The sequence below is a fragment of the Chelonia mydas genome, chromosome 4 (assembly GCF_015237465.2).
Source record: "Chelonia mydas isolate rCheMyd1 chromosome 4, rCheMyd1.pri.v2, whole genome shotgun sequence".
In the NCBI taxonomy this organism is placed as follows: Eukaryota; Metazoa; Chordata; order Testudines; family Cheloniidae; genus Chelonia; species Chelonia mydas.
In genome coordinates, this window is record NC_057852.1 from 72,611,123 (window position 1) to 72,683,211 (window position 72,089).

The window sequence follows — 72,089 nt, forward strand, 5'->3', positions numbered from 1 at the left end:
ACCTAGGAGCACTAATCATGGATCCAGTCCCCATTATGTGAGGTGCTGTACAAACACAAAACAAAAAGATAGTCCCTGTCCTAATTACCATCTCAGTAGTTCTTCCAATAAGCTTCCCAGCAGAGACAAGTCCTAAAAGAGACCCCAGTAGTCAAAATCTTCTGTGTTACCTAACCTCCATGGCTGTGCCTATTCATAATGTTGATACACTTATTCAGTTTACTGTTTTTAAGTCTAAATTGTGGATATTTTATAGTCTCCTAAGGTAGGCTTATTATTATAAACCGTTTCCTTCTGACTAGCAAATCAATGTTCTGACTTCACTAGTGATGTAAGGAGCACTTCATTTATTTTGTTAGGAGTGTTTTCTTAATCCTTATGCATTTTTAAAAGTTTATTTTACCTTGCTTTGCTGTTATTATTTATACATATTTATTATTTGTAAAGCACAATTATCTTGTTTTGGGAATCTGATTAGGTGATGAAATTAGACTTTTTCTTTCTGGTGAAAAGAAAAGGAGACAAATTTGTTAGTCTCTAAGGTGCCACAAGTACTCCTTTTCTTTTTGCAGATACAGACTAACACGGCTGCTACTCTGAAATCTTTCTGGTGAGACATTCCTATGTGACAGTTTCCCTAAGGATGTTTTCTTCTTTGAGTAGTGTCCCTATGGGTGCTCCACTTTAGGTGTATCTGCATCCCTGGGCTGCTGATTGGAGAACTTTGGCAGCAGTGTCCATTGGGCCCGCACATGTGCTGTCTCGCCTCGTGCTGTGCCACGAGGTTAGTCAGCGTGCGCAAGCTAACCATCGTCCGTTCCTTCTCAACCGCCCCTCGCTAGAGACAGAGCCTTTAGATGTCTGGTCGCAGATCATCAATAATAATATAACCAGCGGTACATCTCCTATAAGACTGTTACCTGTTTCACTAGAGGGATCATGAGCATTGCAGGTCTCACATCCAGGCCACTCAAATTATGACTTTGGAGGGGCACATTCTGCTCAGTTTACACCAGTGTAAATGTGGAGTAACACCACTGAAATCAAGTTTTACTTTGATGTAACTGAAAGCAGAATTTGGCTTATAAGAGTTGGCTCCCTATATCAGTGTTTCTCAACTGGCAGATTGTTGACCCCAAGGGAGGTTACAAAAGGCAATCAAGGAGGTCATGAGGTGTTGAAAAATTCATTACAATCTAAAGCAAAGAAATAGTCCCTCCCCCACACCTTGCCCACCCTTATCCTTCAAGGTCAAATATTCTTTGTTGACTTTTCGAAACACACACACAAATACTTTATGTAGGCTTATCACTGTTAGCATTGATACTTTTGTTTTACTTTTAATTTTATAGTAAACGTAAGGCAAGGCATGAAAATTTTTGACTTTGAATAAGGGATTGTGAACCTGGAAAGGTTCACTATCAAAGTTACAATTTCAACCAGGGTTCATTACATCCTTTTTTTTACCCCTGCTCTAATAAAGAACAGAACAAAAACTTTAATCTTTTTATTATTATTACTGTTGGGATGGAGTAGAATTTTGTTTTGCATAAGCGTCAAGTAATTTCATTAGGTGGTTTAGAAATTACAGTTGGTTACAAATTTGCCTCTTTGCAATTCAGAACAATATTTTTCCAGTCCCTTCTAACTTCAAAATAGAAAAGTTTACACACTTAAATTTCTTTGTGGATGGCTATATTATATACTTGTGCATCAGACAGCATACAAACCCAAACGTTTATAGTCACTAACGTCCACTGTATCCTCCAACATAACATGGAAACCAGTACTGAAAATTTTCTATGCCTGACTAGTGATGCTGAAAACTTTCCATGGCAGTGTCGATGCTAAACATTTTCAATATGAGCATTCTTGTGTGGAAAATGTTCTGCTTCAAAACTGTAGTGTGTAAATCTTTCCTTGCCAGCATGCTAGGGCAAAGGAAACATTTTCTGAGTGTGGTTGACTCCTACAAAATTGGACTTTACCAAACATTCCATTAAACTGTCACTATCTTCCCTTTCCTCTATGCAGCCACTCCTCTCTCCAGAGGAAACCACAAAAAAGAAATTTTGTGTTCTGATCCATATTCCCTCCCAGGGATCCAGTCCTTGCTTTTCCTAAAGCTAAATTATAGAACTTAGAAGCTCCATAGTGCTCTTCTCCTATGCAGTCCTTCTAGCATCAGTGTCTGTCAGTCCATGCTCAGCTTGCAAGCAACACATGGACTACATCAGTTGAGGGTATGTAGACCCCAGAACTTCACAATTACTTTCTACTGTAGAGCATAGGAGGATCAGGCACAATTAAGCTCATGAAGTTATTGTTTAAATTGTATTGCTCCCTAGTTTCCATGCCCCTCCCCCAGTCCCTAATCCACACCACAATGAAACGTTTTTTTTTTTTTTTTTTGCTAATTTTGATTAATCTTCAGTAAAACATAAATTAAGAAAAAAAAAACTGTGGCGTACAGGGAATATTGAGGAGAGGGGAGGGCATAGAACAAGGGAACCAACCTGAGCTGCAGAGCTGGAGAACTGGTCTAAAGAAAAGTGCACAGTGGGCCAGAAACCAATGGTTCTAGATTGAAGTTATATATAATCTGTTTTCCAAGACTACTTTTCAAACCCTATTGTCCATATGAGCTCATCTAATCAATTTCCCAATTCCCCCTCCCTCATTCCATGGCAAAACACTGCTCTTGATCAGTACTGATACTGTTTTAAAAGTGGGGAAAAACAGGGAAATTCACACAAAAAATCCTGGTAACACAGATTTAAGATTGCTCTAGTGAATTTTCTTATAAGCATAATCACTAAAAAATGACAAAATCACCAGTTAAGGCCACAATAGAATCCAGACCAACCTCAGCTCACATCAATAATCATACAAACATCCTAAATACTCATGCCTGACCTTAACTCTGACCTCAAAATTATTTATGTACAAATATCACAGTATAGGGTGAAATGCTGGCCCTGTTAAAGTGAATGGGAGTTTTGGCATTTACTTCAATGGGGCCAGCATATTACACATAGACTTTACCATTATGTGTTTACTTCTAGGGAATTTTTCTTAATGTAGCTGTAGTTGGAGTTAAGGTTATGCATTTGATTGTGACTGTGATTAATTCAATGTGTATTGCAGTTCAGTGGTTGGTTATATGTTACAGTTGAAAAATGTTGCCTTAACTTAATTTTTGTTGATTGCATTGAAAGGAAATGCACTTGAGCAACTTTAACAACAATTTTTGTGTAGTAGAAGATTAAAACTCAAGATATGGAAGGCACTGAAAGATGTCTCTCACTATTTCAGAGACCACCCGTAGCAGGGTGCTGCTGCAAACACACCTAATCAGCCCCTACCATGCCAGCCTCAATCAAGGGAGATAGACTGGGGCTGGTTGAAAAGCCATATGTCTGCCTGGTGATTGCCAACACCTGCCAGCCTGATAGGCAGAAGCTACAAAGGCTGGGAAGGAGGCAGAGAGAGAGAGAGAGAGAAAGAAATATAATCAGTCAGTCAGGGAGGAAGAAGCCCTCTAGCTGGTTACTGACCCAGCCTGTGGTAGGTGAGAAACCTGTAAGGATTGTATATAGTTGGATAGTGGTGGTGGGAAAATGCTTAAAGAATAATGGACACAGGTGTTGCACAGAGCTGAAATCTGCCTGGATTTATTTGGGAGGGCAACTGGGCCCTGAAGAAGAGGGGCTAGCTGTGCACCCTATGATATCCCCTTATTAGACTATGACTTAAAAATCCTACAACAGAAAGGAAGCAATTATATATAATTTTGACCTATTCCATACCCATATCTATGATATTAATTATGTTTGGGATGTTGTCATTTTTAAAAACCAGAGCTATCTTAACAGTTCATGAACTGAATTTAAAAAAACTGAATAATTTGCTGTACCTTTGAGATTGTATGTACTTTCTCTGTATCTGAGTTTGATAAAAAATAGGTAATATAGTACAGTTGCTCAAATTTTAAAAACTCCTAATTTTGAAAAAAAAAAATTGTCAAACTTTTGAAGGAAAGAGGTAAAAAACATTGTGAAAACTATTCCATTTTTGACCCACTCTATATAACAGGAATATCTCTCTATTTTTAATGTATTATTCTGAACAATGTTCTCCCTTACAAAATCTCATGCTTATTGCACATGCTATGCAAAGCCTGCATAACCAGTTAAGCAGCTCTTATTGTTGCTCTATCTTAAAACAGAGGTATACTTGTCACACTAGGAGTTCTAAAGTTCAGTGAGTTGTTTTGACTTTCCTGTGTACCAAATATCTGAAATAAAGACAACCTACAGTAGACGCTGTTAAGGACAGCTGCAGAGCAGAGTGAAACTGAAGTGGTCATATGATAGGAAATGAATACAACAAATCTATATTTGTTCTAACACAGATAATATTAGGAACACCAGCTGTTCTTGGTCACAATGATTGTTCTACCTATATTTAACTGAACTTTTTCAAATTCCATTCAACAAGAAAATAGCAGTTTTGCTAGTTACACTATGTTTACAATTTTTCTTCTGATTTGTCTCTGTTGGGTCTGATTCTCATTTATTCTAATGAGAATCAGGCTCTTTATTATTATTCTAATACCAAGAGGGAGGCAAGGAGACTCTAGTCACAGTCCCAGCCCTGGTGTAGCTTGAGCACCTGGACAGACTAGTACTAGTGTGCAGTATTGCCAAACCCAAGTGTTCAAAAAATCATACGGCACTACCACTCCAAATCATGATTGGCTTACAAATGATGAAATGTTAAAAAGGGGCAGGGGGAAGGGTTACCTTCTGATTTAAAGCCTTAAAGCGTTCATGTTTTCAAGTCTTTCTTTACAATGGGGAGGGCTAGAAACTGCCTTGTTTAAAAAAGAAAACTGAGATGCTTGAGTAATCACATGACTCCAAGAGCTGGGACCTTAAGAAAAGGAATATTGTGAGAATTGGCAATGTTAACTGCTAGTAATCACAAAAAGGGAGAGGACCATCTACTTTCACTCCAGCCAGAAGAGCTGAGCTGGTTTGGTGAGCTGCCCATGCTGTTCCCTGTTAAAGCATGTAATACTCTTGGAGATGTTGGGCTCAATACTGACCTATTCCTTAGTGCTGTAAAAGTCCTTAAACCATTTATATCTAGCAGGGGTTGTCATCAGTTGCAAAGAATTGCTAGAATGGGTCTTTGTTGCCCATACAACGGTTAGATTAGATGACCCTTGCGGTCCCTTCTAACCTTCTGGTTCTATGATTCTATACCCTCATAACACATGGTGCAGGAGTCATGCAAGGGCATTTCTGGAGCACAGAGACATGGCTCAGGGTGGCTCTGTGGAAACAATTTTGTTCTGATGGTTGGCAAATAACCCTTTTGTCTATGCATTTAAAATATATATAAATTCATGTGTGTATTAACACAATGCATTATATTGGATATATATACTAAAACAAAATAACAGAACTATTTAGTATCTATACTCAATCTCTAAAATCCATGGATTTTACTTAATTTTCTATCAAATAATAATATCAAATAATGGTTTCCCAGAAAGACTTCTGGATAAGGATGTGTGTCTTGCATGTACTATTCACTGTGTAAATTTATAGAACTATGAACATTTTTATAAAAATGAGGAAGGTTGTTTTGAAGAGGAATTTAACCTGTAGGGGAACAGATAAGACTTTTAGAGAATGTGAACCTGACTCCCATTTCTCCCTAAAATTGCTAACAGATAATAGTGGAAGGGGGGAGAAAAACAAGGATCTATTTGTTTACTTTGTGTAATCACTGTGAGGTGCTCAAATGCCACAGTGATGAATGCAGTGTAAATACATACATACATACATAGTTCCTTTGCCAGATTTTAAATAGCAACAGCAAGTAGATCTTTTTAAAAATATGATGATCAAACAGGTCTCATTAACCTATAAGCTAGTCAGACTTATTAAATACATATCTGATTTTTTTTTCTGTTTCCCGTGGAGAACAACATTTAAAAGAGTGTCTCTCAGGGAAGCTGCAGACCTGTAGTCATCAGAAAATTCCACACTTGCATTGATGGGAAAATAGACAGCATATCATGCTGGTACCCAACAGCACAAAAGTTTTGTGAATTTCTCTGTTTGCCTGTTGGAAACTATGGTCTTAAGTGCCCTCAGCTGAGCCTGGTGCTAGCTGGTTCAGCCCTCAGGCCAGGTAATGAGCCCAGCTCATTGCCTTAAAGGTCAGCCTGCCCAGTAGGCTGCGAGGACTCAATAGGTCTGGATTTAAGTTCAGTATTGGGTAGGTCACCAGCTGCTCAACGCTTATGATTGCAGCTGTAATCTCTCCTGTGCCTTCCTCTTTCTAGCTGTACTCTTATCTTGTTCCCAGCCTTGCTCCTGACATGCTCCTGCCTGGTTCCTGTCCCACTTCAGTCTGCTGTAGCTCTGCTCCCTTGCATGGTTCCTGACTCCAGCTCTGACCCTCAGCTAGTCTCCTAGTTCCTGTTCTTGGCTCTAACCACTAGGCTGGGCTCTGGCTCTAACCACAAGGTCAAATGGCACATGTGCAGGTCCATGATACTGCCTTTCTTCAAAACATGGTCATTAAGCTAATCTTAACTTTCTCCAATAGAATTTCACTTACTAAAATGCAGGATTTCCTTGATGAAATTTGATCAGCTCACCCATCTCACTTTCAAGCTCTGACCCCATTTTTTTAGGCCAAGCTCTTTGCACCTTGCATCGCATACTCTATAGGCATGCCTATCTCCTTCTCAGAATAGCCAACATCTAAGTCAACAAACTATTAAAACATTAAGCCATATTTGCCACTTCACACCTTCTTAATTGAATTCCCTTCTCTATGGCATTCCAAAGTTGCTCATATCTAAACTTCAGGCTATTTAGAACACTGTCACACATCAGTGCTCATACTCAAACACTCTTATGAAACATTTAGCCCTGGTCTACACTAGGACTTTAGGTCAAATTTAGCAGCGTTAAATTGATGTAAACCTGCACCTGTCCACACGATGAAGCCCTTTATTTCGACTTAAAGAGCTCTTAAAATGGATTTCCGTACTCCACCCCTGACAAGTGGATTAGCGCTTAAATCGGCCTTGCCGGGTCGAATTTGGGGTACTGTGGACACAATTCGACGGTATTGGCCTCCGGGAGCTATCCCAGAGTGCTCCATTGTGACCGCTCTGGACAGCACTCTCAACTCAGATGCACTGGCCAGGTAGACAGGAAAAGAACTGCGAACTTTTGAATCTCATTTCCTGTTTGGCCAGCGTGGCAAGCTGCAGGTGACCATGCAGAGCTCATCAGCAGAGGTGACCATGATGGAGTCCCAGAACCGCAAAAGAGCTCCAGCATGGACTGAACGGGAGGTACGGGATCTGATCGCTGTATGGGGAGAGGAATCCGTGCTATCAGAATTCTGTTCCAGTTTTCGAAATGCCAAAACCTTTGTCAAAATCTCCCAGGGCATGAAGGACAGAGGCCATAACAGGGATCCGAAGCAATGCCGCGTGAAACTTAAGGAGCTGAGGCAAGCCTACCAGAAAACCAGAGGGGCGAACGGCCGCTCCGGGTCAGAGCCCCAAACATGCCGCTTCTATGATGAGCTGCATGCCATTTTAGGGGGTTCAGCCACCACTACCCCAGCCTTGTTATTTGACTCCTTCAATGGAGATGGAGGCAACACGGAAGCAGGTTTTGGGGACGAAGAAGATGATGATGAGGTTGTAGATAGCTCACAGCAAGCAAGCGGAGAAACCGGTTTTCCCGACAGCCAGGAACTGTTTCTCACCCTGGACCTGGAGCCAGTACCCCCCGAACCCACCCATGGCTGCCTCCTGGACCCGGCAGGTGGAGAAGGGACCTCCGGTGAGTGTACCTTTTAAAATACTATACATGGTTTAAAAGCAAGCATGTTTAATGATTAATTTGCCCTGGCATTCGCGGCTCTCCTGGATGTACTCCCAAAGCCTTTGCAAAAGGTTTCTGGGGAGGGCAGCCTTATTGCGTCCTTCATGGTAGGACACTTTACCACTCCAGGCCAGTAACACGTACTCGGGAATCATTGTACAACAAAGCATTGCAGTGTATGTTTGCTGGTGTTCAAACAACATCCGTTCTTTATCTCTCTGTGTTATCCTCAGGAGAGTGAGATATCATTCATGGTCACCTGGTTGAAATAGGGTGCTTTTCTTCAGGGGACACTCAGAGGAGCCTGTTCCTGCTGGGCTGTTTGCCTGCGGCTGAACAGAAATATTCCCCGCTGTTAGCCACGGGGAGGGGGGAGGGTTGACGGGGTGGCCACGCGGTGGGAGGAGGCAAAATGCGACTTTGTAATGAAAGCACATGTGCTATGTATGTAATGTTAACAGCAAGTTTTACCCTGAAAGAGTGTAGCCACTGTTTTATAAAATGTGTCTTTTTAAATACCGCTGTCCCTTTTTTTTTCTCCACCAGCTGCATGTGTTTCAATGATCACAGGATCTTCTCTTTCCCAGAGGCTAGTGAAGATTAGAAAGAAAAAAAAAATGCACTCGTGATGAAATGTTCTCTGAGCTCATGCTGTCCTCCCACACTGACAGAGCACAGACGAATGCGTGGAGGCAAATAATGTCAGAGTGCAGGAAAGCACAAAATGCCCAGGAGGAGAGATGGCAGGCTGAAGACAGGGCTGAAGCTCAAATGTCGCGGCAGCGTGATGAGAGGAGGCAGCATTCAATGCTGAGGCTGCTGGAGGATCAAACCAGTATGCTCCAGCGTATGGTTGAGCTGCAGCAAAGGCAGCTGGAGCACAGACTGCCACTACAGCCCCTGTGTAACCAACCGCCCTCCTCCCCAAGTTCCATAGCCGCCTCACCCAGACGCCCAAGAACGCGGTGGGGGGGCCACCGGCCAACCAGCAACTCCACCACAGAGGATTGCCCCAAAAAAAGAAGGCTGGCATTCAATAAATTTTAAAGTTGTAAACTTTTAAAGTGCTGTGTGGCATTTTCCTTCCCTCCTCCACCACCCCTCCTGCGCTACCTTGGTAGTCATCCCCCTATTTGTGTGATGAATGAATAAAGAATGCATGAATGTGAAGCAACAATGACTTTATTGCCTCTGCAAGCGGTGATCGAAGGGAGGAGGGGAGGATGGTTAGCTTACAGGGAAGCAGAGTGAACCAAGGGGCGGGGGGTTTCATCAAGGAGAAACAAAGAGAACTTTCACACCGTAGCCTGGCCAGTCATGAAACTGGTTTTCAAAGCTTCTCTGATGTGTACCGCGCCCTCCTGTGCTCTTCTAACCACCCTGGTGTCTGACTGCGCGTAACCAGCAGCCAGGCGATTTGCCTCAACCTCCCACCCTGCCATAAACGTCTCCCCCTTACTCTCACAGATATTGTGGAGCACACAGCAAGCAGTAATAACAGTGGGAATATTGGTTTCGCTGAGGTCTAAGCGAGTCAGTAAACTACGCCAGCGCGCCTTTAAACGTCCAAATGCACATTCTACCACCATTCTGCACTTGCTCAGCCTGTAGTTGAAGAGCCCCTGACTACTGTCCAGGCTGCCTGTGTACGGCTTCATGAGCCATGGCATTAAGGGTTAGGCTGGGTCCCCAAGGATAACTATAGGCATTTCAACATCCCCAACAGTTATTTTCTGGTCTGGGAATAAAGTCCCTTCCTGCAGCTTTTGAAGCAGACCAGAGTTCCTGAAGATGCGAGCATCATGTACCTTACCTAGCCATCCCACGTTGATGTTGGTGAAACGTCCCTCGTGATCCACCAGAGCTTGCAGCACTATTGAAAAGTACCCCTTGCGGTTTATGTACTCGCCGGCTTGGTGCTCCAGTGCCAAGATAGGGATATGGGTTCCGTCTATGGCCCCACCACAGTTAGGGAATCCCATTGCAGCAAAGCCATCCACTATGACCTGCACATTTCCCAGGGTCCCTACCCTTGATATCAGCAGATCTTTGATTGCGTGGGCTACTTGCATCACAGCAGCCCCCACAGTAGATTTGCCCACTCCAAATTGATTCCCGACTGACCGGTAGCTGTCTGGCGTTGCAAGCTTCCACAGGGCTATCGCCAATCGCTTCTCAACTGTGAGGGCTGCTCTCATCTTCGTATTCATGCGCTTCAGGGCAGGGGAAAGCAAGTCACAAAGTTCCATGAAAGTGCCCTTACGCGTACGAAAGTTTTGCAGCCACTGGGAATCGTCCCAGATCTGCAACACTATGCGGTCCCACCAGTCTGTGCTTGTTTCCCGAGCCCAGAATCGGCGTTCCACAGCATGAACCTGCCCCATTAGCACCATGATGCATGCATTGGCAGGGCCCATGCTTTCAGAGAAATCTCTGTCCATGTCCTGATCACTCACGCGCCCGCGCTGACGTCGCCTACTCGCCCGGTATCGCTCTGCCAGGTTCTGGTGCTGCATATACTGCTGGATAATGCGTGTGGTGTTTAATGTGCTCCTAATTGCCAAAGTGAGCTGAGCGGCCTCCATGCTTGCCTTGGTATGGCATCTGCTCAGAAAAAAGGTGTGGAATGATTGTCTGCCGTTGCTCTGATGGAGGGAGGGGCGACTGACGACACGGCTTACAGGGTTGGCTTCAGGGAGCTAAAATCAACAAAGGAGGTGGCTTTACATCAAGGAGTATTTCAGGCAGGACTTCACGGAGGGTTCCAATAAGAAATGGTGCACCAAAGTTATTGTTCTTATTGGAACAAGGAGGTTAGTCTGGCCTCTGATTGATACGTGGCTAGATTTACCTTGCTGCACCTTCCCTGTGAGTGACTGCAGTGTGACCTAGAGGAATGAGTCCCCTAGACGGGGGAGGGGGGAAAGCAAATGAGTACAAAACAAATCTGGTCTATTTCTTGTTTTGATCCACTCCATCTATATTTTACATCTTTGGCTGGCAGCAGACGGTGCAGAAGAACTGCATGCCATCCACATCTCAGGGCTGCTCGGCAGAAGATGGTACAATACGACTGCTAGCCATCCTCATCTCTTGCCTGCCTGGCAGAAGATGGTACAATACGACTGCTAGCAATCCATATCGCCTGCCTGCTCACCATAAGATGGTTCAATAGGACTGACCGCAGGACTAAAGAGAATGACTTGATCAAGTCACTCCAAATTTAGTCCCTGCGCCCATGTCTGTCCAGGCGCTCCCGGCCGACGCGGCCAGGAGCACCTCGGACATGACGATGATGGCTACCAGTCGTATTGCACCGTCTGCTGCCACAAGGCCATGGGTTGCTGCTACTGTGTAGCAATGCAGTACTGCGTCTGCCAGCACCCAGGAGACATATGGTGACAGTTACCTGAGCGGGCTTCATGCGTGGTATAGCGTCTGCACAGGTAACTCAGGAAAAAAGGCACGAAACGATTGTCTGCCCTTGCTTTCACAGAGGGAGGGAGGGAACGGGGGCCTGATGATATGTACCCAGAACCACCCGCAGCAATGTTTTAGCCCCATCAGGCATTGGGATCTCAACCCAGAATTCCAATGGGCAGCGGAGACTGCAGGAACTGTGGGATAGCTACCCACAGTGCAACACTCTGGAAGTCGACTCTAGCCTCGGTACTGTGGAAGTGCTCTGCCGAGTTAATTCACTTAATGCACTTAGAGCATTTTCTGTGGGGACACACACACTCGAATATATAAAACCAATTTCTAAAAAACCGACTTCTATAAATTCGACCTAATTTCGTAGTGTAGACATACCCCTAGTTTGTCTCTAAAGCTTTGTCTATATTAGCACTTTTGTCAGCAAAACTTTTGTCGGTCAGGGTGTGGACAGCGCTATGCCAGCAAGAGAGTGGCTCCCGCTGACATAGCTACTGCCACTTGTTGGGGGTGGTTTAATTATGCCAGAGGGATAGCTCTCCCGCCGTCATAAAGCGGCTATACAGGAGACCTTGCAGCACAGCTGCAGTTGTACAGCTCTGCCGCTGCAAGGTCTGTAGTGTAGACATTGCTTAAATTAATTTTGGGGGAGGAGGGTTTGAGGGTATATTACCCTTCTTTTGTTTCTTAAAATCTACATTTCTAAGCAAACAATAATTTGAAAAGAAAACCTTTTGTTTAGAAAAAAAAATTTTTTTTTTCCAGTTAAAACTATTTGCCTTGTTGGATCCAAACTTGCAAATAGTTTCGGTTGAACTGAAACTGCATTTCTCTGGTGAATAAACTATTGTCTGAAAAATTTTGCCTAGCTCTAATTGCACATAGTAGATGTGTTTATGGATGTCCATGCAGGTACATCGTCTGGTGTCTCCTTACTAATGATCTTCAGGGCAAGAGAATAAGAGGCAAAGAAGCTGATAAATTGGAGATGATTCAAAAAAGAGCCATGACAATGGTTAAAAGATTAGAACACATGCCTTATAGTGATAAGCTCAACTGATAAGAACTCAATCTATTTATCTTAACAAAGAGAAGGTGAAGGAGTGACTTGATTACAGTCTATAGGCATCTACAGGGAGAAAAAATATTTAATAATGGGTTCTTCAGTCTAGCTGAGAAAGATATAACATGACCCAATAGCTGGAAGTAAAAGCTAGACAAATTTAGACTGGAAATAAGGCATATTTTTTTAATGGGGAGAGCAATTAGTTATTGGAACAATATACCAAGGATCATGGTATTCTACATCACTGACCATTTTTAAATCAAGAGTGGCTCCAGCATGGACTTATGAAATTGACGAGAATGACAGCCAACAGCAGATGTAAGTAATGCAGTGTCTACACAGACACTATGTCGCCCTAACTACACCCAACACAGCCCTATGCCTCTCGTGGAGGTGGAGTTGTTATGTCAGTGTAGTAGGGCACTTATCAGCTGGAGCAAAGCTGTAGTGTGTACGCTGATAATTAGGTCCATGTAAGCCACTTTACATTGACCTAACTCTTATGTAGACCAACCCTAAAATAACGTGTATGAATATTATTTTAAATGTTAAGAGCATATACCTGGTTTAATAATTTTAATTGGATTAAATGACCTTTAATAAATAAGCAATAACATAAGAAAGTGTAGTTACAGCAGAATACACTCTCACCAAGAGTATAGCAAAGCCAAGGGTCTGTAACTACTCACCCTATATAGCGTTCTCTATATTTCTTATGTCTTAACTGCAGGATTAGCCTGGGTGATCGGCACCCAGGTTAGCCTAGCCTGGGTGTGAGCTGTCACATTGCCATGCCCTACCTGGATTACTCTGGCCTCACTGGTATTGTACTTCCACATGTGTCTCTAGGACTTTTGGGTGGAATATCCCATGGTTCTAGGTGCTGCAATAAACTGAGCTGCTCTATGATTCTTTCCCATTTAATTGTAGGAGAACTTTTTTGTCCTTCTAGGCACCAGGGAGGAATTGTGGAAAGGCACTGGAAGACTATTAGCACTTAAGTGATTTAGCCTGTGTCCTCACTGCAAAGTGGATGGGTTATTAGTGGAACCTAGACTCTAACCAGCTTGAAAGTACCACTAAACTTAGGTGAGAGAATTCTGTGTGTGGATGGGAGGTGGAGGTGGGGGTTAAGGGCATCATGGAAAGAGCTCAGGCTAACTCTGCAGTAAAGACATACCTAGTGTGTCCATTCTATCTGAAGCTTGTCTTCACTAGCCCTTTCTTTTTTTTCAACCTTAATATGTTTGTAAAAGCTGATATGGACATTCCCCGATTTCATTCCTGGCTACAGTTGTTTGTTCTTTACCCTAGACTGATCCCTAGTTATGGTTAAGGTTGCCTAAATGTTTTTATCATCATCCTGTTCTGGTCAGTGCTTTCATCTTTATTGATTAAAATTTTCCTGCAGGAGTAAATGCCCAAAGGTGAGTTTTATACAAATAGTGAATGTGTACATCTCCCAAAGTGTATGTTGAATGACGTAGGACTCCATGCTACATGAAAAATAATGTATAGACCCTCTCAATAGAGAAGCATAAAGGGGCCTCATTGAGGAACGGCTTGGTATATGGCAGCACAGGTATCTTTCACCCTGGCTGGTAGGCTCAATCCATAAATTAATAGGGGTCTAGTGATTGTTTTCATACTCTTTGTAGCCGTTGCCAGTGTCCTCACTGTAATACAGTATATGAATAGTTGATGAGCTAACATTACTGTAATATGTTGGTTTATGTATTTAGTATGGGGGTCTTTTGTCCTGATTTCTCTCACTGCTCTAGTACATTACAGTGACTGTCCCTCTAATGAAGAGAGATGGAAACTTCTCCCTCTGGACACTACCCTTGCCACTCTTTCAGTCGTTAGAGGAGGGCATTTGAGAATGATGTGCAATTCTCACTCCCCCACTGGCTGACTGTACAGTCTGTGCTATGTTATCGCTTCCTGCCATCTCAAGGAGCTTAGAACTGAGCTTATAATGCCCAATGACATCTTGACCTTCTATGTGGAAGGAGGAAAAATTAAATCAGTGGTCACTGCAAGTGACACTCCTTTACAATTTTAATATTGTTTTGCTGTACTATATACTACAGCAAAATAACTGAATTGGCAGTTTTAAAGAACCAAAACTTCTGTGTCCATAGCACTCTGTAGAGAAGCTATTTTTTTGTATCATAAATTCATTTTTTTTAAACTGTACATCACATATAACATCTCCCTTCCATGTGAAAACAAATGGTTGACAGCTAGCCCAACAAACAGTTTGGATTAGATATTCAAAAGGAGCAAAGTGGCCTAGGAGTACAAATCCCTCTGACTTTCAATGGGCCTTATGCACCCTAAGTGATTTAGGGTCTTTTGAGAATACCATCCCTTGATATTGTGGTCATTGTGAGCCATATGTAGCCCAGATAAAACCAGGTGCTGGAGATCCCCAGGCAGAAGACGATCAGGGTGAGTTTGTGGAGCTGAAGTGTACCTAGAACCTCTTGTCTGCTGGGATGGTTCCAACGGGCCAATTCAGCCTGAAATGTGGCAGTGCTATCTGAGAAGAGGATGTGGCCAGGACAACAAGGGGAGCACACTTTCATCACAATGCCTTAACAACCACTGCCTATTGGGTTACTATGGAGCTTCTGTAGCAATCCATAGCTTATCCCCAAGACTGGTGGAAAATCTTTACCAAGTGTGGCAATTAACTCCTTCAGGGTTAATCCTCACCCCACAGGGGCCAGGCTTGCACAAAGAGAATCTGACCATGTATGTTACATTGGGCAGAAGCCCTGGCTGAACACAGCAAGCAGGGAATAAACTCTTTGCTTGCCTCTAGGTATAAAGAGGGGTTATGAAGTAGAGTTAAAGGGGTCCAATCATGTAATTGGCGGAAAAACAAGGAGCTCTATAATGCAGTTATTGGGTACCCAGAAGAAGGGGACTGAAAGGAGGGCCTCTGAAGAGATAGGGATCTTTACCCAATAATTAAAGAACTAGATTGTATCACAAACTAAGACTTTTCCCTTTCAGGTTATGTAAAAACATTTTCGTTACAACCTGTGAACCTTCAAACATGGACTTAAACCTTTAAAAGAGAAACTGTCTTGATGAATAGTTGTTGTTTTCTTAATTGTTGGATCAGGTGTTATCTGTTTCATAGGTTTAGACTAGGTGATATGATTTTCCTGGCTATGAATTTTATATTGATGATAATTAGCACTTCAACACTGTATGTTCAAAGGGCTTTGGAAATATTAATGATTGATGGCACAGGACCCATGACTGCCTTATTAGCCTTTACCAAATAGTAATAGTAAAGACTACATTCAGTAAAGATAAAAGTCCATCACAAATAGTAAATATACATAACAGAAAAGAATATAGTGCTGCATTATTGTTTTAGCTATGCTAATATATAACGAATACAAAATATATATCCTTAAATGTATTTGAAAGCCTTCTAAGGCCTGATCCTACGAACAGATTCATGTAGGTGGATCTCTGTGCCCATGCAGAGCCCCACTGATCTGATTTCTAGGACCAGGCCTCAAACCTGTGGTCTATAATAACAGTATTACTAAGTCAAGCATACAAAAATCAAGAGATCAACTTAAAAATGACGACATTTAAAAAAATAATAAACGGTTGGATTTCTTTTTGTTTGCTTTCTGGTTTTTGAGCCGTTGGCATAATCTTTGGCCCTGCCTTCCTTTGCAATCATGAGCTAGAAACTTACTTAAAAAAAAGAGAGGAAAACTGAGACTCTCACATAATCACTTGTCTATGCGAGGTGAGGCTTTAAGAACACATAAGACTCATGAAAATTGGTACCTCTGTGTAGCTAATAAAGAGATGACACTTCAGATCATATAAAGCATAAAAAATAAAGGAAGGCCTTGAACAAACATATTAAGATATGGTCCCCTATCAATGCTCCTTAAATATTATTGGACTCTGGACTTTTGTAGTAAATGTGCAAAGCCTTCCATCATCCTCCTTCCCTCCCCCCCCCCCCATAACCCTTTCATTTAAAAGTTATCACATTAGAAACCATACTTTAAAAAGACAAATTTCTTTATCAGTTACTTATAGATTAGAATATTAAAGCTAAAATAATTTTATAGAAACTACATTACTTTTTGCATGTCATTCTCTTTGGATTAGGGTCCAATGTGGCACCTCTTATTCAGCCAGAACTCCCACTGCAGCAAAACACTACAGAGAAATACTTAAACCCAAACAAACCATTTTAATCACTTTATCTTAATTTCATGAAACTATTTCAACAAATATTGTTTTGTTAAGCTTTTCATAAACAGAATCTAAATTTGGGGCCTAAATTACCTTTAAGTAAATTATTTGCTAAATATAATACTCTATACTTAATAAATTCTACCATGCCTAGGCAGAAAAAGGGAATGGACTTCCTGTTGAAGTCCATGGGTATTTGCCATTAATTTCAGTGTGAGTACGATCAGATATAGAGATGCAATCATTTCAATTACTGCAATGCAATTATAATTTATCCTGTAATACTTACATTGAAGGATACAAAAGTTTCCCACTTTACTTTGGGCAAGGAAAATCTACATTTCAAGATGTCATGAAGGTACATAGATTCATCAATTTTTTTTTTTTTGTGTTACCTCTAAGATAAAATTGCAAAGATGGGATGTCATGCATTTGTATGAGGAAACACCTAACCAGAGTGGGTAAGCTAAGGACAGTGTGTCAATTGTGAATTTATTTATCTTGGTATCAAAAGAACAAAATCCACATTGTAGATTATTGGCAGCTAAACGAAATTTTGTGAAGCACAGCTGGTTTTTGCAGTGTTTGAAAATGCATCCAAGTCAAGACCTGCAAATATTTGCTGGGAAGATATGTTAGGGTTTCCATTATTAGCAAAATAGCTGCGAGAAGAACTTTTTTGAAAAAAGGGAGCAGGAATGAAAAAAATAAGAGTGCTGGACTGAGACTCTGTTGTACCTTATATTGAATATTTACAGCCAAATTATATTGTGTTACTATAACAAAACTTAGAGTAGTATTTTCACCATATGCTCCAGTTAGTGTTTTCCTGTAACTGAAAGCAATGCAGATAATAGTATTCTTCTCTGGTATTCTTCTGTGACTCTACACGGCCTTAGGATGAACATAACAACATGTAACAAAATGTCAAGGAAAACAACAGATAGGCAAATGACCATTGAAATAGTAACCTCAAAATCCTGCACTGTAATATCAATGGATGTGCATCAAGTAATGTTTCACTTTGGAGGCTCTGACGGTGAGAATATATCAAATTTAGCCTGGACACCATATGCAAATTTGGAGGTTTGCCCACATATTTGTGTGGAGTTATGTTTGAAAATACACCCCTTAGCTTCTATGTCTGCTTCATAAAGCAAAGTAATTTATCATCCTTTATTGTTTAATACAAAATTTAATTGTGACACTTTTGCATTCAATTGGCTTCCAAACAAGAATAAAGGAGAAAAGTCTTATTTTGCTTGCATGTGACATTTCCTCTTTTTTTTTTTTTTTTTTTTAAAACACCAACTGATAACTATTTTACTCGGCACATAAAAATGAAGCCATTTACTAGAAGGACCTTGGAGCCTGTTCTGACAAAATATAATGGCACATTCAAAGACTGAATTGCTACAAATAGTAATGGGTATGTACACAAATCTTCCAAGGTTTTACAGTACTCAGGCTTATCAGTTTTAATCCTGTAACACCTAGATTATTCTTAAAATACAATGTTTATTTTTGGACCTTGTTTACAGCTTTAAATCTTTTAATAAAACCATATCTTACATAAACACTGTTAACCTACAAAATATAAGGCAGAGGACTAACAAAAACGAACCCGTCAGATCAACTGGATCACTCACAAAGGCCTGGTTTAAACACATTTTCATTGTAACAATTTAACTATTTCAGATAAGGATGTGGGTTATTTTAACAATAAGAGCTAAATTATACATGAATAAGATATACTGGTATCTGCACCTGTATATGCTAAAAAAGAAAAGGAGTACTTGTGGCACCTTAGAGACTAACAAAATTTATTTGAGCATAAGCTTTCGTGAGCTACAGTTCGCTTCATCGGATGCATGCAGTGGAAAATACAGTGGGGAGATTTATATACACAGACAACATGAAACAATGGGTGTTACCATACACACTGTAACAAGAGTGATCAGGTAAGGTGAGCTATTAACAGCAGGAGAGCGGGGGCGGGGACTTTTTGTAGTGATAATCAAGGTGGGCCATTTCCAGCAGTTGACAAGAACGTGTGAGGAACAGTGGGGGAGAGGGGGGAATATAAACATGGGGAAATAGTTTTACTAAGGCTTGAATAAAGACTGGGAGTGGATGTGTCATTACACAAAGTAAACTATTTCCCCATGTTTATTCCCCCCTCCCCCCCACTGTTCCTCACAGGTTCTTGTCAACTGCTGGAAATGGCCCACCTTGATTATCACTACAAAAAGTCCCCCCTCCCCGCCCCCGCTCTCCTGCTGGTAATAGCTCACCTTACCTGATCACTCTTGTTACAGTGTGTATGGTAACACCCATTGTTTCATGTTCTCTGTGTATATAAATCTCCCCACTGTATTTTCCACTGCATGCATCCAATGAAGTGAGCTGTAGCTCACGAAAGCTTATACTCAAATAAATTTTGTTAGTCTGTATCCGCAAAAAGAAAAGAAGTACTTGTGGCACCTTAGAGACTAACACGGCTGCTACTCTGAAACCTGTATATGCTAAGTTTTTCACACTGGAAGGTTGTACAGCTTTCACTATATAGGTTTGAAACCAGTATAGTTAAAGTGGCACAAAAACTGTGTGTATACAAGTGCTAAAGGTTATTTCACCTTGGGGATTGGGCCCTATGCTTAAACAGAGTTTCACTTGGGAGAAAGATCAGGGCTCAAAATTTGGAGGAAGGTGAGCTCATTGAGGAGGGGTGGGATGGGAAGGAGGAAGGGAATGTGATGACACAGAAGGGATGGCACTTAGCTTTTGCTGAAGTAGTTTTAAAATATTAAGTGGTAGGTACTGAATGCCCTACGTCAAAAGGGAATTCAGTCTATAAACTTTTTGGTTTCTGATTCCATTAAGACTAGACTACAGCCACGCAATGCTGTTATGTCAGTTACCACAGATCACCATTGGACCCTGCACTTTTTTTCTTTTTCTTTCTTTCATTTGGAGTGGGTTTAAAAAAAATCAATTTTATATACTAGAAAATACTCAATACTAGAAAATAAAACAAATGCAATAAATAATATATGCAAAAATAAACTTCCCTTCCTACCCTAACCACTCTCCAATAGACTGGTTTCACCTCCAGTAACATTCTGTGGCACCTTTTAGATGCAGCATAATGTATGAGTGGGCATCCAAAGAATGAACATTCCCAGACCTAACAAAGGTTGTTTAAAAGGGTATCCTGACAGTCCAAAAATAATATATTTTTACAAAAACAAATTTCCTTGCCTGTGATAGCAATGATACCTTAAGACTCAGCCCTGCAACTCAGCAGTGCAACTCACCTTGCCCCTGCTGCCCTGCAGAACAACACTGAACTCAGAAGGGCGTGGTGCAGGTGCATCTGTGAACAGTGAACTGTCCAGTCAGGATCATCCAGTTCAGTCACCTTTCTATTCAATTTCTATGCATTAGCAGATTGCTGCAGTGTTTGAGATGTAAATTTTGCTAAGAATGTTTATTTAAAAAAAATTCTACTGGAGTTTTTTAAATTACATGGAAATATTACTATTGGTCTCAAGTATTGCAAAAGATTATAATTTTATAAAATCTTAATCTTGGACCAACTTTTATCTAATGGAATCCCTCTGGACACTATCTATGCTAAACTTTAAAATGTTTGAAAACCAAAGCCATGATCCTGCAGTGAGCTCCATTGATTTATTTAGCATTTGTGTATTCACAAAGCCAAGCAATAGCGTTCTTAGTGGCCAACTGGCACTTTCGGAAACCACCACTGAATTTGGTTAGCGGGCATTCCTCGACAATGTATACCATTTGATCTGCATCACAGCTGCAGTGAGATTGTCTCAAAGACCCCAACGGTGCTGGTTGGCTGCATAGAGTCCTTGCCCAGGCTGGAATCAGTTAAGAAGGACCCATTGACCATGTAGCAGGTCGAAGCTGGAAGGTGAGCAGCAAGGTCTACGATGAGGAACTGGCTGGTGTTAAGCACCAGTCTTCCGCCACAGGGACTCTGTTGTCACATCCTTTCGTGGCAGCCTCACCCACCATGGTGTTGCAAGGAAAGATGTGTAGCTGGTGGGTTAAAAAGGTCATTGAACATACCTTCTCAAGCAGCTCACCAGCTGCAATCTCCCTCCTGCTGTAAGGGGGAGCAATGTGGCTCAGAACTGGAAGTCATGGAAGATGAGTTGGTCAGAGAGTTCCTGTGATGATGCGCATTGTTGAGTTGCACATCAACAAGTTTGGTGTGTGTCAACTGACTCCATATTGGAGCACAGTACTCTGTTACTAAATACAAGACGGCAAGGGCTGAGGTCCTTCGTGTTTGAGCACCTGCTCCCCATAAAGAACGAGACAGTTTGCTGAGAAGGTTGTTGCATGTCTTGACTTTTGCAGCTATCTTGCTTAGGTGGCTTTTCTATGATAGTATTCGGTTGAGGGTCATACCTAAGTGAGCTCCATGCAGGCTCATGAGTCCAGCCATATGGAGCTTACTGCAGGATTGGGACTCCAAGTTGAAGTAACTTTAAACACTGTTACAGCTAAATCAGTTTCAAATATGGTTTGGCAGTTAACATAGGCAAAACTATGCAGAGTAATAATGACTATGTCTAGATTTGATTTTTCCACCATGTCTGAGAACAGGTATCAGAGAGTATTACCCTCAACCAAAGTTGAACTTGATTGAACCTCTCCATGCTCATGGAGCAAATGAGTTCAGCACCATGGCATATTGGCCACTTATCATTGAACAGAGTCTAAAATGCAGGCAATTGCAATTAGTATTCCAAAATTTGCTAAGGGAGGATGCCTGGAACCCACCCATATCCTTATTAAGATATGCTTGCTACCCGACACATTCCTACTTTTTTTTTCTTTAATGAGGGGCTTTCAGTGCTCAAACTTCTTTACTAATGTAACCTTTTATTACCCCCATTTTAAAGATGGGCTGACTGATGCACAGAAAAGTTAAGTGACTTGCCTAAGTCCATACAGTGGCAGAGTATAGAATAAAGCCCAGGTCTCTTGACTCCCAGCCTTAGATCAGTCCACTAAACTGACTAGACCAGGGGTGGTCAAACTACAGCCCACAGTCCGGATCTGGATCCCCAACCCCCTGCCCTGGCCCTGCATGCAATTTCCCCACCCAGATGTGGCCCTCAGGCCAAAAAGTTTGCCCACCCTTGGACCAGGCCATAGCTTCCTAACTACTATTAACTCTCCTTTAGTCTTTGACACATCCCTTCCATGTTATTGACATGTCTACATGCCCAACAGAATTTCAGTTATGTGATTATTACAAGAATTTCAAATTCCAGTGTAGATGGGACCTTAACCATGTACTGTAATACCAGGTTACAGAATCAGATTAAAATCCCCTCTGCACTACAAGTTATAATCAGGTTCCCTGACTCAGAACTGTAGTGTACACAGGGCCTGTCTCCTCAAATCACTCTCTAACCTCTCAATCACTTTGTTTTGATTCAGTAACTATTGAATAATCTGTAATTAATACAACTGAATGAATATTTCAGTGACTAAACTCACACTTCTTTGACTATGGTCAATATAAATCCCCATTTATTTGAGGGGAAAACTCATTACCATGGGCTGTGCAAACACATGAAGAAAAACGATAGGTCAAAGTCTGGCTCTTCACTCTATCCCTTAGCCAGGGAAAACTGAATTATTATATATGCTTATGTTAATTAACCTTTTTCGTACTTCTGTACAGTTTTGATACTAGATTTGTTCTGAACAAGTGCTTTCACCCTTACTGCTCATTACCTCTATTTTAATTGTTCCTTCTTTTGAAGTCAGTTTTGAATTTTGACCTCTCCATTGTGCTTGACAATACACTGAGCAGAAAAATTAAATTTAACTAAGTTCTGGAAAGAGAAACTAGTTACTGATAGAAAAAACTGTTACTGCGATAGAAATGTCCTACTACCAACAAGGGAGATCTAGGAAAATTACAGGCCAAGAAATGGACTAAGTTTGTTGTTAAAGTCTTCTTTAATAAAATGTCCTTTTTAATTATAAAAACCCCATTAACCCGTATTCCTTAAATTGCTTTCTAAATTAACTACAATTACATCTAGTTTAAAGCTATCAGTAACAAAGAGCAAGGATCAATTATTCTCAGTCAACGCAGGCAAAATCATAGGCTAAGTGTAGCGCTGTCAACTTGCTCTCATTTGAAGAGGTGACACTGCAACTTCCTGAGTTCTACCACCCCCGTCTAAACCAGCCCTCTGCATTTAAGGGGTGAACACAGAGAACTGGAGCGAAAAAAAGGAGAGAGGAAGCTAGGTTGGGGGGAAAGGTTTTGTAGAAAGAAGTTCTAAAAACATGCCTGCGCGCGACCGCTCGGTGAAGACGAGGTGCGAGCCGTGCGCGGTGCCACGACTAGAGGAAACCGCGCTGAGAAACAGAAAGCCGAGATGCTGCATCCCACTCTCGAGCTTGCAGTTGCTTTGTGCGCCGCTGAACTGGCCCGCGAGTGCACTGCGGTGTCTTTTGGGAGACAAAAGCTCCCCTGCCTTCTCCGTGGGCAGCTCCGAGCAGGGGCTGCCTCACGGGAGCGACCCCGTTCCACAGGTAGCGGAGGAGGGAGCTGGTCACCGCGCACTGAGGCGCCCGCGTGCCAACATGGCCGGGGCGCGCCAGGAACACGCCTTCGGCGCGGGGAGGTGAAGAGACGCGCCCCGAGGACAAAGCTGCCTGTTGCTTGATGGGACCAAGCGGCAGCCGCCGTGGGTCATTTCCCCACCCCCACCAGCCCCCGCAATAACCCGCCGTCCACACATCACCTCCGCCCCCCAGCGCAAACCACGGGGCAGAGATGGGGCCTGCCAGCCTAGGCCGAGCCGCCCTGGCAGCAGCGGCGCTTGGGGACACAGCCCCGGGCAGGGAACAAGGGGCGAGGCTCAGCCAGCGGCGCTGAGAATTGGCTTTACAGGAAGGGCGGGGGAGGGCGCGAGCGGCTCCGCTTCAGCTTCTGCCACACAGACGTATTTCAAATCTTAACGGCTGCTGCTCTACAGCCAGTCTTTGAATGAGGAAGCAGACCAGGAGCAGGGCCTACCGCTGCGCTGGGCCTCCTCCCGCCCCCTCCTGACGGGGACTGAAGAGGAGGAGAACGCAGTTACCAACCTCGCCCCGCCCCTATTCAATTTGGAGTGTGGGGGAGGAGCAGACTCATAAACTTCTACAGCGGCCCGCAAGGCCCGCCGCAAGCCCTGCTCGCGAGATGCATTTCGGGAGCTGTAGTTTTTCACCCCTCCCCTCTCTTGCCTACGCTGCAATGATAGAAACTACAGCTCCCATGAGCCCCCTGAGGCGGGAGCCCGCATGCGCATTGCGGAGCGGTGCCGCAAGCTGGGCGCCGCTGTTGTTACATAGGAAACAGCTGAAAAGTCCCCACATGACAGTGGGGGAAGGAGGAAGCGGGGTGACCCGGGCGATGGACGTGGCTTTTACAGAGTGAGGCGCTTGGCCGCCACAGGGAATCCCCCAGCAGCCTCGGTTCCCGACTCGAGTGGAAGGGGGCCGAGCGGGGATCTCGCTGCGCCCCTTGAAGGAGCCCTGGTTTGCCCTTGGGAGAGGGGTTGTGCCCCCTGTTGTGGGGGCTCTGTCTGCCGGGGGCCAGGGGGGCGGAGGTGACCCTTAAGGGGAGGATCGTGCCCCCTGCAGGGGACGCTGCCTCTCTCAGGGGCGGCTGCTGATGGGGCAGGTTTAAATCCCTCCCTTGCAGCCAAGCGCATAGACAGCGGGGAAGTTTGATTCAGTCCGGGCGGCAGGGACGGATTCTGCTCCTCTGCCGGACAAAGGGGCGGCGCAGGCGGGTGAGGAGCCCGGGCGGGTCGGTAGCTTCCTCTGCCGGGATCGGGACGCTGCTGGAGCAATGAACGGGTTCGCCCCCGAGGAGGTGACCCAGAGGGGGGGGGATGCCGCCACCACCACCGTCGTTGCTGCTGTTGTGGCCAATGCAGCCGCCACCGTGGAGGTGCCGGCGCTGGGGTTAGGTCCCGGCGCTGCCGCAGGTGCCACCGCCGGTTCTGCGGGGCCCCCCGGTGCTGCCGGCCCTGGGGCTGGGCAGCTGTGCTGCCTGCGCGAGGAAGGTGAGAGGTGCAGCCGGGCCGCCGGCAACGCCAGCTTCAGCAAGAGGATCCAGAAGAGCATCTCGCAGAAGAAGGTGAAGATCGAGCTGGATAAGAGCGTAAGTGACGTGAAACCCCCTCCCCAAGCCCGCTGCGCGCCTCTGGGGCAGAGGAGGATGCCCGGGGGCGAGCGTGAGGGGCAGTCAGGGCCGGCCGGTGAGTGAGTCCCCTCTCTCCCTGCAGTGCGCTACCATCGTGGCAGGTGGTCACGGCTACTCCTGCGGGGTCACCGGCCCCGAGCGCCCCCAAGGCAAGGAGACCCGCGGCTGGTGGGGCTACCGGGGAAGCGCCTTGGGGCTTTTGTTGTCGCTATTCACGGGACAATGTGTCTGAGGCGCCGCGTTGCAGCTCTCCGCGCAGGACGCACTGCACAATCGCTCCCCGCTCCCCGCAGCCTTACTCCGGCCTCAAGAGTCGCCCCCACAAAGGCTTAAACTACTTCCCCCCTTCCGCGCCCCAGCGACTGTGAGACTTGAGGCAGCAGCTTCTGTGTTAAACTGTGCTGGGCTTTGCCCTTGGTACGGTCGGCTGACGCTGGAAGAGTGAGTGAAGCTTCAACTGCTTCTGCTCAGTGTGATGGGGGGAAAGACTGCTGCTCTTTCTTCCTCCTCCCTTCTTCTCCCTCCGGAAAAGTCAGGGTGGTATTCCAGAAAGAGGCTGTTTGCCCGGCTGCCCCCCGACTGCAGGGAAACCGGGGGGCTGCACGTCCCCTCCGCCACCCTTCCAGAGCAGGGACTCTCTACATGTTTGTGTGGCTGACTCAAGTGAGGGCAGCAGACTTGGCCGCTCCGCCGCGTGTTGTACTGCTGCGCGTCTCTCTTTGCCACGGTGTCTTCCGCTTGGCAGCCATCAGGCTTTTCGTAGTGCTCCTCTGTCTGTACAAGAAATCGCCACAAGCTTGTGTCACTGCGCAGGCAGGACGAGCCCGTCTCCCTTCCCCAGTCTGCTGAGAAAGAAACACCCTTTGTAGCAGATACATTTCTAAGATTCGGAGCAGTGTTAATCTGCAGAGCAAATGTCTGCCGGCTTCCTTCCCTAATGAATACTTGTTTCTTCAGAAGAGAAATTCACGAGTATTTGGCGATTTATATTTAATTGACACAGCAGAAGTGTTAGGGGATGCTGGCCCAAAGAGGGGCTTCTAATATGTTTGTTACAGTTACCACCTTCAAGAGATTGTGTAAACTCCTGTTGTTTGGGAAAAATGGTTGCTAATTTCTATTTGTGTTTCTGTTGAGGGTTGTGAGCTTTCTCTTTGAATCATGGTTTATGAGAGCGCTCTTGTGAGGTAAACTTAAGCGAACTCTAAATGGGCAAAGAAAGCTCTTGTTGCATTAACAAAAGGAAAAGCTTAGGACTCCAATGTTTCAGTTTATACGTTTAAAGAAACTTCATTTAGGCCTCCAATTTGTTTTTTCATCCCAAATTTAACTTTCTACGTGTTTGATTTCCACCCCCACCCTGTGCACCCACAGCTCCAGTTGAAGCCAGTGGGAGCTACTGGTGCATAGTAGCCCTCTGTGTTTGTATACATTTCCTCTATAAAATAACTTCTTGCCAGATTTTTTTCAGGTATTTAGGCACCTAACTACTGGCCCTTCATCTCAAAATGAGCTGATTCCTAGAAAAAGGACATTTTTAAAAAATTGATGTGTATGTACTTTATTTACAATGACTTTTCATGGATGGTGGAAGTAAAACCTAGGAAGAGAGCTGTGAAGTGAGACAGCTGAAGTTTTGCTTTTTTGTCCATTTAACAGAACTTCAAAGTAATTTTCGTACCCCATTCCCTGCATTCTGATGAGTAACCTAAGAGGGCTGTCCTTGGCTTTCTCTACAGCCTGTTAATACTAATTTTGAATTGGCTCACTGCAGCAGTACAGTGATACAAGGAGTTTTCTAGGCCAAATGGGATGCAGTAAGTTATAGCATCCCAACTTTTATCTTGTGGGTTCTGGTAGAAACAGAATTCTTAAACTCATAGTTAATGTCACGAAAACCTCTTGATGGATATACTTCAGGGTAAATTACTGCAGCATGTAGTTTGCATTATCATGTATTTCCTGGATGTTAGACTAGTGTGGATTTGTGTTTAAAACATGCATTGCTACTTTTTTAGGCAAGACATCTTTATATTTGTGACTTCCACAAAAACTTAATTCAGAGTGTGCGAAACAGAAGAAAGAGAAAAGGCAGTGATGATGATGGTGACTCACCAGTGCAAGACATCGACACTCCAGAGGTAGCTGAATAGTTGTCCTGGCTATTGTCATGTAAAGCTTGTTCTTAATTGCTACCAAGTCTGTGTTAATGCAATGTTTTCCAATGTTAATTTGTTCAAGGGGTGGGAGAGCTCCTGTTTCACTCACTTCATTAATATGTTTCATTTTAATGTTTCTTTATCAATTGTAATATAATTATATATTCAAAGATATTAACATATATAATTTAATTGACCAATACATTTTCATTTTGTTTTACACACAGTATTTTTCCCAGAAAGGAAAGTTGGAGTTATATACCAATTTTAACTTTGATAAAGGTTCCTCCTTCATGACATTTTCTCCACAGATTCCCAGTGGGGGAGGCATGCGCTTAGCCATGCAGTAGCAGAACCATTTTTGAGTAGGAATTGGTTGTTAGAGTGCACACTTAATTCACATGATTCCTAACATTTCATAGACTGAGAGTATAAACAGCTCAACTGTCTCCCAATGCCTCTCTCTGTTCTGCCAGAAGGGTCACAGAGCATCCTTTCAATTCCTCCATCATATTAGCATTACATAATTAGTAGTTCTAGTAGGGTGTAGTGGACTTGAAAGACATAGTTCAATATTTGTAGTTCTTTAGCTTTTGTATCAGTTTTTGGTAAGGGCTGCATTGCAGGAGATGGCGGATTAATGTAGGAAAATGGAGTTTAAAAGGCGTTCATCTTGACCTGCTGTGTTCTTCATTTCAGATGGGCATTACCTGGGAAAGGGCACTCAGCTGGAGGCTGTGATGCCTGTGAGATTTTCTCCAAAAGGCTCCCAAAAGCACTTTGCTTCAGAACTTGCTCCTTCAAGTGTTGTTGGCAATCCATATGTCCATACTGCAGTTAAACCCCTGTGGCTGGCCCTGACTTAAACAGGGCTATTTAATTGCCATGTAGACATTCAGGCTCAGGGGAGAGTCCCAGAGGCCAGGATCCAGCCCAGGCCTCAACATCTGTACCGCAATTAAACAGCCCATAGCCCAAGCCCCACAAGCCCAAGTGAGCTGACGTGGTTCATCCGCAGGTGTTCAATAGCAGTGTAGACATACCCAAAGTGTCTCCAGGCATTAGTAGTATGGCCACTAAATTTCCCTTAGTGCAAAAATCTTAGACTGGAAGAGGGCAGCTCCCTTTTGAAGGCTCTGATGGAGGGGCTGTCAGTCGTCTCAGAATAGTCATTTTTGCTGAGTCCTGTTTCTCTTCCTTGTAAGATCCATTCATCAGTTAATAGAAAATTTTATCTAAAATTACTTTTCTATCCACACTCCTGTACCACATAGATGACACCACAGTGTTCTTGGAACCATAGTTTCTGAGTATATCAATGCTGGGTTTTTGTTTTTTTTTTCCTGTGGGATCTGCATTTCTTGGTGCAACTGATCTTATGCTGTGGATTTCTCTGGATCATAAAAAGCAAGTCACTTGCCAGACTGCTGCAGCTGCACTTCCAAAAGAAGCCTAGCTCAGGAACACATTTGAAGAGCCTCAGTTGTCAAGTTTTGATAACACCAGAGTTTCTTGCCCAGGTTTTCCTCCATATGGGTATCATGCATCTTAGATGTGTGTGACTGTATGTTCTTCCACTTGTTGCATCAGTGGCCTCTTGAATATGAGATCAAGGTCTCCTTCGAAGAAGAGGAAGGGTCCTCCAAGGATGCCTTGGCCTCCATCTGAGTTCCCAGGATCAGTAGTTCTTTGAAGTGGCTTCTGCACATTCTCACTGATGGAAAAGGTATCCCCAGCACTGCTAGCTTCTGGAATCTTGTGGAAAGCTTAATCTGCCTTTCTACTCTGATGGAGTAAAGGCTTCTCAAATCAAATATTGGTTTGAGGAATGGGACTCCCCTAGACAAATCAGATGTAACTAAGGCCCTACCAAATTCATGGTCCATTTTGGTCAATTTCATGGTCATAGGATATTAAAAATTGTAAATTTCATTATTTCACATATTTAAATCTGAAATTTCATGGTGTTGTAATTGTAGGGGTCCTGATGCAAAAAGGAGTTGTGGGGGAGTCGCAAGGTTATTGTAGGGGGGATTGTGGTACTACTGCCCTTCTGTACTGCTGCTGGCAACGACTGCCTTCAGAGCTGGGCAGCTGGAGAGCAGCAGCTGCTGGCCGGAAGCCCAGCTCTGAAGGCAGAACCACCGCCAGCAGCACTGCAGAAGTAGGGATGGCATGGTACGGTATTGCAACCCTTACTTCTGCACTGCTGCCTGCAGAGCTGGGCATTCGGCCAATAGCTGCTGCTCTCCGGCCGCCCAGCTCTGAAGGCAGCACAGCAGTAAGGGTGGTAATATCGTGACCCCCCCTAAAATAATCTTGTGACCCCTCTGCAACTCCCTTTTGGGTCAGGACCCCCAGTTTGAGAAACGCTGGTCTCCCCTGTGAAATCTGTATAGTATAGGGTAAAAGCACACGAAACACCAGATTTCACATGGGGAGACCAGATTTCATGGTCCATGACGCGTTTTTCATGGCTGTGAATTTGGTAAGGCCCTAGATATAACACATAGGCATCTGATTCTGGGATGACAGGGCAAATGACACACCTCTTCGCCATTCTTTGGTTATGGAGGAGCTATGGGGCTGGCACCATTCCAAGCTTGGCCAGGTTTCTAAGTGTGCAGTAGCTCACCGACTTAGCCTAAAAACTATCATTAAGGTAGCTTCATAGTATTAAGTTAATCCCTTCTCAATTCTCAGGACATCAAGATGTTGGTTTTGGGAGGGCAGTGTTGCAATCACTGTTCACCTAGCAGGTCTTCTCAGTCAAACCATCTTCTCAGGGATGTCACTGTTAGTTCATCTCCTACAGTGGGGCTGTAGGGTGATCAAATCAGGAAAGAGGAAAAAGGGGTTTCTTAATAGTGATGTTTGTTCTCCAGATGGTGCCCTTAAATAGACCTTCTGGGAATAGAGAAACTGAGGGAGCACTGGGCTGAGGTGTGGGTATTTATATCCTATATTATGAAATGTAGGACTTAAGGAGATTCTAACCCCTGATGGACAGTAGTTCTGTGGGACTCTGGCTGTGCGCATAACTCCTACATTGTGGCTGTGTAGAGGCAAGATACTTCACCTTTTAAATCATAAGTACATTACAATTAATAACAAATTAATCCTCTCTTTAGCCCAGCTAAAGATACATGCTAACTTTAATGATCTTTTTCTTCCTTTCTAGGTTGACTTATATCAGTTACAAGTAAACACACTTCGAAGGTACAAAAGACACTTCAAGTTACAGACCAGACCAGGACTTAACAAAGCACAGCTTGTTGAAGTACGTATGAATGTCTGTTCCGTAGCTGACAATATAATTTACTGTTACTTGTGGCTCTGGAAAATGTGATCATTACCAACATATTAGCATAAGTAACATATATTCCTGTCTTTAGTCAACTATAAATGTTATCTATAATTGCCATAGTTAATATACCACTGCATTATAATTAGATTGTATCCTGCTCCACAAACTCTTCTCTTTGCATAAAGAGAACAAGTGGATTGGATTTTCTGAAAATAAAATGAAGTTACTTATCTAATTTCTCCTCCATGAGCTGGTCTTTCTGTCCCCAATTCCTGAGCCAAGAGCACTCTAGTTAAGAAAGAAAGTCAAAAGTAAAAGCTCAGGTTAGAGGAAGGAAGTTGGGTTTATACGTATGTACTCTGAAAGAATCCCGAAGTAGTTTATAGAATCGCAACATTGCTATTCAGAAACATGTAGCTTAAGACAAACAATGGGCCTAAATCTACACTCAGTTACCTCACTGCAAAACTATAGGCTTCAATGACACTGCAGCTTTGCAGCTAAAGGCAGAATTAAATTATTCTGTTATTTTTGCAGTAAAATTCTAGTATAGTTTAAAAGTACAATTAATAGAAATATGGGTACAAGTAATAGTAACAATGAGGAATCTGGGCATCCGATTTCATGTCTCTTCTTATAAGTGTGGAAACTTGCAAAACTAAGAGCCACAAAAATACAGAATTATCTGTAAGCACAACAGAATGCTAGCATGTTTGCAAATTTTGGTCTTCTGAAAATATAATTTACTTGGTAAGAGATCAGTATTCTAGTCAAAACAAATAGTTTAAAATGTGGCACAGCCTTTACTTTAGAAAAAAAAAAGGACTCCATTTTGCATTGCAAACACACAGATCTGGAATGTTAATTTAAATACTTCTTCTGAAAATTGATGGTCCTCTGTTAAAATGCTATCTGAATCTTCATTGTGTTGTCTAGTTTTATGAAATGTTATGGTGAATTGCATTTGTGTGTAAGCATTTTGTAGATCTCTCCACTAATCAGTGTGGATTAAAGCCAAAATTCGTAAATGTATGCAAGAGGCTGGTCTGTAAAAGAACAGTATGTTGCCAACACTTGTGCAACTGCAAGTATGAGTTTAAAATTACTGTATATTATTCTCTTTGTATGCGACTTAAGACAAAGTTTGAGCACTTATTAAATTGGCAGAAATGTGACTTGAAAGAAGCCACAAATGGCTTTTTCAAAATAAAAATGGAAACTTAAGAGTGTATACTGATTTAGTTGCATATTATAAAATACTTTATACAGGAAGAATAAAACTGTAGGCTACTATAAAATTCTGGCTAGTCTACAACCAGCTTGTACTGTTCATTTTTGCCAGACTTCTGGGTAGAACAGTGGGGGGCTACAACTAGCTTTTGTTGCTTTTCCAGTGGCCATGAAGTGCCAGATTCAATGTTTTAGAGCTACCTTCTTTCCAGAGGTGTCATCTGTGACCTCCCCAGTTGATCACCATTTTATAGCAAACTTGGTTCTTGGGAATGATGCCAGGAAATTCTGAGCATGTTCATTGAGTCCCCAGATGTCCTAATGCAGTATAGATGCTTTAGTCAGTCAGTTAGAATTGAACTTTTAAAGGTACACTGTCACTTAAAAAACATCACCTTTCTAAATGGTTAATTTACTGTCTTCACAAGTAACTGTTAAGATTACTGTAACTAAAAGAGATTAGGAGGGATTTTTTTGGTTTACTTTGTGCCTTTCACTAAATTTTGTGTAGTCATTTTCTTCTCTTCCTCCCCAGCATGTCTGGGCATTTTGCACAGCAACAAGGGAGAGAGTGATATTACAAATCCACAGTAACTGGCAGGGAGAATTGTTTCAGGTACTACCCCTGCTCCCTACTTAGATACATCTTGTAACCAACAGTCTTATTTTCATAAAGGGTAAAAAAAAATTCAAAAGCAGTTAAGTGAGGTAGGAGCCTTTTAGAAAGATTTGACCAGTTTAAGGGGCTGTGACCAAAGCTGAACTTCACCCTTGCTGACTGCTCAGTTATTACATGTCTTCCTCTTTATAATCAGGTTAAAAAACCCATGGACAAGCTCTTCTACCCCTCCAAAAATGATCAAATGCAGGGCCTTTCCAATATAATAATGATCCAGGACTTCCCATTTCTATTATATTCTACACTCAAGCACTGTACACACTCCCCCGTACCTTTTGTGGACTCTTACCTCTCTTCTGAAAGGTCAGCTTTGTGTAGCTGAGAAAGCCATGGATTTCACTGGATTGGGTCCATCTACTGCAATTCACACTTTAGAGTATTGAAATGATTCACTGCCTAATCCTTGTGTGATCCAGACTGTTGGATGGAGGCAAATGTCTTCACCCCTGCTAGTATTGATCTGTTTGATCAAATCTTTAAAAAAGGAATAGATGTCAAGTCTGTGTTTAATTCTGAATTTTAGTTCCATTATCTAGGAAATGTGAACTTGTTGATTTGTATGTAACCAAATGGCTATTTAATTTCCTTAAACTTTCTCTTTATAGATAATTGGTTGCCATTTTAGGACTATTCCAGTGAATGAAAAGGATACCTTAACATATTTCATCTACTCCGTGAAGAATGACAAGAACAAACCAGATCTAAAGATGGACAGTGGTGTTCACTAGGATGGAAAAAATGGGACTAATACTCAAGTTGCAGATCTAAAGACTGTTTTTGACATGCAGAAGCTTTCTTTGTAACTTTTTTCAGAGAACTTCTCTGATTTTTATTTTTCATGGTCTTGCTGACTCTCTGAAAAACAACCTCCTCTAAAATGAGATTTCCACAGCAAAAGTATTTTAAATAAATATTATTGATACTGTTGCTCAAGTGTTCATGTGTGTTTGTAACTTATTTAGTGAGTTATTTGTACCTAATAATAGTTTGGGTTTTGCCTACATATATTTAAAGTTATTAAAAATATTCATTCTATTTTTTTAATTATAGAAGTATGCTAAAGATTAGAGTGTGAAATGTGTTTTGAAATCATCACACTACAACATGATTTTATATAGTATAAAATTTAGCTCTGATAAATTCTAAACATAGTTGCTCCAAACTGAAGGGCCATAATAGAATTGCTCTTGGCTTCCTGAATAGCAGTGACTCTTGTAGTAGTTATAAATCATAAGTATAAATGGCTGCACTTGTATTTTCTTTTAGAATTCTGGTATGCAAAGATCTTAACAGAGTTTTTTTGAGATCTCTAGTTTCCTCACTTCTGGGATATGCACTGCTAAGCCTCAGGACCATCATGCTACTATATAGAAATGATGGCAGCTATTTAGTGCTCAAATATCCACATGAAGATGGAAAGACTATCACCATTTATTATGGAAAACTTCTGTTGCTTTGAACAATGATTCTCTATTGATCTACATATGCTGCTACCTGGAAATTGCATTGGAGAAAGGATGGCTGCGGAACTCGTGCTCTGTTTCAATATTGTTTAATAAACATGCTGTGTTTTGCTCAGGTGAAGTCTGCATTAACTCACAGCTGGAAAATGCATACAGATCATTAATTTAAAGAATTTTTACCTTTACATATAGCACTTGCATCTAAATGTATATCTTTTAGTAAAGTTTACAACATTCAGTGTGACAGCTATGATACAACACAAAACCTCCTGTAGTTCCACTGAACCCTTACCAGAACAATGAAATTCTGGATGATGTGCAATTTTCTGCTTTGTCTTCTGAGCTGTGAGGAGAAACAGGTGAGATGGCATCTTAAAACTGAGAAGAATGCAGCATCTCTCTATGTTCACTGAGGCATGATTGATATAAAACTGAACATTACTTCAATGATGAGCTACCTTCACTTTAAGAAAAATGTGTGAAAGTAATATTATCGTTGTTTACCCTGTCCCACATGCTGCTAGATGTGGTGGTTTAGCAGGTTCTCGCTGTCCTCTAAAACTTGCTTTTATTGCTGTGTGGTTCTTTGGTTTCTCCTTACCTGTAGCCCTTCATTGATGGAAATAATCCCCATGCTCAAACTGCCTGTTTTCCCAGTAATTATCAGTGACGGAATTTCTTTTGCATTTGCAATGTCCCATACATTTTCACACTCTCTTGATCAAACTTCAGCCAGCACTGTACAACCAGACATAGCTATTTGCCTGAATTCAGTAGCTGTAATCATGGACCTTCTCTTCTAATGTGTGCATTGATTGCATTGTAATGTTTGTAAAGTGCTTTGAAAACGAAGTATTACGTTGAGTGGCACCATCCTACTGATGGAAATAGAGTAAGTTAAATCAGTAAGATAATAAGTAGGATGCCCAAAATGTGGATGTATTTAAGCTTCTATAGCAGGGGTTCTCAAACTGGGGATGAGGGGATTGCGAGGTTATTACATGGGGGGTTGTGAGTTGTCAGCCTCCACCCCAAACCCTGCTTTGCCTCCAGCATTTATAATGGTGTTAAATATATTTTAAAAAATAGTTTTAATGTATAGGGGGTCGCACTCAGAGGCTTGCTATGTGAAAGGGGTCACCACTACAAAAGCCTGAGAAACCCTGTTCTATTGCATCTTAATCATGTTACACACGACAAGGTTTGAAATATCTTCTTTGGTACTTGACAGGGGTGAGTGGAAACTTTCCTTGGTGCAAGAGGGAGCCAAAAGCCTAAGTTTTGACAGAAACTAAACTTCCAGGCTTAAGCTTCTGTTCTTAAAAAATAAAACATTATTTCTGGCTCTTAATACTGTGGCAATTATAACCTCCTGCATGAGAGAGGATGTGGTGCTGTCTTTTTGAATCTGCAGCTTGCAGAGCCTTCCCCAACCAGCAGTAGAAGAAGGAATTTGGTGAATTTTACAGAACTGGTCAATTTTACTGCCACGTTCAGAATGCTGTATGAAGATGTGACAGTGACAATTGTCAGTTTTGCTGCTACTGCTTTGGAAAGTTGTGAGCAGCAGAGGCAAGCATAGTGTAATTCAGGTGGAACCTGGAAGAGAAAGGAGAGATCTTGTCTCTCCACACCTTGCTGATAGATGGCAGGACAGGGCTTCAAGCTTTCCAGCCATCCCTAGGTTTCAGCAGGTCTTATTTGCACCTGCTGAGATTCTTAACGGTTTGTTGTCTCTGAACTCTGCTCAGGGCTTCTCTTTTTTGCATAGTTTGATCAGGCGGTGGGAAAACCAGTGAATGAGGGACAGGTAAACTGAGACTTTCTAAAAAAAATTGCATCTGTCCTGCAGCTGGTCATTGTGCAACTATTTGGTGCAAGTCACTTAATATGCATAATTGATTAATTGAATACACATTTATTATCATTTACATATAGTCCAGCAAACTGACCAACTAGGTACAAGATTACCAACATACAAGAATACAATCATCCAACCATTATAGATGGCAAAGTTTCTGAACATATTTTGTATTTGATACAAAGTTGTCATGTAAGTGAAGTATGGTTGTCTATTAGCATTAAAAAATTCGCTATTGTCTATGTAATTTTCATAAAATGACTACTGCAGAAAGTGTCATTGAAAAAGAATAGCACAAGAGAACTATATTAAAGTTTTATATTTTGCACTAGATATTTTCACGCTTTTCCATATGATTAACTTGGTAGCTCTAGGAATTACCATATGTTAATGAAAAGAAATGTTTAATACTTATCGCAAACAGCTTTCATTAAACTAGCATAGGTGTACATGCTTAGAAGGCTAGTCTCTGTGTCTAATTACATACCTGTCTTTTCCTAAAGGCCTATCTTAAAGATAGGGAACTAGCATTTTAAGATACTACTGCGATGTGCTATAGTTAAAATGAGGCCTGATTCAGGGCCCATTGCCTTCCAAAGATTTTTGGATCAGGCTCATCAACAGAAGCTGTTTTATTGAATATATACATTATAGCAGCTGTGTACTAAACACAAAAAGTGCAAAGATGAGTTTAAATAAGATTATGGATAACTGTATTTTGTGAATTTAGAGTCCAGTTGTGTTTCCATGAAAGCTAATGGGAATCTTGCAATTGACCTCAAAAGGATTAACAAGCTTTTTAGACCAAGATTTTCAAAAACAGATGTAAAAAGTTAGGGTCCTCAAACCTTATTTAGGCACCTAAATAAGTGACCAGATTTTCAAAAGTGCTGAACATAGAGTAGCTCCCACTGATTTCAGTTACTTTTTGTTAAAGTAATGAAGACTTATTGATATGAAACTTCAGTACAGTGAACTGTGACTAAGGGCCTCAACGGGTGTAAAATAGTGTAGTGAGGTGCTATACTGCCTTATAGCAGCTGAGAATTTGACCCTAAATCTGTGAGAGATGGAATGACACCACCAGATCTTTTATGAGACTGTCTGGGTTGGCAGATCAGCACAGTGAATTAAAGAGGTTCTACTGCACCCCTCTTCTTAAATCCTTCTAATGAAAACAAATGTTGTTACTAAGTTGGAAAGGAGAGCTTTACCATTAAATCTTCAAAACATGGTTCCTTCTATATATAGACAGGGAAACATATACCACTTGGTACATTAAGGCTCTGCACTCTAGTGCTGTAGAAAGGAATAGATTTTCTATGACAACATCGTTAATCTCCTGTTGTGAAGTCCTGTGTGTGTCTTCTCACTGGGACGCATGATGCTCATCATTGATTGTTGCAAGGGATCACGAAAGAGATCTTTGGTCCAAAGAAAATACCTCTGAAAGAAATTATCAGGTATTTCAGTTGTAAGGTTATCATAAATTATCATAAGCTCTAAAATGAAACCCATCTACAACTGCTTTGCTGTTTTTGTGTATGTTTTTTTTTAAAAAAAAAACACAAACCTGAAGAAGTGCACAAGCTTCAGTGTCAGTAGAAACTAAACTGCTGATGGGTGGAAATCCTAGCTCCACTAAAGTCAATGGCAAAACTCCCAGGCACCACAGTGGGGCTAGGATTTCACCCCGGTGGCATAATTTCAGTTTTAGTGAGATAAATTCTAAAAAAGATGCATAGGAAATGTGCACATATACAGTTAAGTGAGGCTTGTACTGAGCTCCAAGGTGGGGTCTTTTGTGGTATGCAAAGAGATCTTTTGTATTGTAGTCTAGTAAAAGCTTTCTTTATCTAAGGTTTCAGAATAGCAGCTGTGTTAGTCTGTATTTGCAAAAAGAAAAGGAGTACTAGTGGCACCTTAGAGACTAACCAATTTATTTGAGCATGGGCTTTCGTGAGCTACAGCATCCGATGAAGTGAGCTGTAGCTCACGAAAGCTTATGCTCAAATAAATTGGTTAGTCTCTAAGGTGCCACTAGTACTCCTTTTCTTTCTTTATCTAAGATTTTGAAGACTTATTGTGAGTTAGCAAGCAAATACCGTGCCTTATCTAGGTACCTGCAGTGATTTTGGAGAGAATGGAAAATATGAAAAGTTGCTCTTATTTATTTATGAAAGTTGCTGTTAAACCATGCCCCCTAGTTTAAAAGGTAGTAGGTTGCTGGCAGAGTGACTTTGGAATTCATTCCCACATAGCCTGATTTATTAACCCTTCAGGCATGCTGAAAAGCTCCTCTTTAGGACATTTCAGGAGAGGGTGAGTTGAGAAATACAGGTGACCAGTGCAGGGATCATCCAGGTTACTGTGGCATAGTAAGGCCAGCCTAATATGATTTTATTCTTTGTAGGTTTTAGTTATCCTAGTTTATCATTTGCCTAGAGCACGGGTTCTCAAACTGGGGGTCGGAACCCCTCAGGGGGTTGTGAGGTTATTACATGGGGGTCACAAGCTGTCAGCCTCCACCCCAAAACCCGCTTTGCATCCAGCATTTATAATGGTGTAAAATATATAAAAACATGTTTTTAATTTATAAGGGGGGGGGTTGCACTCAGAGGCTTGCTGTGTGAAAGGGGTCACCAGAACAAAAGTCTGAGAACCACTGTCCTAGAGCACATGGAGAAAAGGGTATGGCCTTTAACGTTGAATGAAATAATTAAATATTTGTTAGGAAGTACTCTTACAAAGGAATGAAATTGGATACTAGTAGTATAGGGGAAAATATGCCATTATAAACCTAATGAATAGAGCTGAGTGAAGGATGGAAATTCTGTGATTTTGAAATTTGGCTTCATTCAGAATTGGGGGAGAAATCTGAAAACAGTGACATTCTCCCAAAGCAAATTCAGGGGAAAAATTGTTTCCATTTTTAAAATTTTTATTATATAGTATAAAAAACAAAGATTTTGAAATGAAGTAATTAAAAAAAAACAAATAAAGTGTTTCATTCCAAAAATGTTTGGACATTTGTCAGAATTTTTCCCTGAAATATAATTTTGGTGAAATTGACATGATTTCACAAATCATTTAGCTTTTGATTGAATTGTTCCACTACAGTTTTTCCAACGTGCTCTGCTAACGAACATTGAGAGTATTTGTCACTATCCTTCATTGTTAATGTTCAACACTGTCTATAACACTACAAGTAGAGGTGGGGGAAGTGTTGGGGTTTTAAGGTGACCCCTGAATCCTTTTCAATTCATCTTTTTTCCCCATTCACTTTTCTGCAGACTTTTTATTGTAAATGTCTCTCTTGCAGTTCAGCTTATCTAGATGAAATATCTATACCCACTAATATACAGAGGCAATGACATATTTTGCCATGCAGCAAGAACCTCAGGGCTTTCTCATCTCTTTTGAAAAACTGGTTTTCACTAATGGGTGTTGAAATTATTGGTTGAAAATCAAGGGATTAGTCCAAAGACCCCAATTTTTATATGACCTGGGTCAAGTAAGTAAAGAACAAGGGGCAAAATTCAGCCTAGTATAAACTCACTGAAGTAAATCATGTTACATTAGGTCTGTGGTGGGATGTATGATTTAATACTTTAAGCAAACACAATGTCAATCTTCCCCTTTACTTTAAAAAAGCAAATGAAGTGATAAAAGAAAATGGCTGAGTCTTGGTCTAACTTCTAAGCTTGATAAAATGTTTCATTTCTTTGAAATGGAAGCTGATCCATTAAGTAGTAGTCCATACTATAGGGAAATATAATGAACACTTGTTAAATCCATATAAACATGTAAAATTGTATGTAACAGAAAGTTGCCTTACTTTGGGCAGCAGAGTAATTCACTAAAATTGCAGTAACAGATCATCTCACAGCTTTGCCCTTCCCAAAAGTGGTCTTGAAGATTTCCATCAATGCGTCGAAGACTGGCCACACCCTCTGGGATGCTGTGACAGTTGCGATCTTTTAGCACTTTCTTGTAACAAGAAAGTCGACTGAAAGGCATCATGTTAGTACCAAGCAGCATGCTCAGCAAAACAAGAGCTGATAGAATCTTCATTTTCATCATTCCAAAGCTTGCTTTTGACAGGAGTGCTAATGAGAAAAGAGGCACATTAGACATGTATTGATGCTGAATAGATCAGTTTTTGTGCAGATTGCTTAATTCATTTCTCTAGCTTGAATCCAGTTTATCCTGAGGATTTTTGGGAGTTGGACCTGTGTGCTGGAGAGGATTATTTCCCAGGAGATAGAAGGTATTGCTATTTCCACTGTTGTGGAGTTAAATTTCACAGCCCTCTCTGCACCCTATTCTTATTTTTCATGAATTGAGCCTTTTGTTGCTGGCAGTGTCTTTTGCTTTTCTCCTTCAGGAAATTGCTTTGAGAGGATTTGACCAGCTCACTGGTATGAATGTCTACTTTCATGTAGTTGTATATCTTTGGAGCATAATAACATTAACAAAGCAGTGTGGAAATGTTCAGATACATTTCCCCAGTTTCTGGATGTTTTTTTGGCTCTTTTAAATTATTACAAAAGTATAATGACTCTACTGAAGTCGTTTCATCCTTATTCTACCTATTTCTCCCAAATGTGGTAGAAACTACATGCTAGCATGACCTACTAAATGTATTATAATCATAGAATATGAGGGTTGGAAGAGGCCTCAGGACTCCAACCCCCTTCTCAAAGCAGGACCAACCTCAACCCCACCCTGGGCTCTGTCAAGCTGGGCCTTAAAAACCTGTAAGGATGGAGATTCCACCAGCTCCCTAGGTAACCCTTTCCAGTGCTTCACCACCCTCTTCTCCCACTGCATCTTGAGACCATTGCCAGCGTCAATCAGAGGAGGGCCCGGGGGGGCCATTTGGCCTGGGCCTCAAGCTCAAAAGGGGTCTCAAATTTAGACACTTGTTATTTTTTTGGCATTTTGGCATCACAACATGTTTTTATGCACATCCCTATCGGACCAAAATGTGACACTCTCTCAGCTTAAAGCTGCAAATTTAAGCAAGAAAGAGATGTGATTTGGTAAAAGACATAATTTTTTTGTTAACTGATATAGATTTTTGTCATACTAAAGAGTTAAAAATGTTCATAAATATTAGTACAGATATATCAGTTCTGATGGCACAAGATTAGACCATGATGAACGTGTTCTCTCAGATCAGCTGATTATATAAACAAACCACTACTAGTGGCTGTTGCTGGATCAAGTGCGTGTTGAAAGGTAGAGAATTGTTACATTTTAGTGTCTTTATAGTTTTATGTCAAGTTGACTAAGGAATTATTTATGTGTGAGAATGCCTCATTATCTTCATATGGTATCTAAAAGAGGAGACTGGTTGGTTGGTTGAGTCTTAGCTTGGCCGTCATCATAGGCTTTCGTAGTCTATAGGCCCAGATTCAAGGTGAACATTTGTGAGGACAATCTTGTACAGTGAGTTTCGTGAGGACACACGTTTGAAGTTTTTGGACATTATCCTTCTGTCTGTATCCATGTTTGTGTTTACTATATGTATGTCATCCCTTTGTCTTCAGCTCAGCCTGTTATATTATACCTTGCATGCTTTAGTTTTGATTCAGTGATAAGGATAATTGCATGTCTGACTGTTTCATTTTGTGTTAAATAGTATTCCTTTGTTTTGCGTCTTTTCGGCATTTGTGTACCATTCAGCATTTGTGTGAATCTCACTGCACAGGCTCGAATTGAACTTCAGTCTATTCAGAAGCACATGTCCAAATCTGAATGCATTCTGATGTCATCTTTGTGGATGAAGCAACTTACAAGGATCCACCAAACTAATCTGGTAATTGAAGCACGCAATGCTATACTTGATGTTGAGAGGGATAACATTGAAAGTCTTATCAATGACATTCAACAGATTCGTGAACAATGGGATGCAATCCTGAGTCCATATTAGTAGCACAGAATATTGGCATTTCATCTGAGTTCTCCACCAAACGCAACTTACCTACTGAATCCGATGCCGAGCAGCATTATAGGGTCAGTGTCTTCCTTGTCATCATTGATTCTATTCAATCAGGTCTTACACGTCAATTTGAGTCACAGCAACTAATTTTTACCCTTTTGGGGATTCTTTGGCAGTTCAACAGACTGAGTAATGAAGATCTACTTTCTCCAGCTGAACAATTTCAGCAACAGTACAACAAAGAAATCTCAAAAGATCTCAGTGATGAGGTCATCTTCCTCAGACAAATATATTCCATGAACTTTAAATTGGATTGCAAGCCAAAGGAATTGCTTCAAGAAATACTTGAACTTGGACTCTCTGGGGTGTTTCCTATTATCACAATTGCATTGCGTAGTTTTATCATTTTTGTAAGTTTGCCTGGTGAATGCACCTTCAATGTGTTGAAACAGGTGAAGAACTATCATGGTTCAACTATGGGACAAGAGTGTTTGAATGGGTTCGCCATGCTTAATATCAGCTGTGACACTGCACGAAAGCTAGATTTTTCCTCAATAATTAGTGCATTTTCACAGAAAATGGCTAGAAAAGCATTTGTTAAATAAAAAAATATTCAAATTATGTCTCACTCTTTTTTTGGTGTCTTATTTTGTTTTCATTTGTCATTTTTTATTTTTATTATGGCTAGGGGCCCCAAAAGCTGGAAGTGGCCAGGGCTGCTCTGGACTTCTGAGAGGGTCCGACCATTGCTCCTTGTTCTGTCATCTGCCACTACTGAGAACAGCTTAGCTCCATCCTCTTTGGAACCCCCCTTCAGGTAGTTGAAGGCTGGTATCAAATCCCCCCTCACTCTTCTCTTCTGCAGGCTAAATAAGCCCAGTTCCCTCAGCCCCTCCTCATAAATCATGTGCCTCAGCCCCCTAACCATTTTCATTGTCCTCTGTTGGACTCTCTCCAATTTGTCCACATCCTTTCTGCAGTAGGGGTCCCAAAACCGGACACAATACTCCAGATGTGGCATCACCAGTGCCGAATAGAGGGGAATAATCACTTCCCTCTATCTGCTGTTAATGATCCTACTAATGCAGCCGAATATGCCGTTAGTCTTCCTGGCAAAAAGGGCACACTGTTGACTCATATCCAGTTTCTCATCCACTGTAATCCCCAGGTCCTTTTCTGCTGAACTGCCACTTAGCCAGTCAGTCCACAGCCTGTAGCAGTGCATGGGATTCTTCCATCCTAAGTGCAGAACGGGAAGGGGAAATTTTGTTGACTTAGTCCAACTGCAGACTTCTGGACATGACTGGTTTTACTTTTCAAGAAAGTGAAGGGCCAAGCATAGCAGAGGGAGTTCAGGCTCTTCACAGCACTAACAGTGCACCTCTGTTCTGACTTCCAACACTGCCTGCTATTCTAATCCAGCACTTTCACGGAACAGAGACTACTGAACGTGTCACACAGCGGGAGTTGGAGAAGAGCATCCCACTTGTATTCATTTGTAAATTAGCCCAGGATCTGAGCTGTGGCTCAGCCTGGTTTTCAGCAGCAGAATATTGAAGTTTGGAGAGACAATGTTTGTTTACATTTCTTTTAGCTTGATATGAAGATTCCAATCCCTCTCTAGATTTAAAGAGTGGCTCTACTCTGATAACCGACCCAGACAAATATTGCATCTTTTCACTCAACAGATTTGATTCTTGTATGTATTCCTACTTATACCTACTCTACAGTCAAATAGGATTTTGTTGCTTTTTGGTCTTAACACTATAGACCCAACTCAGCTAAGAGACTATGAGCTGGATTCTAGGCTTTCTTGTGTAGCTGGAGAATTGAATGCAAAACCTGAAGACTGTGGGACAAATGGGGATACAATTTGACCTCTAGAATATTTATAATGTATGATGATGACGATCAAGGAAAGAACCCATTTGACTCTCAGATCTCAGGTCGAGGTTGCAGGATTGATAGCAGGGGGAAAAGGGGAAGTCTTTTGTAAACTAAGCATGTTTGATATGGAAATCACTTAGACATGTAACTGTGCCATGCTATTTTTTACAGTCACTTTTCAGAGAAGGACCACATGTTAAAACACAAAACATTATCGGACACACATACTACTTTACCACATTCCTGATTCAATTAATTTTCATAGACAGTTACATCGATATTTCCACCCTGCTAATCCTTCACCCATTTTGACAAATTATCTGCACAAAACATCAGCGATATAACTGCCTAAGAAAATCAGTTTCTGGAGACATGAGCCCATTTAGAAAAAACATTAACATTATAGGATTAAAACTGGCATTATTAGTTTAATACTAATCATGGGCACCTGTCAGGGTTCCCTCCCCACTCTGAACTCTGGGATACAAATGTGGGGACCCACATGAAAGACCCCCCAAGCTTATTTCTGCCAGCTTAGGTTAAAACTTCCCCAAGGCACAAATCCTTCTTTGTCCTTGGATGGGTACTGCTGCCACCACCAAGTGAGTTAGACAAAGATTCAGGAAAAGGACCACCTGGAGTTCCTGTTTCCCTAAAATATCCCCCCAAGCCCCTTCACTCCCTTTCCTGGAGAGGCTTGAGAATAATATACCAACCAGATAGGTTAACAAGGTAAGCACAGATCAGCCCCTTGGGTTTTTAGGACACTAAAAACCAATCAGGTTCTTAAAAACAGAACTTTATTATAAAAACAGCACCTCTGTAAAGTCAGGATGGAAGGTAATTTTACAGGCTAATCAGATTCAAAACACAGAGGATTCCCCTCTAAAGTTACAAAAAACAGGAATAAACCTCCCTCTTAGCACAGGGAAAATTCACAAGCTAAAACAAAAGATACTCTAACACATTTCCTTGCTATTATGTACTATTTCTGTAAGTTTAGATGTACCATTCAGTAGGAGCTAGATTACTTGCTTGGTCTCTCTCTTTGTCTCCAGAGAGAATGCACAAGCCCAAAACAAAAAACCTTCCCCCACAGATTTGAAAGTATCTTCTCCCTTTATTGGTCCTTTTGGTCAGGTGCCAACCAGGTTATCTGAGCTTCTTAATCTTTTACAGGTAAAGGAGGGATTTTATGCTACCCTTAACTGTATGTTTATGACAGCCCCTCATTATTCTGATCTTTTACACAAACTTACATGTTTATGCTAACATTATGTACAAAAAAAGTTGGTTTAAAAGTTTTATGTTTTGTTATGAGTACTGTGACCGGGAAAGGCCAGATGGCGATAGTAAAGTAGTGGGAGACAGATATATTAGCCACAGGCTAAACAAATCCCTGGTGCCAGGATAAGCAAATGGTAGCTGCTCCAGGTCAATTAAGACACCTGGGACCAATTAAGATCTTTTCAGGCAGGGAAGATAGCTAGGTTGATTGGGACACCTGAAGCCAATCAGGGGCTGGCTGAAACTAGTTAAAAGCCTCCCAGTTAGTCAGGTGGGTACATGTGTCAGGAGCTGTAGGAAGAAACTGCACTGTTGGAGAAACTGAGCAGTACAAACCATATCAGGCACAAGGAAGGAGGCCCTGAAGTAAGGGTGAAGTAGATATTGAGGAAGTGGGGGCTGCTGTGGGGAAGTGGGCCAGGGAATTGTAAGTGTCCTATTTCCAAAAGGTCAGCTGCCATAGCTGATACTATTAGGGTCCCTGGGCTGGAACCCGGAGTAGAGAGCGGGCCTGGGCTCCCCCCCCCCACTCCCCCGAATTAATCACTGAGACTGGGAGACAACAGAGACTGTGCAAGGGAGAGTAGCTACTCCTCACCTCCCTTGCTGGCTTATGATGGAAGTGGTTCAGTAGGCTGTGATCCTTGTCTCTAGAGAGAGAAGGGCTACGTGGAGGGTCACAGTGAGCCTCTGAGGCTAGCGAAATCTACCAGGAAGCATGGGACCCATGGAGACAAGGACAGAGCTTTGTCGCAGTATGCATAGTTAAAATAAAAGCAAATGCTCATTTATCTTTTTGTTACAGATGTGAAATTCAATAAACTATTTTTCTGGTTTACATGAAATTTTGCATGCACATTTATCTTGATGAGTAGCCCACTTAATTATTCTTTTAATTTATAAAATGTGTTCTTTAGACCTCAGGGACCATGTCTAATATTTAAAAGATTGCATTATTTTCACTAGTTCTAGCCAATGTGCCAAATAATAATAAATTCCTCTTTCCTTCAAATAAGGTAAACATCAACCCAACTTTGCCTAATGTTGGATTTTGGACTCAGGTAAGGTGTATGTTTGTAGGATAGTTTTTATTCTAAATCAGTTTCCCCAGCACTAAACAGTACATAAGTGAATCCTGCTTAAATGAGTTTATAGTCTAAGGAGGATGGATGTGGACACATTCTACCCTGGTTAACAAGAAGGGCAGTCTCAAAGTAGTACAAGTATTTTTTAATTTAATATATAATGTAAGCGTTTCATAGAAGAAAAAAAGTGTTAAAGGTGATGATATTGCATGATACTACACTTAAAAAAATATGGGATCTGATTTTGAGAATTGGCCTCTGTTTTTCCAGTCCCAGTGTAAATAGTTGTACCATATTTAGTATCTGTTATAAATTGCAGGCACAAATAGTAGATCTTTAAGTATTGAACTATTTGTGTCTGTAAGTCAGATAGATAAGTCTGCTATATGTTGTGGTTGTGCAAAATTGCCCCTGCAGAAAGAGTAGTTAGACCAAATCCTGAGTGAAAATTAGGCCCTGATGACAGCATGCAACTCAAAAATAATTCATTTTGTAGATCAATATGACTAACTTTTTAAAGAAATCCTTATGCTGTGTCCTAAACTTTGTCTCTAGACTGCTAAAGACAGCAGGTTCTAAAGGGCAGGGACCTCAACTGAAAATACCCTGTTGCTGATCCTGGAATGTTGGCTTGCACTTCTAGGTATGGGTATCAAGAACGCCTTACTGGCTCTCAACTGCCACAGGACACATGGCAAGTGGTCTCAGGTAAATCGGTCCCAGATCTTGTAAAATTTCAAAGATAACTACATCTTGAATTGTACCAGAACTGAACTGGCTGTCTGTGCAGAGTACAAAGCAGAAGTGTGTGGAAGGGCCTGCACAGCTTTGTCCTGCATCAGCTCATGGCCTAAAAAGCCATCCCTAACAGTGTATTACAATAATGCACTAGAGAAGAGTCTGACATGGATAACTGTGACAAGTTCAGTATCAGTCAGGAAAGGTCATGATCTCCTGATCAACTGTAGACAGAATACTGAACTAGAGGGGACTGGCACTGAATGACAATTCATTTTATGTATGTTATAACCTGTCTGGCATGTCTAGTATTCAAATATTTACCCATTGTTTCTTTTGGACTGAGGCATGTCCTCTTTGAATGCTCTATTTTCACAGATACTAATTTACATAAAACTCTTAATCAGAGCGCTTCCTTCAAAAGGTTTGTCCTGAAGGAGATGCTATCTATTTTCAGATGGAAGACTGTCAAAGGGAGTGTCCAAGATCATGGAGGCTATAGCTTTGTCAATACAGCACTCTACTGTGTGGCATAAGGGAAGAGATGGTAGGGGCTTGGCGGAGCTTCTATACAGTACAATATATGGAATAGCCGCTGACTCACCAACTACTGCTATGAACTCTTCCCTTATACTGCTAAACTAGTACTGTTGAGGTACCCATGAAGGTGGAAAGTTGCAAAGCTGATGAAAAGTTGCTGGATGTAGGGAGTGGGTGTGTATGTGGGGAGGGGGTGTGGGGGTACATTTTACAAAATATAGCTACTCAAGTTTTCTCTGCCATCACCAAGTGCAGATAAAATTGCGTTGACACCTATCCAGCCAGTGAAATCTGCTGAACAAATGTCACACAGTTGAGTTGAAGAACAGTTACCAGTAAGTAACCTTTCTTTCTGTGATATGTCTATTTCCTGCCTCATTAAAGGGCACCAATGTCAATCACACCAAGCTCCAATAGGTGCAGTCTATCAAGACTATTCAGTTTCAAGTTCCAACAGGGATAAAATCTCCTGAAAGTATTTGAAACAAACTTCCCACATTTGCATAGGTCCTTTTTGATAAAATACTCCATTGATGGCATTTGACATGACATTGGTGAAAGAAGTTAAGATGGGGAAATTTCAGTGTCATAAAAATAGCTTTAGTTTTCTGTATGACTGGAAAATAGATAGTCTGAGGGGAAGATTGCTAAATGAGTAAGGAATCATTAACAGTGAAGTTCCTAAAGTTTTGTTTTGCCAGGCAACTTGGCACTACATATTCTTTGGAATGGTTGGATCCACAGGGAGATTTATTTTTTTTTAAATTCTCTGCCGCAATGGCCAAGACAAACAGAGCTATGTTTCTTGAGAATATTAATAGTGCTGTAAGTCCCATGCAAGCAGCTGCTGTCAGTAATAAGCACTAGTGGTATGGGTAGGCAATAGAAATAAGGAAAAGTGTGAGTGAATTAAACTAAAAATGTAGTTAAATACCTTTTCCTTTAAACCAGTTCCTCATATTTGGAAACAAATGTGTAAGCTATATATGTACTGAACTTTAAATGAACACATTTATAGTTAGTTGTCAAGAATTCTATAGCGTCTCTAGCTACTTCATCTTGAAAATGAAAGATACTTCACTGTGACTGGTTGTCTGTCTTATGGTCCTTTACAGTCATACAGGAGGTATATTCTATATTAACAGACTAATCAATTAAGTTCAAAGTGCAATAATAGTTTTATTACTATGCAGATAATGTATTTAGATATCTTCGCAATGGGTGTACAGTTCAAGAGTTAAAAGTAACTCTGTTAGCAACACCATTCAAAGTACAAAATTCCCTTCACATCATTTAGCAGTCATCTGTCAAACTTCCCGAGTCCAAAATACCTCCAAAAGGTGCTGATGACATTTACTGTTCAGACTTGCAGACATAGGTAATCATTAAACAACATCTGCAGGATTGGGCTATCACTTGATATATGACATACGTGTGAGTTTTAGAATTAAATAAGTTTGAAGAAGCATTGCTCAAAATTAAAAAACAAAACAAAAATCAAAAAACCAGACTTTTTTTGCCTGAACAGTCAGTACATTGTGAAGCATGGTAAGGACAGCAGCTACTCCACTGAGGATGAATTCGATGAATTACCTCTTTGTAAAACCCATCACTACCATGCTTCTTTCCAGGAATTGGGTTTTCATGAAAACTCATTTAGTTTCCCTAAAGACAGCAGCTCATTGTGAAAACACTTCTTTTCATATCCACCAGTTTTTGCAATAATATTGAAAGCATGAAAAAGTGGGCGATAGTGGAAAACTTACTATGTACTGTGATAACATCCAACTTTATAAAGAAGAGTAACATGTTAAAAAGTATTGTTTTTTTTCTTTAGCTGAATAAATTAAACTGGATTTATCTCCTCACATCTGTTCTGCAACGCATCATTTGCTCACAGTGAATGTCAACCTTCCCAAAGTGCCTCCTGCACATGCCATTCATCACATGTAATTTATCTAGCTTTGCATCCTGTAACTAGCATGAGGGGATACAAATAAATGAGGATAATTGCAGGAGCAAGACATACCTTTCTCTTTTGCTTCTCTCTCTCTCTCACTTTCTTGGCATCTGTATTTTTTTAAATGTACAAGTTGAGAGTGGGAGCTAAAGGAGATGAGGAGAGGGAGGGCTGAAGGGAGGTGCTGTACAAATAACCCTTTGTCTGCCCTGGCTCCTGTCTGCGAGTGACAGTCTCTCTTATCCAGCCAGGGGCCAGGGGGTGGGCTTCTAGAAGTACCTCTCTCCAACCCAGACAAGAAAGAAATGAGCAGCTCCTTTCCAGCAGGAAACAACTAGTCCATACAGGATTCAAAGAGAGGAAGCCTCCTCAGGGAGTAAAATACCTGCAGGAAAAAAAATACTTCTTGGAAAGATTTTTTTCCTCTCTGTGATTGGAAAAGCACGGAGGGTGTGTGTGTGTGTGGAGGGAGAGAGAGAGAGAGAGAGGGAGGAGGAGGAGGAGGGAGTGAAGCTGCCAGGATCATCTGGATTGGTAGGAGAGCATAGTTTGGTGAACGAATGCATTGTCCTCGCATATTTTCTAGTTGCCCTTTTCTCTTGTTTCTCTCATTGTGTCATAAAAATTCCCTCTGGGAGAAGTTTCAGGAACAGCACTGATGATGAGGCAGCAAGACCCAGCAATTGAAACCTATGCAATGTTCACATGAAATAGCTTGAGTCATGGAGGGTTCTGTTTGTTCGTCTGAAATTGACCTGACTGAGAAATGTGGTAATTATTTTAACTGGATTTCTGGTGATAGGTGCACTGCCACATCTTCACTGTATTGCGTTTGTTACTGGCAAAACATTTAATCACGTAATGGCAAAACAACTACTTCGTCAGCCAATATTTCAGAAAAGCGTATTGTGGAATAGTGCAATGGTGCCCTTAAAACCCTTAATTAAGGTATTCAGAGGGGTAGTTAATTTAAATGGAAAGAGGTTTACATATAATTTATGTTATCATCTAATAATAACTAATGTGGGGATAGATTGTTTAGCTTGAAGTGAAGACTCCTGTATTCTAGTCCCAAATCAGCCACGATGGACATCTTGGCTCTTTTTTGTGGTGTCGTCAAATCCAGCCACTGTAATTTCTGTCTCCCAGCTGTTTGACACTGGCTGGGTGTCAGCTTAGGGTAGATAAAATGGAATTGATGCTTATAGGCAGGCATGAGTTTGCCTTCTGATAAAGGTTTCTACACCACCTTAGCCATTTCATGTTTTACTCTTTGAGTCATTTTAGCGCTATTGCTGTTTTTTGACTTTAGGTGTCAGTGGGTTTTCCTCATCTACTACTAGCCCAGAGGTTGCAACATTTCTTTTCGGATGTGGCTTTCACCACAGTGATCCATGCCTCAAAACTAGATGATTGTAATGCACTCTATTTGAGGCTACTCTCACAGAGCATTGGTAATATCAGCAAATGTAGCATGCGCCAAACTGTCTCTTTTTAATGCAGTGAGATGTTATGGCCTGATTCTCCCTTCCATTGATATAAATCAACAGGAATGCCACTGAAGTAATTGGAGTTACACAGAAGTAATACTGTGATGAGAAGAGAATAAGATCTTGTATGTGCACATAATGCCATTGTTGCACACCGGTTGCCTATTCACTTCTATGTGCAATAGGAGTAATTTTGTTATGAATGGTTTCATTTCGAGAGAGAGCACCTCGTTTTCTGATGTGCTGTCACAAGAAATAAAAATGTACTGCAGTCTTTTTGCTCCCTGTTTCTGGGATTCAGTTCTCTGGTGCTGGTAGCAGTAGGTTCTCAAAGGAGGGTCCAAAGTTCTGGAACATACTTCAACCAACAATCTACCAGAGCCTAGGTTTGATGAATCACAAGCAACCTGTTTGACCAAGTCTTTGGTGGACTGCTAGTTTATTTTATAATTAAGGTGTGGGTAGGTGTGATGGTTCTCAGGGCACACAGGACTGTGTCACCTTGTTATCCCCTGCATCCAGCACAACGTTGTTTTTTTCTTGTTGTAGCTGGGTGTCAGCTCCCTAATACCATCAGCCTTTCAAGCACTCTCCTCTGGGCTATGCCAGCTCTAACTCTGCCTTGCAGGTTAACACTAGGTGCACCCCAGTCTCTGAGCCCCCTTGAATGTTTCCCTTGATATCCACCTCTGACATTGGCTGTTCACAGAAATTCCAAATCCTCTGCACCCAAAGGTGCAGGGTAGCTCTGTTAATCAGTTTTACCCTAAACCACTGCTTCTGTGAACCACTCAGGACTTATGATAAATCAAAGTAGGTCTGTTTAAGAAAGAATAAAAAAAAAATTAAACTAGAAACGAGAGAGTGATGGAAACGGTTATAATATACAACAATCCTAAAACCAAACCTGGGTCTATGCTTATCAACAGTTACCTCTTCTACCCAATAAAGTAGACCCCCACCCCAAAGTTCAGTTTGTTGCAAAGCTGGCTGGTTTCTTATGAACCTGGATCCAAACTCTACAAGGGGTTTTCCTCAATGAATGGATACAGAGTGCTTCTCCCTCCCCTGTGATATACTGAAAACAGCCTTTTGTTTCTATTCTCTGACAGGGCAACCCCCTATCTGTTACTGGAAGATTTGCATTCAACTATATTAAGCCAATGATATTACCCAAAAACACTGCCCTTAACCTTAACCTTTCATTTATCTAAACCAGTAACCAAGATTGTGACCTTGGAATTTCCAGGATATTACCAGCATGCTCACCTCTGACCCACAGAGGGCTCCCCAGAGCAAGCTAGTCTTGCTGATCCTTGAAAGGACACAGATACAGCTCTCCCATCAAGAATAGGCACACAAGTAGCAATTCTTCGAAATCAGAAATACTATTTATTTAGAAGTGAGTGGTTACAATAAAAGAATAGAGATAGATATAAGGATAAGCAGCGTGGCAACAAAAAGGTAGCCTCTATAACCATATACTTAACACTCTATAACATATAACAATCAACACTTAACACTAAACATCCAGTAAGCGCTGGCTGGCTGGTTACTAGAGGGGTAGGAGAAGATCAGACCACAGACACTCAGCTTTATTTACAAACGAAACCCATATGCTCTTGGGTAATAAATAAGGGAAGATTAGACTTACAAGGGCTTTCTCAAAATCCCTCTAAAACCATCTTTGGTCCTTCTGATCTGTCAGAATTAGAGAGCGTTGTCTGCTGCTGCTGGTGAGTCACTGGCTGCTGTTGTGACTGCTGCTGGCTACTCGGAGGTAAATGCTGCCTGCTGGTGGCAGACATGGAAGCCTACTTGGCTAGTTGCTGCTGCAACCCCCTGCTGGAGCAGCTGTTGTCCATGGCAACCTTGGAATTCTGGGGTGCTGGTGCTGCTGCTCAGGCAGCTCTTCCTCATGCAGCTTCTTCTTTGCAGGGTTCTATTGCTGCTGCTGCTGCTGCTGCTTCTTGCAGATGGTTTCTTCCTTGCAGGTGTTTGCAGCAGCTTCTCTCTTCTAAGGTCCCTACCCAAATACAGAGTTTAGCCTATTGGCTGTCCCCTTTATATACTGTTTGGTCACGCAAGCTCAGCCAATCAGTCTCCAGAGCTTAGCATATGCTAATACCCCCCCCCCATCTCCTGTACCTACATATGACAGGAAGTCCCATGTATCTCTGTGGGCTACAATGTATCTCTATGGGATTTTGCTGAGTCATTCCCTACAGGAAGTGATGCAATACCATGCTTCTATTACATCATCCGGAAATGATGCAATACTGTCTCCTGATTGCATGATCCCTATACACTCCTATGGGCCTATGTATTCCTATGGTTTTTTTCAGATGACCTGTGGGTGACCCCTAACTACTTCCTGTTTGGCCTCCTGGAAAATGGAATTTACCATTGCGTCACAGGAAACGAAATTTCATTTCCTAGGTAATGGACCTCTATGTTTCTTAGAATGGAATCTTCCACCACATCATCCCTTTAGCTGCCATTACTTGATTTTCTATATTTAAACTATTATTATCGTCCATCTAATTAAAGCTGTAATTTTAAAACTAATTACTGTTTTAAGCATTCCAAAGGGTCCTGATTCTATCACCAATCTATAATTGTCCAACTAAGAGAATTATAATTTTTCCAATTTTAAACCTCCCCCAGAGGTTTTTAAGGTAATTCAAACAACTGAGGGAAATTCTCTCACTACACATCCTGTTGTAATGTTTCTTTTTTACCTTCAAGTAGTTTGATTGTTTGCAGTTGCCTCTGGTGGTTTTTCTAGTGAAAAACTCTATTGATTGAGCATGGCTAAACAATTGAGCTTTGCATTGCATTGCTGGCTAAACAGGGCGGGGTGACAACTGCTCCCCCCCCACCCACCCAAATGGGCCATCACCCCCCTGCCTAAATGGATATTATCCCCTGGTGACCAATTTCTAGTCCAAATCCATAAAGCTTACTTTCAATATAAATACATTATTCCTTAAATTTTACTTGTATGTACAACTCACAAAGATTATGTATCTTGGCAAGTTATGAGCTTTCTGCAGATACCTTACATGTTACTCTTTATGGATAAATATCCTGTAAGACCTGTTTGGTGCAGAGAATTTGTCTGGTCTGAGGTGAGAGTGGTTTGCAAAGAACAGGGGACTCTTTGCCAAGGAGCGTCTGGATCACAGTAGGGTTATGAATGGGAAAGAGAAAAGAAAGTTGTAGCATAGCTGCCAAGTTTTGTGACATTGTGTGACATTGCCTGTCTTTAAGAAATGATCAGTTATTACGCTTTACGGTGCCTCAGAGAAGTGGGGTGGGGGTGGGAGAAGCTCAGCCTGCAGCAGCTTAGGGGGCTGAGGAAAGCAGGGGCTCTGGAGAACCTGGAAAAGCCAGTAGGGAGCAGAGTATTGAAGTGAGTCAGGGCAGATTGGTGACAGTGAATGACCTAGTTCTATAACTATTTTGTGACTACTCAATGTTCTGTATATGTTCTGCATTTTTCATATGAACCACAAACCCTCACACTTATTCTGGGAACACAGATCTATTCAAATCTCACCTTTCACATACTGGCCACCAACACAGACATGAACTCTCCCCAGCTCTCTCATTGGTCCCTTCTGGCCTTGGGATCTAAACACTTCAGCTAGTCACACACTTACAATAAGAAATACTAAAAGAAACACCTCTTATATTCCGTCTCTAGAAAGGATATCATTGATCTACCGTTCCACTACATGCCAGGCACTCCCCACTACCTTAGCCATCTCTTTAGAGCATAAAGAGTTTATGTACTTTGGAGGGTGTAATCACAGTAGCCTATTGTAATTGAATCTAAGATACTACAAGTAAATCTAATTACCTGAAACTTTAGGGTGGGGATTCATTTATGTAAAACTCAAGATATCTTAATTTTGTACAAGTCCAGTGAAACATTTGGGTATTCAGCGCTCATCTCTGGTAGCAATGTTGGGTGCCCCAGACATTAAGTGCCACCACCATTTTAAACAGATGTCAGTTAGACCTGCTCTGAAGTTAGATGACATAGTGTTTAAAATGGTGGCTGCAGCCCAGGGTCACTTGTTAAGAACTGTGTGATTCAGAAACCATTTTCAGCAGACAAGAACAACTTTCAGTCTTAAAAATTTATGAACAGTTGTATATTCTTATATGCTGATTTTTAACTATTTACATAAATAGCAATATCTTTTTCTTTTACATAAAACTCTTGTAACATCTCTCTTCCTATAAGGTAAAACTAAGCAATTTCAATTAACAATATCATATTTGATATTGCTAGGCAACATCACTGATCTTTCACATAGTGTGGTTTTTGTTTTGAATCCCTTACTCTGCTGATGTTTGTCCTCAGGACATTTTTGTGCTTGTATGTTTTCTAGCATCATCTTTGCCAAGTCCTGAGGGTCTGTAATAAGTCAACTCATTTTACAGTCATTGCCAATTTCTACTGTAGTCCCTATATCGGCATCCACTGGGGGGAATCTTTTGAGTTTTCTCTCGAAAACAACAGATCCTTGGTGGCTGTTAGGAAATGAGAGTAGACAGATGGTAGAGTTGGCCTTAAACTTCTACTGTGTATGATTTTGGTGCTACTTTTTGCATACTTGTCCCCGTTCTCCATCTTTTGTCTCTGTCATTATACGCTGGTTGTAATCTCACTGGCTATTCTGTCTGGAGTTCTTTGGTGCCTCTTTCAAAGTGTTAGGTTTGTTGTCATTGTTGTTCAATTTGTTCTGTCACCTTTTTCACTAGTGCTGATTCAAAAGTGTATTTGCTGTAGGTAATAGAGTGCATGTTTGGTGGGACAGGAGGCACAATACTGGACTGCTGTCCAGGCCTTCTGTTGGAGTATTTCTCCAGTCCAGTAATATCGTCCACGTGGTCTTTATTATCCCAGTGTGCCATTTGGCGATCTTAACAGTTGTTTCTGCTTTGCCATTAAACTGGCTGCGATGTGGAGTTTTGTAAAGGGACTACTCAGCGCACAAGAAACACACTTACTTAAAGTACTACAGGCAGGCAAATGCTCTTTTATTCAACTACAATACGCTCCTGATTATCCGAATAACATGAGGGACAGGATTTTATTTGGAAAATTAGGAGGAGTTTGGATAATCGAGAAGGCAGGAGCCATTCAGCACCAGGATGGTTTCCTCTGCTGCTGGGGGCTCCTCCTCCTCACCGTCCTGGCCAGGGGATCTCTGTTCTGCCCTGCTCACTCATTCCCATGACAGTGGGGGTGCAAAGGGCTCCCTATGCTACAGCAGGGCCAGCAACACCCAATCCCTGCCTGCACAAGGGGAAGTGCATGCTGCACTTGGGACAGGACAGAACCTTGTCTAGTCCATTTCCTTATCTGGGAAGCCACTACTGATGGCTGGTTGAGGTGTTCCATGAATAACACAAACTTTCCTGGAAGCTCTGTAGAACCAGATTGTTCTAGTAATGGCATTCAACTGAGGCTGTCTGTGCTGGCATGCTAATGCCCTGCCTTATAAATTATCAGGAGAAGCTCAATGATACGAACACCAGAGTTACAGACTGACCGGTCAACCGGACACCATGTGAAACCGGAAATAGCCAATCAGGCAGCAGCGGAGACAAAAAAACCCCAACAACCACCAATACTGTACTATGCCTGTACTGAATCTTAAAGGTAAGCACACCTGGGCTGCCTGTCCCCACCCCACCCCCACCCTCATGTGCAGGGCAGCCATTTACAGCTGCAGTAAGAGGTGAAGATGCTGGGGCTGTCAACCCAAGGCAGCTGGAGCCAGCAGAGCAGGAGCAGCACTGAGATCTGCCCCGTTTTCACCTCTTCCCTCCCACCCCCTCCGCTGGGAGGACGGCTTGCTGTTTTCACCCTCTTCCCGCAGCTGGGAGGGGGACGTGCTATTCTCTCACGCGCACACACACACACCCCACCTCCCCCTGTGGGGAGGAGGACAAGCCTGCAATCCAACTCAGGAAAAGAAGCTGCCTGCGGGAGCTGAGGCGGGAGCTCAGCTGCTGCTGAAGCCTGGCCTGGAGTGTCAGCTGCTGGATCTAGAGCCCTAACTGTGCTTTGTTCAGCGTTATGAACATTTCAGAGTTACAGACAACCTCCATTCCCCAGGTGTCAGTAACTCTGAGGTTTTACTGTGCTCATAAGTAGCTTTAGACAAAGTCCAATGCTGTACCAGGGCAGCTGCCATGGCTTGTACACCCTTATTTTAATTCAAGACTCTCACAAGTTGTTTGTGATCCATCAGAATGGTAAAAGGCTTCCCATATAGGTATTGATTCAAAAAATAATAGTAGACTTTCTTCCTCTAACTGAGAATAACTCCATTCAGCTTTAGTCAGTGACCTGGAGACATATCCAATTAGTTATACTCCAACATCCCTCAAGTTATGTAACAAAACTGTCCCTACCCCGTAAGATGAAGCATCACATGACAGGATTAATCCTTTGCCCAGGTCACAATGAACAAGGAGATCCAAGGATTTGAGTAGCTTTTTAGACTTCTGGAAAGCTCCCTCTTGTCTCTTTCCCCAATATCAGGGGGTTTCCTGCCTCAGGAGTTGATGCCAGGGCTATAAAAGGGCTGAAACATTTGGGAGATATGCTATAAAAATTTAATGTACCTAAGTATGCTCATAGCTCAGTTGTTTTCTCAGGGGCTAGGGCCTGTTGTGACTTTTCTGCCACAGGGTGAATTCCCTCCTTGTTTATCCTGTAGCCCATATACATCACTTCTGGTCTCATGAATAAAAAACAAAAAAAACCCCAAACAGTTACTTTGTTTTAAGCAAAGTCTCGCTGCCTTCAATCTTTGAAGTATGTTCTTCAGTACTGACAGGCGTTCAGCATCACTTTTGCCTGTGATGAAGACGTTGTCAGTCCACAACACCACACATGAGATACCTTCCAACAAACTTTCCATGGCCCTCTGGAAAATTTCACATGCTGCTGATATTCCATGTGATAATTGATTGCACTGGTGTAGTCCCTTGTGAGTATTTATAATGATAAATTTCTTACAGTCCTCTACTCTCATCTGCTGGTACACCTGCAACATGTCTAGCTTACTAAATTTTTGACCCCAAAACGGAGCAAGTCCTCGGTCCATAGAGTGGGATGACTTTATAACTCCTGCAATGCAATGGTCTTGTCTGGTTTAACCATGAGCACGATAGGTGTGGTTCATTCGGAAAACAGCACTGGTGAAATGATGCTCTGCTTTTCCCACCTGTCTAACTCAGTGTCAATCTTTTTTCTGAGGGCATAAGGAACTGGTGTTGCTTTAAAATATTTTGGTTGACCTTACCACCCATTGCCTTCAAGGCAAGGCAAAGGACTCAATTAGTCATGCTCTGCACCGGGGGGCAGAGTAACTAATTGCCTCCTGGATAGATGAGGCAGAACTAAGCTGTATAAGTAGACTGAGTTTGGGGGAGAGCTGGCAGAGGCGGGAGAGAGAAGCCCTGGTCTAGGACCTAATAGGCAGGCTACAACAAGGGAACCATAGTGAAGCCTGAGAGAGGTGGATGGACTATTAGTTTGAAGACTTGTTTGAATCTTTATTTGGACTCGTTCACACTAATCTGGAAGGGGTTTAGACTTTTTTGTGAATTAATCAGAGGCTCAAGCCATGGAACAACTAGAGGGGGAGTTGGGAGAAGCAGCAGATTGAGATAGGATATTGCAGGCCCAGGAAATAGCCACCAGGGGAGTGCAAGAGGCAAAGTCACCTGCAACATTGCATCCAAATGTGAGGAGGCACCCTAGAGGTGAGGAGGCATGCTTATACCAATAGTCACAAATATCAAGTGGCTCCTGTCACAGTCCAGATTGATTCCCCCCCCTAGTGGATGGTCACCAGACTGTGTTAATTTGACTCAATCTTTGGATTCCATATGCTTTCAAGTCACCTGGGTCTGGGCAAATCACTGTTTCTAACTCTGGGCCTCTAAGGCACCATCCCTGGGGCGAACTCCCCGTCTGGCCCCCTTCCTTGGCTGTGGGACTCTGTAGTCCAGCTGCCCTGGCCTTAAACCAATGCTGAACCTCCCAAGTCTCCCCAATAACTTATGCTTGCTCCTCCAGAGATGCACCCTTGTGCTTGCTCTGAATTAAAATGTAATTATTTGGGGAAACATGACAGTTAAAGCAAGGAATGCAGGCTTTGGAAATGAAAAGCTTAGACACACACATACTTTATGCTTAGGCAGAACAGGAGAATTACAGATCTAGGCAAGATAATAAATGCCCAAATGCAATTCTCCCTCAGAGTCCTTGCCACTCCAAAGAGTCCTTGGATTCATCAGTGTCCTTCTGAAGGCAGACAGAAGTCTCTGTGCCCACTCCTCCAGTTGTCTTCTGTTTCTGGTGATTAGCTGGCTTCCTTGCTTAGTGAGCATGTCACTTTTAAAATCAGTCTGTAACACTTTTTCTGTTTGTCACTGAGGATTTTCCATAGTCCAATCCCCCTGTCGGTCAGTGGCTCTTCTGTTAGCATCCTCTTTTTCCACCAGGGTTGAAGTATTCACTATTGATGCCCCATTGATGAACCTGTTTTAATTTTCTAGACATCTCCTGTTTCTGCTGCAAAATGGAAGCTGTAATCCAGATTGAAGGTTACAATCATACATGCTATTTCACAAAATGGAATTCATAAATTGACACACGTATTCCGCAACTGTCAGCTCCTCTTCCTTCTTTTCTGGCCGTCTTGACATAATGACTGTTCTGAGTGATTGAAACATGTTGTCTGTTAGAATGTGTGTCTATTTGCAGAAGTGCATCTGTCTGTCACATGAACAAGTTCTCTCTGGTTGATATGTTCAGGTTCCTGATAAAAACTTCTCCTCTTGGCATATACTGAAAATTTCATAATCTTGGATTTCAGTAGTCTGCAATGAACATCATTGACTCTTGTTTGTATTGTACATCCAAGCAATATTTTTTAACTAGTTGCTGAAAGCTCATGCTGTCACATCGGTGTAATTCTTAAAGTCACATGTGTGTAAAGAAGCTGAAAATGGCTGAGAAGTTAACATTGGATGGTAACACACTGTGAATCCCAGTGATGATTGAACCAGGTGATATTCTGAACAAAAAGTACTGTCAGCCATGCTTGTAGTTTGTTGCCATCACAGCACACTGAGTCAGAAATTCTAGAGTGATGTTTTGAGTAATTGTGTGTGCTGTGGTGTTGTGTGGGTGGTTGTGTTAATTTATTTGTGGGTTGTTTTTAGGTGGGAGAGTTGTGTGGATTTTTACAGGTGGCAAATGAGGGTGGTGTACTATGGTGAGTGGCTGTGTGGTTGGGGTTGTGTATGGCGGTTGTGTTGGTTTTTGTGCTGGGAGATTTGTGCATGGGTGACAGTTAGGTGCACATGTGTGACAGGTGGGCCAAGTAATCCACCATCTATACAGTAGCTCCCTTATTCAACCAATGCAATTGTTGCATGCAAATTTGTTGTAGAGTGAGGGTGGTAATTGGTTGAGTTACTGCTGATAACATAATGGCTTAGGATTCTTGGCATGACATAGATACACACCTTACTGTAGCTGCATACCACATAGATGTAATTCATAGTCACCTCTTTTGCCCTGTTTCCTCCCTCACCTCTAACTGCACTGTCCTCCTTTACCTTTTACCCCCTGTCTCCTCTCCTCCCCCTAATTGTGCATCCTGCCCTACCCTAACACCCCTACCTCTCCTACCAATTATCCCCCTGCCTTCTGGCCCTACTTCTTTGCCCACTCCTAGCTCCACCTTACGCACTCGCCACAGAACCCCATTTACCCACCACTACCACTTACATGCCCATCTGCCTTTTGCCTCTATACCCATCTCCCACCCATGCCTCCCTGCCCAAACCTCTGCCTCCCACCAGCCTCCTGCACCCACCCAACACCCCCTAGCTCTCCTCCTCCACTTCTGTTTCCCTGGCATCTAATACCCTCTGCATCCCCTAGCTTTGCCCCAGCTCCCCTGATCTCTGACCTCGTGGCTTACCCTGTCTCTGACCATCCTCTGCCCCTGGCTTCCCCAATTTCCTTTTCTGTCTCTCTCCCCAGCCCGTCACTGGAGCAGGAGAGGTCAGGACAGGATGGGATGCAGTAGGATTGTAATGATTTCTGCCAAGAAGCTTCTCACTGCTGCTGGGAGGAACCAGACCCTGAAAAGATTTGAACAGTTTTGGACAAGCCTATGGGGGTGTCAGAACCTGGGATCCACCGTGAAGCATGAACTCCCATGGAGTTGGCCCAATTGCTCCAGGCAGTCTTCCCCTCTTTCTGCCAACCATCCCCTCGCTGCACCTATCTCCTCATTCCATGGGGCAGCAGCACCTGCTGCTGCCCTCCCTGCAGCTCCTGGCTGTGCAACTGGATGCAGGGGTGGCAGTGGCAGTGCCCCACTGGACCCTCAAGCCTCCCAGGGAGCTCAACCACACACTGGACAGTTTCTACATTTACACCTGCTCAGATTTGGGTGGGCCTGGTTGCTAAATGAGTGGGCCAGGGCCACCCATGGCTATGCCTCTGTTCTGAACAAAAAGAGCTCTTAACCATGCTTGTAGCTGCTTCCAACACTTCACACTGACTCAATCGACATTTTAGGCTTCAGAGTGACACAGAGTGACAATCCTGGAATTTTATTATTCAGATTATCATTGACATTCTTTGCAGATGTTTTGGAACTGGTAGCAAAGGCTTTCTGAAGATGGATTCCAAAAGTTTGTGGTCTGTGTAAGCTGTACAGATATAATTACTTCCCAGGAGCTTGTGGTCAAACTTGGTGCGTGCTAAAACAATGGCTAGTCATTCCCTCTCTATTTGAGCGTATTTTAGCTTTGTTGGCAGTAGCGTCCTAGAGGTTAATTCTACAGGCTGACCATTTTGTTATAACACTGCTCCCAATTCACATTCACTAGCGTCACACTGAATAGTTACGGGTGCCTTAGCATCATAGTATTTTAGGACTGGATGGTTAGTCATTAATGTCTGGATCTGTTGGAAAGCATTTTGCTGTTGGGTTTCCTGACACCATCTAGCCTCTTTACTGGTCAATCTCTTAAGGGGTTCACTGATGCCTCAGAGGTATAGCAGGTATTTGGAGAGAAAATTAACAAATCCCCCAAAGTGGTAAGCCTGCTAAACAACCAGTGGGGCCACTGGACGATCGAGATGCTAAAGGAGCACTCAAAGATGATAAGGCCACTGTGGAGAAACTAAATGAATTCTTTGCATCAATCTTCACTGTTGAGGATGTGAGGGAGATTCCCAAACCTGAGCCATTCTTTTTGGGTGACAGATCTGAGGAACTGTCCCAAATTGAGGTGTCATTAGAGGAGGTTTTGGAACAAATTGATAAACTAAACAGTAATAAGTGTCTAGGACCTGATGGTATTCACCCAAGAGTTCTGAAGGAACTCAAATGTGAAATGGCAGAACTACTAACTATGGTATGTAACCTATCATTTAAACCAGCTTCTGTACCAAATGACTGGAGGATAGCTAATGTGACACCAATTTTTAAAAAGGGCTCCAGAGATGACCCTGCCAACTACAGGCCAGTAAGCCTCACTTCAGTACCGGGAAAATTAGTTGAAACGATCATAAAGAACAAAATTGTCAGACACATAGATGAACATAATTTGTTGGGAAATAGTCAATATGGTTTTTGTAAAGGGAAATCATGCCTCACCAATCTACTAGAATTCTTTGAGGGGGTCAACAAGCATGCGGACAAAGGAGATCCAGTGGATATAGTGTATTTAGATTTTCAGAAAGCCTTTGACAAGGTCCCTCAACAAAGGCTCTTAAACAAAATAAGCAGTCATGGGATAAGAGGAAAGGTTCTCTCCTGGACTGGTAACTGGTTAAAAGATAGGAAACAAAGGGTAGGAATAAATGGTCAGTTTTCAGAATGGAGAGAGGTAAATAGTGGTGCCCTCCAGGGATCTGTACTGGGCCCAGTCCTATTTAACATATTCATAAATGATCTGGAAAAAGGGGTAAACAGTGAGGTGGCAAAATTTGCAGATGATACAAAACTAGTCAAGATAGTTAAGTCCCAGGCAGACTGCAAAGAGCCACAAAAGGATCTCACAAAACTGGGTGACTGGGCAACAAAATGGCTGATGAAATTTAATGTTGATAAATGCAAAGTAATGCACACTGGAAAACATAATCCTAACTATACATATACAAAGATGGGGTCTAAATTAGCTGTTACCACTCAAGAAAGAGATCTTGGAGTCATTGTGGATAGTTCTCTGAAATCATCCACTCAATGTGCAGCAGCAGTCAAAAAAGTGAACAAAATGTTGGGAATCATCAAGAAAGGGATAGATAAAAAGGCAGAAAATATCATATGGCCTCTATATATACCCATGGTACGCCCACGCCTTGAATACTGTGCGCAGATGTGGTTGCCCCATCTCAAAAAAGATATATTGGAATTGGAAAAGGTTCAGAAAAGGGTAACAAAAATGATTAGAGGTATAGAACGGCTTCCATATGAGGAGAGATTAATAAGACTGGGACTTTTCAGCTTGGAAAAGAGGCAACTAAGGGGGATTATGATAGAGGTGTTACCAGAGTTGCCCGTTACTTTGGGGTATGCTCATTTATTAGGGTTACTCTTCTGGGAGGGGAGGAGGGTTTCTGTAATTCTATCAATGTACTGCTTGTGTCACGTGTGTTTTCATATGGAGCTCTACTTCTCCCTTATGCAAATCCCCTCCCAGTGGAGCTATCCTGCAGGACCTAGGTTCCCTAGGGCTGGGTTCCTCCAACCTCAGAACTGGTTGAACGAACACGAACACACACACACACACACCCCCACCCCCGAGCGGACCGGGTCAAGCAGCACTTTCAAGCTGCCACCCTCATATGTCACAAGTTCAGCATGTCCCCATCCCCACTTTTACATCACAATTGTACTGGTAGTAACCCACTTGATGAGCAAACCCCACAGTATATTTGGGCGCTACAGGGATCTTTAGCTTAGGTAAAAGAAGCGTTGCTGCAGAGTAAATGAGGAAGCTAAAAACACAAAAGAGTAAAGTTCATAGAGAGAGAAGTAACCAGCTTAACAAAAGTTTTTTAACTGAATAATAGTAATAACTACACAAGGAGGGCTAAACAAACATAACAGTTACATTATTAAAGGTTAATACTGTACCTGAGATAGAAAAGAAAACAAAACAGAGAGAGAGGGAGGGATCTCACCCACTCCATGAGGCTTGAACTGGTAGGGGCTCCCAGGTGATGGTGGTAGCTCAAGTTCCTGAGTGCTGGAGAGAGGCAGAGCCCCCAGCAAGATGAGTCACGAGATGGAGTCCCAGTAGAACTGATGCAGAGTTTGTGTCCATGCATCAGAACACTTACTTGGGCATAGGTAGGGGTTTTTGTAGAGAAACAGCAATGATTCAAGGGAGAACACTAGATTTGTTTATGGGTAAACTGATTATGGGTAGTTATAAAACTACATTTGTAATAACATTTGCAGTAGGAATCCCAGGATTGCTACCACTGGTGAAACTGAACTAGCTTTAGCAATGGTGGAAAACTTTTGAAAATTTTCCTTGCTGTGAATGGAGACTCTGGACCTTTCCTGGTTGTGCTGATGCACTGGGAACACTGCAATCTTTGCAGGATGTGGGATTTTTGGAGGCCTGCTGTACACTCTTGTGTGTCACAGCTAGCAAAGCCACATAGTACAAAATTCAAAAGAGGCACAAGCCAGTACTAATGCCATCTGTGGACATATTGGAAAGGTGATGTTAATTGTTCTCTGTGCCCCTGGCTTTGGATGAAACATGCTAAAAAGTAATCAAGTAACTGAATGTGCATAGCTGAACTTCAGATTGCATTGAACTGCTGACAGTTTGGTAACTTGCCAAATTGAATTATACACTTCATAATTAAATTATCCAGCATTAAATGATTTCTATTTAAGACCAGTCTATGCATTCCAGGTAACTTAATTGAAAATTTTTTTTTTAATAATCAAATAAATACATTCAGGCAGCTTTAATTTATATATAAAACTTCTGCTTTTGGTAATAGCACTCAAAAATCAGCTCAAACTTATTTTGTTTTTGTATATGAACTGTGTAGCAAATAATTCAGCTACAGGAAGTAATTAACATGTAGCCAATCAGATATTTAGATATAAAAGATTACTTTGGTTTAGATATTTGTAATACCCTTAATTTAACTAAAATCTGCCCCTAAAACCATATAATGGTGGCACAAAAGTGCTGGGAATTTAAGTACATAGTCTACCATTGGTTATACCTATCCAGTACGTGAATGTTTCCTTCGTCCCTTAATCATTACATACCCCTTTCAGAAAAATAAAAGTTTACTTCTACATTGAAAAAGAAAAACCAAGAAATACAGTAAAATTTTTTTAGACTAACAAAATTTAAGTGATTTATTTAACCCTAATAGAACAAATGTGCATGGTTATAACATTTTCCATGTAAACTTGGACATATCAGAGTTCACATGACATGCAAGAACTTGATCTTATAGACTCTTACTTACATTAATAATCTTTATGTGAGTAGTCCTCTTTTTTTCAATGGGACTACTTGAATAAGTTACATTTTATAGGATTATGCCTAAGGCTACAAGTCAGTCATGGAGGTCACAGATTCCATGATTTTATGTGACCTCTGCGACTTCAGCTCCAGGCGGCACGGCTTGGGCTGTCAGCCCTGGGGCAGTGGGGCTCTGGCTTCTGTGATTTATTGTTTATTGCCTGTGTCCTGTTTGTGACTTTTACTAAAAATACCCATGCCAAAATCTTAGCCTGAATCATGCCCTTTTATCAATATGTTGTGGGCCAAGGGCCTGATCCTGTAATCCTTAGTCACCGAAGTAACGTTTGTGCATTTGAGTTCAGTACCATGGGATACTGGTAGGAGTAAGGAGAGTGGAATTTGGCTCTAAACAAGAGAGGATCTCTTATAGCAGGCAAGATGGAGATTTGATTAATGAATAGTTCATAAACCGTCTTTTTCAAGAAATTTCACTACCAATTTTTGTCTCACTCCAAAACTGGAGGAAAAAAACCCTGCTACATATATATATATATCATTAGCTGAGTACTCAAGTTCTGTCGTATAGGTAGGACAAAGGAATTCACGACTACAGTCGCATCCTTTGTTACGACAGAAAGTTCTAGGAAAGGGTCAGGTTGATTAGGGTTCTCCAAAAGATTGTCGCATACAGGGAATCTTACCAAACTGAAGGCATCGATGGGCAGTGTGAACCATGGTATACTGTACCACCAAAGCTGTGCAAACTATAATGGCAGCTAGAACTGAAGCTTTGCCAGACTTGCTCCACTGAATTCTAGTCATGCTACTGTATCAAAAAGCATTGTTATTTAAATAGCCAGACTTCACTGGATGATGCTTTCAGTTGCAGAATGCTGTGATTAGTATCAAAGAACAATCTTTGTTTTCCTGAGTAAACATTTTTAAAATAAAATGTATTTCCCCATGTGTACTGTTTTACATTATTCTTCTCAGTGGTTCTTTCCATTTGCTAAGGCCTGATCTACATGCAGCTTTTGTAACTGGTATAACTATTTCAGTTTGGGATGTGATTATTTTAATATTGATATAGGTACACCAGTGCAGATGCAGTTATACAAATATGAAGATACTTACAGCTGTATAGCTATGGGAGTAAGCTAACTGTGCCCACACTAGGGGGACCATATCATTTTAAGTATACCAGTATAGTTTATGTGATACTTCTGAGTGTAGGTGAGCCCTTAGATACTGGTGCTGATTCCCCACTGCCTTGTCAATTGTGTAGTCCTTTACACTAGTGCAAAGTAGATGTAAAACACTACCAAATTAGAATGGCAGTACTTTGTACCAGCTCTGCTGTTAGCATTGGTTTCATTGTATTAAATGCACACCGAGCTTGCTAGAAACTTGGAAAGGAAATTTGTTTGAACTCTGTTTTTCAGATATACGATTTTTAACCCCTTTTGTGCTGCCATTTTAAAGAGACACTTCAGTGAAAGCAGTGAAATATCAAGTTCTACATGCATTTGAAAGCTGAGAAATGTATAAACCAGGAAAATGGATACATTTTTTCTCCCAACATCAATCCGTTTCTATATTGTTTGGATATATGAGCTCCCTCTGGTGGCCATTTTTCATTAATAGTTTTCACTTTTCTGCAATAAAGAATTTGTTAAGCTTAGTAGTTAAGTTATTTGCAATAGTATAGAAGTTTGTAGGGTCAGGTGGTATTGTGCTGCCTCAGTTTTAAAAATATTTAATATTTGTTTTTATGTTGGCATGATATGGAAAAATAAACCCTCATAACTTTTTTCCTAAAGAAAACAAAACCAAATTGATGCTATATCTGATTTAATATAGGTAGCATGTACAAAAATAGCCAAGTTAAACAACATAGAATCAGAGGTAACTTGATTCGCTTCCAGGGACTCCAGAAATTCACATATAGGAGCTGTGTGGGTGGAAGACTAAACCTTAATTGTGTCTTGTTTAACTTGACCATGTAAATAGCTAAACAGGTTCTTGTTTAAAAAAAATCCCCAAATCCTTATTCTCAATTACAGTAGTGTACATTCAGAGTAACTTTAATGTACAATGTGGCCCCACCTCTTTATATCTGACCTTTTCTTTTTCTAAGCTGGTTATTTTTGTAGTTGCTAAATCAGGTAGAAATATTATGTTGTGATGCTTTCATAAGATAAGTTTAAATATTTTCAATATGTCTGGCTACTAGGCTTATTTATAGACAACTTAAAAACTGTAAGTAGGATTAAAAGGAAAACAATCAGCTAACCCTATCCATTATAGGCAGTTAGTTGCTTTCTTTGTTATTTCATTTCTGATCAATCAGCTATATACTGAAGAGTGGAGAAACTCAGTCCTAGTGTGAAGCCAGGAAGGCTTCAGACCTCTATCTATAATCCTCATCTATACAGCAGCAAGATCGGGATGTGACCCTGTTTTATCTCATATGTTATATTAGGCACACAAAATTCTGAGAACACACAAATGTAAAAGAAAGAGATGTTGTTGCCTCCTTCCCCATGAGGGACTATGTTATAAGCTTTGTGTAAGTGTGAGAGTGATATAGATCATGCCTTTTAGTTCTCTCTCTTTGTCCAAATGTCCTGGCTGTGTGTGCAAATGTCTGGGCTGTGTGTAAATCAGGGTGTATTTTTCAAAAGTGCTCAGTGTTGGCCTAGCTTTTCTCCCATTGAAATCAATGGGAGTTTTACCTTTAACTTTTGACAGAGTTAAGCCAACCCTGAGTGCTTAGGAAAATCTCACCCTTAAACTCTGTAGTCTTGTACCAATTCATTGGAACTATGGACTACAATTCATTACTTAATCAAGCTGTGTACTTAAACATTGTTTTTAACCAATGGTTAGTAAAAAGGTTACCTCAGGGCATCAGCTGTGGATTGTGACCCAGGCAGATGCAGCTGTGCTTTTGTCTGTATGAAGTATCTTTGTATAAATACAGGTGTCAGAGTAGCAGCCGTGTTAGTCTGTATCCACAAAAAGAAAAGGAGGACTTGTGGCACCTTAGAGACTAACAAATTTATTTGAGCATAAGCTTTCGTGAGCTACAGCTCACTTCATCAATGAAGTGAACTTCATGCATCCGATGAAGTGAGCTGTAGCTCACGAAAGCTTATGCTCAAATAAATTTGTTAGTCTCTAAGGTGCCACAAGTCCTCCTTTTCTTTTTGTGTATAAATACAGATGTCTGCATTTGGCTAAAACTGCAGACTCTCATTTGACCTTTTACATTGTAATTATCAATTTCTGTCAAACTCCCCTTAACACTTTCACCAGGCAATAACTGCAATAGCTTGATTTAAACTTGTTATCTGGTGCCACCTGGTGTATGAAATAAATAGCCTGCCAGAGAAGTGGAGGTCTGGGCAGAGGGATTGTTCTAACATCTTCAAAAGAAACTAGAGATACATCACAATATGATGCAGAAAAATACTTTAATCTACAGTGATGCTGTATTTTGCAGATGGAAAATGGCACAAAAGAGAAAAACAAACAAATCATGTTGTCTAATACATTCACAGAGACCAACACTCCTTGTAGAAAAGACCTGTATTCACTGAAATTCATTGGATAACCAGTAGAGGTCATTAATGAATTCCTTAAATACATCTTGCCTACTAGCAAAACTTAATTTAAATAATGTCATCAATGATGCAAATTCCTCTCTTAATTGTAACTTTTATAGTCGTGATTGCTATGTTTTTCTTTAAATTAATGTCACTACATGTATATTGACTCTTCATATTTTGAGTTGGACAAATGCCTGTGATTGTCTAAATATATTAATATTGTATACACAAAAATAAAGTATAATCCTGCTAGCAATGAGTTCTGGTCTCTACCAGCTGATGTGATATGAAACACTGAGCAGAAAATATTAAAATGTTAGACATATTTATGTTACAAGCACAGGTTTAATGAACATGCAGGACAAAGCTGATCAATGTAGCATGTCAAGTACTCCCTCCACACCACTCTGTTATAGCAAAGACAGTCAGCTCAGAGATTCTTACCTTCTGGTGAGAGTACTGCTTATTTTACCTGACCCCATAGAATACCCTTTTAAAACTAAGAATGACAAAACAAAACAAAAAAACAGAAACAACAACAACAAAACAGCTATCCTTTTATATGCATGTTTTGCTCTTATATTTAATTTCTGATCAACTTCTCGCGTGAAGCCTGGGAGATAAGATGCCAAGAAATAAAAATGTCTACAGTTGGATAGATCAGTGCATATTTTACACCTTCCCTTTACTATTAGGGTCATGGCATAAAATCTACTTTTTGCCAACTATGGTGAACGGCTGCAGTACACACCAAATGGATCTGCTATAAATGTTCTACTTTACGGCATGTTAGTATTTTCTAGTAGTTAGTTGAAGGTTATAACTGCCAAGTTTTTCTGTGGCAGAAATACACCTTCCAGGGGAAAAAAAAGGGAAGGGGAAGAGCCTCACAATAATAGACACAACTCTCTCTAAGCATTGTATACAACTATATTTTCTCTGATTTGGTTTGTAATGTATCTAGTTTGCCCTGTCTTGCTTTGAGTTATAAAGTGTATGAGTTTAGAGTGTTGATGAAAATGTTTGGATTTAATAATAAACATTTATAATGTCCAATGATTCCTGGATGTTGTACATAGAATTATGATTAGACTAGAAATATATGTAGATCCCAGGCTTGGCTTTTGTATCTTTAAGTTAATGCTAATAGGAAAAAAAACTTTTCAGAGTATATATTATTATGCATGAAATAACTTAGTCTTTCTTTATATTTACTAAATACTTTTCAACTGTGCTTATCATGAGCACAATGTTTACTGAATGTAACTTTAAGACATAACAGTATGTGTTTTAGCAGGCCATTAATATTTGACTCACGTGCAACTTTGTTCCATTAGATACCAGAGGTGTGTATTAATAATGTAGTAAAACATGCTTTGCAGTGTCTTAATATGATTACATTGTGCCTCCTTGGTTTCATTTTTTAGCCCAATAACATTTGTAATTTGCTGAAAAAAGACAAACGGCAGTTCTAAAAACACAGAGGAAAAACATTACTAACTTTATGATGCACATGTTCCAAAAGCTTGTAGTATTATTTGTCTGGACAAACCATTAAAAATAGTGGGAAACAGGGTTTTTAAAACTACCTTCTCTTCTGCCTGCCCCCATCCCAACTTCATGTTCATAACGGGTACATCAACTCTTAATCAGTACACTGTTCTTTATGGCAGGGGTTTACAAATTGTGGGGCATGCCCCGTCACGGTTCCTTCCCCACTCTGAACTCTAGGGTACAGATGTGGGGACCTGCATGAAAACCCCCCTAAGCTTATTTTTACCAGCTTAGATTAAAACTTCCTCAAGGTACAAACTATTTTCCTTTTTCCCTTGGACTTTATTGCTACCACCACCAAGCGTCTAACAGATATATAACCGGGAAAGAACCCGCTTGGAAACGTCCTTCCCCCAAAAATCCTCCCCAAACCCTACACCCCCTTTCCTGGGGAAGGCTTTATAAAAATCCTCACCAATTTGCATAGGTGAACACAGACCCAAATCCTTGGATCTTAAGAACAATGAAAAAAGCAATCTGGTTCTTAAAAGAAGAATTTTAATAGAAGAAAAAGTAAAAGAATCACCTCTGTAAAATCAGGATGGTAAATACCCTACAGGGTAATCAGATTCCAAACGTAGAGAATCCCTCTAGGCAAAACCTTAAGTTACAAAAAGACGCAAACACAGGAATCTACATTCCATTCAGCACAACTTATTTTCTCAGCCATTTAAAGGAATCAGAATCTAAAGCATATCTAGCTAGATTACTTACTAAGTTCTAAGACTCCATTCCTGTTCTGTTCCCAGCAAAAGCATCACATAGACAGAGAGAACCTTTGTTTCTCCCCCCCAGCTTTGAAAGTATCTTGTCTCCTCATTAGTCATTTTGGTCAGGTGCCAGCGAGGTTATCCTAGCTTCTTAACCCTTTACAGGTGAAAGGGTTTTTCCTCTGGCCAGGAGGGATTTTAAAGGTGTTTACCCTTCCCTTTATATTTATGACAGTCCCCCTTAGGGATAGGGTGACCAGATAGCAACTGTGAAAAAATGGGACAGTGGGTGGGGGGTAATAGGAGCCTATATAAGAAAAAGTCCCCCAAACCAGGACTGTCCCTATAAAAATGGAACATCTGGTCACCCTACTTAGGGGGCTGTGAAGGAACATTTTGGGGCGGGGAAGCAGTGATGCTAAGCGGCTTGTGCCAGCCCTTCATGGTGGGGGACAGGAAGGGAGCCCCACCTCCACCCCCAAACTCACCTCTGAGGGCCACCTAGCCTGTGGGTCAGTGTCAACATCCACCATGGCTACCCCCAGAGACAGTTGCATGTATCTTCCCCCACCCTGAAAACCCAAGCGGGAAGGAGTAGGTATTGGCCCTGCCTTAGTGGTGCTGCCTGGCTGCAAGGTAGAAGCAGCCTGTGGCTGAAGAAGCCTTGGCTGACCCATTGGTAAGTATCTGTATTTGAAACTTACAGGTGTAGATAATTTAATTAAAGTTGTGTTAAGGTCTCTGTTAGGGTTATGAGTAGGCTGTCAAGCATACTTTTGCATATGTCTATTTTTGTCTGGATTGAGGGGAGGCCACAATGAAAAATTGCAACTCAAGGGTGGGGGAGGGCTCAGATCAAAAAATTTGCTAACTGCTGCTTTATGGTCAATAATGTGGCAGATGATGCCACTCCAGTGGTTTGAATAAGGGTTTCAGAATAAGTATGATATTGTAACATTGAACAATCTGTGTGCCTAGGCATATTCAATGACAAAAAAACTGTTAATGCAGAGTTAAGGTTATCTGGTGCTGTCTCATGCCCTTCCAGAACATAAAGTTCAAAACTCAAA

At 41.6% G+C, this 72,089-nt stretch overlaps 2 protein-coding genes across 2 annotated transcripts; one reads left to right on the forward strand and one right to left on the reverse strand.

The window, feature by feature from the left end:
* The first annotated feature begins 24,017 nt into the window (after window positions 1-24,017).
* Window positions 24,018-33,239, forward strand: SAP30 (Sin3A associated protein 30). The gene is made up of 4 exons (XM_007067060.4): window positions 24,018-24,895; window positions 26,956-27,078; window positions 30,278-30,376; window positions 32,918-33,239. Exons 1-4 carry the CDS (start codon window positions 24,581-24,583, stop codon window positions 33,038-33,040), a joined length of 660 nt encoding a protein of 219 aa, XP_007067122.1. The 5' UTR covers window positions 24,018-24,580; the 3' UTR covers window positions 33,041-33,239.
* Window positions 33,240-33,848: 609 nt separating this feature from the next.
* SCRG1 (stimulator of chondrogenesis 1) lies at window positions 33,849-49,394 on the reverse strand. Its single transcript, XM_027829269.3, has 3 exons — window positions 49,150-49,394; window positions 39,475-39,745; window positions 33,849-37,082 (listed from the first exon to the last, which is right to left on the reverse strand). The coding sequence occupies exons 2-3, from the start codon at window positions 39,717-39,719 to the stop codon at window positions 37,028-37,030; spliced, it is 300 nt and encodes a 99-aa protein (XP_027685070.2). The 5' UTR covers window positions 39,720-39,745; window positions 49,150-49,394; the 3' UTR covers window positions 33,849-37,027.
* Between the last annotated feature and the right edge of the window lie 22,695 nt (window positions 49,395-72,089).

What these genes read in the sequence shown, in the direction of transcription:
- SAP30 (XM_007067060.4), top strand. Translation starts at nt 24,581, where the DNA reads ATGAACGGGTTCGCCCCCGAGGAGGTGACCCAGAGGGGGGGGGATGCC. An exon ending in AGATCGAGCTGGATAAGAGC is followed by an intron (nt 24,896 to 26,955) that starts GTAAGTGACGTG and finishes CTACTTTTTTAG; the next exon opens with GCAAGACATCTTTATATTTG. An exon ending in AAGACATCGACACTCCAGAG is followed by an intron (nt 27,079 to 30,277) that starts GTAGCTGAATAG and finishes CTTCCTTTCTAG; the next exon opens with GTTGACTTATATCAGTTACA.
- SCRG1 (XM_027829269.3), bottom strand. Translation starts at nt 39,719, where the DNA reads ATGATGAAAATGAAGATTCTATCAGCTCTTGTTTTGCTGAGCATGCTG. An exon ending in GAATTACTCTGCTGCCCAAA is followed by an intron (nt 37,083 to 39,474) that starts GTAAGGCAACTT and finishes AATTTCTTTCAG; the next exon opens with AGGTATTTTCTTTGGACCAA.